Source organism: Dermacentor albipictus, chromosome 1 (genome assembly GCF_038994185.2).
Source record: "Dermacentor albipictus isolate Rhodes 1998 colony chromosome 1, USDA_Dalb.pri_finalv2, whole genome shotgun sequence".
NCBI classification, from domain to species: Eukaryota; Metazoa; Arthropoda; class Arachnida; order Ixodida; family Ixodidae; genus Dermacentor; species Dermacentor albipictus.
In genome coordinates, this window is record NC_091821.1 from 47,742,766 (window position 1) to 47,814,854 (window position 72,089).

The window sequence follows — 72,089 nt, forward strand, 5'->3', positions numbered from 1 at the left end:
GCACTCAATAGTGCTTTCGGGGCTGGCATCCACGATGCGTTATCAAACTAGTGGCCCGTGTTCATAAAAAAAGTTTTTACGCTATAGTCCTTTTCATGAGGGTAGACGTCAGCCAATCGTGGTGTCGCACGCATATTATTAGCGAAGGAAGCCGTAGACGATAGCAAAGGGCCGCCAAGAACGAAAAACTTTGTGGATTCGGCCCCTAAATTTGTGCCTACGTTGTGCCTCAGTGTGTGACCGTGGTTACAATTTCTCGAAAGAAAGTTTGCTGTCTTTACTTTCCGTTGCGCCAACATTGTCGGTGTACGTATAGATGTAGATCCTTGTGATCTACTGGCACGTATCTACTCTGGGGGGTTGGCCAAGAATTGGATAGGTTATAGGATAGGATAGGAATAAACATTATTTGTCCAATGGTTGTTGATGTTGGTGCCCGGGGCTAGGCTGCCAGGGGTCCATCACCCGAGGAAAATCTTTCGAGATCCCCGGCAACGGCCCTGGCCCGCTGGACGGATAGGTTATAGTAAAGTGTAAAATAGCTCAAAATTTTATAATAGGTAAGCTATAATCGAAAAATGGAGATTGTAGAGCCTGCATGATTTTATGAAACTGAGAAGTCTACCATGACCGTAAAGTAAAAACAATTCAAGGCACCGACATCATCATCAGCTTCACCCTTGCCGTATGTCGAAGAAAACGAAAACTTTGCGAACCGCCCACGCTGAATACCGAACTCGTGAGCCCGCAGTGCATTTGAAAGCTTCAAGTGCCAAGCGCCGCGCTAGTGCTCAGCTTCAACGAGCCGTTATTTGTTCGGGCTTTTGTGCAGCACCCAGATTCTTAGAGTTGTAGCCTCTGTTTCGGAGGTCACCGCAGAGAATTTAGCAGCGCACTAAGATGATATTGTGGGGATCGCGAATGGGAAGGTGTTCTCGAGAAGATGACTGTTTCAGCTGTTAGAACCTGCTGCTATCACAGTAAATGTACGTAACTATTCTAGCCACTGTTGAACATGTTATATCGGCCCATGCTAACCATAACATACTCAAAATTGGTGATTTTAATACGTCCGGTATTTCATGGAAAACTGGTGAAATTTCAACACATTCTTTTTACTTATCTGCCAAGTGAAACTCGATCGTTACTTGATATTATATCTTTTACATCTCTGTGTCAATTTAATAATATCAGCAACTCTTGTGCCAATGTACTAGACCTATGCCTTAGTAACGCAGAAGCTGCGAATGTGTCCGGTGGCTATTTTCCCCTTGTCAAGCAGGATAAATATCATCCCCGCTTCATATTTTCTTACAATCCGCGATACTTAGCAGCAGGAGATTAAAGGATACAGCTACACCTCGGCCTTTTAATTTCTCAAGCGGAGATTACGTGGGTCTTTACCAATATATTAATAATACGGACTGGTCCTCAGTCGTAGAACTAAGAGATGTCAATGACCAAGTCACGGCATTCACGAATGTTCTTCACGATGGAATGAAGAAGCTTACACCACTAAAAGGTGCTAAACGCCCTGAATTTCCGCACTGGTTTTCTGTTGAACTGAACGCAGCTTTAAAGCTCAAATACTATGCTCATAAGGAGACACAGCGTGCAAATCAGGAACACTGGTATATAGATTTTAAAACGTACAGGACACTCTCTAAACATCTTTACAAGCGTGATCATTCCATCTATATAGCACATGTAGAAGCTAGTACTTCTAAAAATTCAAAATCTTTCTGGAGACACGTTCGTGAACAGTCATCCAAAAACACGAAACCAGATATATTTCTACTTATTGGCGAAAACCAACCTGTCCCAGATGACGCGGGTACTTGGCGCTACACTTCGGGTCTGTGTACGGTGAAGGGTACCTTGACAGAGTTAGGTAGCTTTCCAATCACCCTTCCCTGGACTCAAGTCTATAGGTCTCAGAGGAAATTGTTTTTAAGAGCCTCAAACACTTAAAACCGTTTTTTCCGTGTGGTCCTGATGACATTCTGCCTGCTTTGATTAAGACGTGCGGGGCCTTGCTTGTTCCATTGCTTACTTGTATTTTTAATTCTGCTTTAAAGACGAACAGATTACCGTCTTTAGGTCAGGGGTAAAAACTGCTGCGTGTAAATACAGACCTATTTCTCTCCTATGCGTAGCATCTAAATTATTCGAGTCAACTCTGCACTCAATTTTTCATCCTCTATTAAATATACTATCATTCCTCAGCAGCATGGTTTCGTATTGGGACGCGCCACAACTACCAAACTCGTTAGCATGATGCGTGCTTCTCAAGCAGTGTATAAGAAAGGACAACTGGATGTCATATATTTTGACCTCAGTAAGGCGTTTGATGATGTACACCACAAAATAATCCTTCAAAAGTTGAAATAACTTGATTTGCGCCACTTTGTCAGAGCGCTGATAAGAAGCTACCTACGTGACCGGTACTGCTACGTCAGCCTAAATGGTCAGTCGTCAGAACTTTATGCGGTCACAAGTGGAGCTCCTCAAGGGTCTGTTCTGGGCCCTCTTCTTTTGTCGCTGTTTATTAACGACATTTTAGCAGTCATTCAAAACTCTTCAGTTTTGTTATAATGCTGATGACGCGAAACTTTTCAAAACGGCAAAAAATGGCAACGATTGCGCCACTCTTCAGAAGGACAAGGTCCGCTGGAAACAAGCTGGCCATAAACGCATCAAAAACGAAAATTGTGAGCTTTACGCAGAAGACTAGCAGGTCTTTATTTTCCTATAGCGTTGAAGACGTTCGCCTGCCAAGAGCTCAGGGAACAAAGGACTTTGGACTGTACTTCGATAGCGCTCTGAGTTTCCCGCCCCACGCTCAGCAGACGAGGCAGCGTGCACTTCGAACGCTCGGCCCAGTATGCCGAGTGACGAGAGACTTCATCAACTTGGGGCACTTGTAATTTTATATAAAAGCGTATGCCTTCCAGTTCTTGAGTACTTCTCCTTGGTTTGGGGCGGCACTTGTAGGTCAAATTATGGACTTCTCGAAGTATGATTGAAAAGTTCACATCTATACTTAGACATCGATTCTGTCAAAAGCCTTCGGACTCCATAGAGCTAACACAGGCTCTCACGTTACCTACCTTCACCTGTAGGTGCAACAAATCAGATGTTCTTTTTCTCCACAAATTATTACATGGAAAATCTGCTGCTCGCACTTGCTTTCTAATATGCGCTTTTACATTCCGCCGAAAGGCACAAGGAAACAGCGTGCCTTTCAGCCTCCAGAATTTTGTGACCCTCTATCTAGAGTGCCGGCGACATATAACGCAGATTCAGAGTGCCTGGGTATATTCATGCCTAATTTTAATATTTTCCTGAAAGGAGCTGCAGAGGAATTTCAATAAACTCTCATATCTGTTCTATGTTCAGTCATTCTGTAATCCTTTTCTGTCTCTCCACTTTTGCTTTATATCCTCTTTGTGTACACATTTTATGCTCTGTTAAAATCTGTATTCGCGAAATGATTAATTTTTGCTTGTTTGTGTGCGCACGTGTGTATGCGTCTACGTGTGTGTGGACCGAGTGCGCCAGCACCAAGACCCTCTAGGTTGTTCTGCGCACTTTAATAAACACCTTTGATTATTTGATTGTTTGATCGATCAATTATTATTATTATTATTATTATTATTATTATTATTATTATTATTATTATTATTATTATTATTATTATTATAGCCTTTGCTCCTACTATGGCGGAATTAGTGCGATCCTGCTTAGATCACATAGCGGTCAGAGCTCCCAACTGTTCATTTAGGGCAGGTTGGCTGACTGTGCCCGACTTTGTAGGTTGCCGTCTTGTATTGCCAGACACGGGAACGCCGTCGGTCGGAACTGCATCTGGGCAGCGCAAATGCCTTGTCCCTATAGTTAATCAATCTAAGCTTGATAATCTCATAGTTTCGTTTGACTGGGCATCCCTAACCAAAGAAGATTCGTCGGGCAAAGTGTATAGAAGCCTCTGTATGCAAATGAAAAAAAAAATGAATTATGCACTCGGCTGGTAGCTAAGCCGATAAGAAAGAGCCACTGCTGGATGAGCACGGAAATTCTTGGTGCTATTTTGTATTGAGATAGCTTGTGGAAACGCGGCAAAAGAAATCCGAGAAACCAAGCACAGCGATTATATACAAGTCGGCAAGAAATAGAGTTGTTGCTCATCTGCGTGGCTCCAAACGTCGTTCTTTTTTTTTTTCATAAATTCCAGCAATCTTCAAATAATGTAAGCAAAACGGGATCTTTGGTAAATCATCTCAGAGCGGTGAGTTCTACTAAACGGTCTGTTTTCGATTCTTTTCAACAACCTCTCGCAGCAGTGGCTGTTGCTTTCAACAGGCACTTTGTTGGAGCGTCCCAAATAGCTGTATCTCTATTCACAAGTACTCAGTCGCTAGTGCAATCATTATGTTCGTCAGATTTGCTTTCGAGAATTTGGACGTGTGATCTGGAAGGAATTCTTTTCAGTTTCCATCCTAATAAGCCACCTGCATATGAGGGAATATCATCACACATCACCCGAAGGAATCGCAATACTCTGTCAGGTATTATCCTTCATATACTGAATAGTTTGTTGGAAGATGATGAAATTTCGGAATGCCTAAAAACTACAGTTGTTTTACCACTGCACAAGCCAGGGAAGATCGAAAACTATCGGCCAGTTTCTATCTTGCCGGTTGTTGCTCAGGTCTTAGAAAAATTTCATTTCCGCACTATGTCTCCTTTTCTTAACAAATTTTCTATCCTTACTGATCGATAGTTTGCCTTTGTATCTGGGCGTGGTATTGTGGTGCTACTTGGGGAATTTGCAGATGAAGTGTTCTCGGCATTCAATCAGAATCTTTTCCCGTATGCTCTCTTCTTAGATCTAACGAAAGCGTATGATACCCTGGACCACGAAATATTGAAAAGGAAACTGTATTTTTGTGGATTTCATGGGCTCTTTTACAACATTCTAGAAAATTACACGAGCAACCGATTTCAAGTGGTCGCTACCGATAAGACCGTTTCCAGTTCTGAGAAGTTGCTGAACGCTGGTGTTCTTCAGGGGTCAACTTTATCGCCATTGTTGTTTAAGATTTTCGTTAATGGCTTTCCTTTGGGAATTTTCATATGTTCGGTGTTCGAGTATGCTGACGAGGCTGTGTTACTGACAAATATCTTTCTTACAAAATGTCCACTGAAATGTTGCAAAATGACGTGTACAACGCAATGCTTTTGTTCACTACCAATGTAATTGTTGTCAATGCCCAAACAACACAACTTGTTTGTTTTTGCTATCCTCTCAAGACTACTGTAATTAACATGCCTCTCTAGTTACAAGAGTCGAACTGTGTTTCTTGTAAATGGGCTCCTATATTATACCTGGATTGTGTGAAATATCTTGGAATATCTTTCGATAGCAACTTATGTTGGCAACATCACTTATCACTTATTTTTTTCAAAACTGAGGTCAGTCACGTGGCGGTTGCTTAATATCAAAAGTATTGCGCCCTTGCCTGTAAAAATACAATATTTTACATGCATTGGGCCAGAGTGTGTTGTGATACGGCATCAGTCTTCGACCTCTGTTCGGATCATTGGAGTTGAAGGGCAGACAGAATTATAAAAAAATATTCTTAAAAAAATGTTGCCTATAATTCGCTAATAGCAACAGCTACAAATATCTTCTGTGAACTGTGTCTACCAAATTTTCACTCATTGGCCATCGAAATAGTGGTTGAATTAGGAAGGAACAGCGCCAACTAAGACGATCACAAGAGGGGAGAACGACACAGGAAAAGCGCGAATGGCGCTTGTCCTGTGTCGTTCTCCCCTCTTGTGATCGTCTTAGTTGGCGCTGTTCCTTCCTAATTCAAATATGCACCACCTAGCCCAAATGAATGTTGTCCCGAAGCAGTGGTAGTCAAACAATACTGGAATTCCGCATTTTAACAAAAAAAAAAACATACCACCACAAGGGAGCTTCGAAAGCACGTCCGTTATGTGGTTCCTCGTTCAGCCACAAGGTATGGTGCGGCCAGACGCTGTGTGTATGTGCCGCAAACTTTTAACAAGTTACCAGATTAAATCTTTAACGCGACTTGAAAAAGCACACTGAGAGAGATAGAGATAGCAAACAGAGGAAAGGCCGGGAGGTGAGCCAAACGAGCGTCCGGTTTGTTGCCCTACACTGGCGGAAGGAAAGGGGCAACACAAAGAGGAAAGCGGGATAGAGGGAACACTGTGTGTGCACGCAGCAAAGCGCCTAGAAATCAGTCAGGTCCAAGCAAGTGCATCGCCGATACGTTAGGCTGCCTTCATTCTGCTGTCTGAAGCTAATCGTGGTGCTTCCCCATAGCTGGTGATGCACGTTTAAGTCACCAGTGAAGGGGGCTGGTGGGCGTCAGCAGTACGTTGCAGTGCGTGGCAGTATACTGTTAAGCTTCACCCCAGCCTTCTTGACTTAAGTGCGAAAAAGCACACTGAAAGATTTATTAAAGGAGCTATGGTGAATTTAGTTATGTTCCAGAACGTTTAGGCATCGTAATATTTACTTCTTCAATTTCCTTTCTTTTAGGTAGAATAACCAAATGATTTCTTATTCTTCTCTTCTATTTCGTCTTATTCGTTCTTGTTCTTTGTTCTCCATGCCTTATCAATTAATGAACTTCATTCAACATGTGTTCATATTCATAGGCATGGTGCTACGAGCCAATTGAGGTTTACAGCGGCCTGTTCGTGTTGTTTAGCATTTCGGGTTGGCAATAATAATAATAATAATAATAATAGGGAGTTTTAGAATAGGGGCCCCAATAGTTTGGGGCCCCAAAGAGCTTTGCGGGTGTTAGCGTTGGGGCACGTAGGACTGAAGAGTTTTAGAATAGGGTTTTACGTTTGCGGATACCGTCTTGCGCTGACAGCGCCACTACGGCGTCAAAGAAAAGCTATTAGAAATAATTAAATAAAGTATACCATTTTGTAATAGGAATAATAATTTTGACTTGCGTGTATTCGCGTTTAATTACAATTTAGAGGTTATTCTGTAAGCAGCAAACAATTAGTTGCGCTTAGTTTTGAGCAAACCAACTTTACTAGCCTTCACCAGCCAAGCTTAGCCGCGTTAGGCCTACGAGCCATAAAATCCACAATTGAATTCAAAATCAGCGGCGTCTAATGAGTCAATCTTCACAACACACGCTAGTTGAGAGAAAGCGATAACCGCAGTCACTTCTCCTAGCTTGCGAACTTCACGCGTTACCGCGAATCGAACCCAGTTTTGTGCTAGGTTAGAGCCGTCGCTTCGATGGGTGCCGCCATGTTTGCCGACGCAAAGTTTTTGGGGCCGCTATTTGGGCTCACGCTAAATCGGTGAAATAGCGTTCCCAACGCAAAACCCAAACGGAGTTTGCGTCTTGCGCATGCGCACTGGCTTCGACGCTATTTCTTTGGGGCCCCAAAACGTTTGGGGCCCCTATTCTAAAACTCTCTAATAATAATAATAATAATAATAATAATAATAATAATAATTAGTAGTAGTAGTAGTAGTAGTAGTAGTAGTAGTATAACCTGTACAATCTTACTGTCAACCTTTATTTTCAACCGCTTACTACTCGACTCCCACCTCCATCGCTGCTTTGCTTAGCACTTTTTTTTCTCTCTCTCTCTTTACGAAATAGGCCTTTTGTTGCGAACAGCGTGTGGCCTGCAACATCCAGCACTGGTAAATCTTCCATTTGTGTGGCCGTTACGGAGGGAACACTCGCCGCCTGTCTGTGAAGTGGCGAGCGTTCGCATAAACGCGTTCGTGCATGGAAACCTCGAGTAGGCCCACCGGGCTGAGCGCCGTTCAGGCTGGAAAGGAGGAAGCCAGAGAGAGAGAGAGAGTGAGCGAGAGGAGGGGGCTCGTACCTGCGCGGGCAAACCCCGCAGCAGGCAGCCCGCTGGTGTGGAACACGCCACGATGCAGGCATTCGGGCTTATCTCCGAGACACCTGCGGGGATATAAACGCGCTTGACGGGCCGGCGGCGCTAGCACGCGTGCGTGCTTGCCTTGCGAGCCTCTCCATGCGCCGACTTCCCGACGCGACCTTCTCCCGAGTCTGGGATCTGTTGTAAACAGATGTATGCGGTGCGGCGTACGCACTCCTTTCCTGGTGTCCCTTTTTAGCCGTTTTCTTTGTTTCATTTGGCTTCCTCCTCCTTTAGTTAATCGTTGCACCTTTTCCCTGCGCGGAATCTGAGCCTCTCCGTGACGCTTTTGCGCCTTCTCCAGAAGGCGGCAGGTGAAACAAAAGCTGCGCATCTTTTCCCTGCGACGTCTTATCTTTGTTTTTGCTACATTTCCTTCTATGAGCATTCGGTGTGTTCGCGCTCGCAGATAACGGGCTACCTCACTTCTAACCGTGCATTTTCAAAGATGGAATGCTTCCAACGAAGAGGAGGATTCAGCTGTTCGGAAACGAGAATGGGGCGGAGAAAAAGAAAACAAGAACATGCGCACCATGCCACCAAAGACTCATTGATATAACAGCGCGAGTTAAGGCTGCCCTGTTATTCCCGTGTACGGCGTACTATTAGGAACAAAACTTTACCAACCACCGCACCCCGATAGGACCGGATCCTGCGTGTATTTAGGACGGAGCTCAGAGTTTTAGATATCCAACCGTACGCTCGTGTGCACGGTAGATTGCAACGCACCGCTCAGTTTAAGGCTGATCGTCCCAAGCACGAATTTAATTGTTCTTACGGCGGCAGCTGTTGCGGGTTATTTCGTCTCCGCTGACACGTCATGTCAAAAACCTTCGGCATCATGCCGTCACGGCTACGTTAAACTAAAGCAAATGTTTTAATTGTAATAACAGGTCAAACATGCATGAACCTTAGCTCTCCTTTACCTCCATGTCTTTTTTGAGCTGTCTTTAAAACTAAAATAGTGAATCAACTAGCCCAGCAGCCTGTCTTAGTCTATTAACGTAAACGTAAAGTAGCGAACAACTGGGCACCACGTAGATTAGGAAAATCTCCTACTATGGTCGCCTTCTCCGATCCAGCTAGCGCTATCTTGTATGGTACAGAAGTATTCTCTTTAGTGGCTCAGTAAATCGCTTTGTTTTGTTTTCTTGTTTTCTTCAAGACTTTTTCGTTCATAATGTTTCGTGAGAGATAATGTGTCTTTTGGTCTTACGCAAGTACCATGGCTCTCTATCCATGAGCCAGTTTGCTGTAATAGTTTTACTTTTTTACTACTTTTTCCTTAGCGGATAGACGAAGGTATGCCGCACATCATTCTTCTCAGGGCGTAAAACTCAACAGCAATGAATAGGTGGCACCCGAGTTACAGCACTATCACCTACTCACGTTCCCTGTCTATAACAATGTATATTCGTTTCCCACTAGGGAATTACGTTACTTGAATGAAGCGAGCGGCAGGAGAAAGGCAAAGGCAGGGAGGTTAACCTCATTGAATGAATATGAGCGGGTGATGTGGGATAAGCACATCCAATGCATGGAATACTTGAGGCCCAGCAGAAAATTTCGGTTTTTAAGAGCTTGTTGGAAGACATTTCTCCCTTATATTTTTTCTCTCGGCACACTTACATCTGTCTTTCACGACTGACAATACGCTGACATTGAAGCTTCACAGAACTGTGCCTCAGCATTACGCCGTGTAAATCAGTATAGGCTGTTAAATGCGCAAAATGAAGAGCGCTCCAGTGCTGTTGTTTCCTTCAGTTTGGTTTTTACTTGTTTTATATTCTTTTTTATGGCTCAGTGGCTGTATATGGCGTACAGCTGCTAAGTGCGAGGTCGTGAGTTCAATCCCGGGTGACGGCAGTCAACCACCCTCCCTCCCTTCTTCCTCACCCCTGCGTAAATGACAACAAAATCCCCTAAGTAAAACTATTGCGTTTTGTGTTTTGAGTGCTCGTTAAACGATTCCAGGTGGTCGAAACATATCCGCAGCCCTCCACTGCTCATCCCAACAACACACCTTGCAGCTTCGGGATGTTAAGCCCTACAATTTATTTTATATAAATGTTTTTCCTCTTCTGGCAGGAATTCAAAAGCCAAATAACCTCAGCTGCACTTGTTACTGCGCTTGCCGCATGGCGCAGGACTCGTGCGGACACTTACACCTCGAGGCCGCCTTCCATTCACCGGTCACGGGATGGACAAGAAAGGTTCGTTCCCCCTTAGCCACCATGCAGAACGCTCTCATTCGCGCAGTACCCCGTGTTTAGCGTGCACACAGTAAGCGACAGCATTTGAAAGCTGGCTGAATGTTATCGACAAGAGAGCGCGAAATAGAGAACCCCGCGTGATGCATCAGGTCTAGCGTGGTGCGTGCAAACGATATGTAGCAAAAGGGCGGCTGGCCCAGCCGGCCTGGTCCCCAGTTCTCGTTTTCTTCGCTCCAGTCCGCTGCCCGAATGGGAGTGACGAAGACGGAGAGGCCGTGACTGGAGAGGGCGTTAGCGGAGGGCAGTGTTTCAGCCAGGCGGCACTCTGGAAAACGCGCTGCGCAAGCAGACGTACGGCGCGCGCGAGAGAAGAAAAAGTAGGAATTAAAAACAAACAAAAGAAAAATGTAAAAAGAGAGAAATAACAGAAGCCGCGCGAAAATAAAGGCGCAGGGCGGCACGCTTGACCCCTCCGGCAGCCGACTGGGCGCAGCGGGACAGCGGTGCGAGCCATCTACGCCGCGTCGGCGGGACAGAAGGCGGCAGAGACAACGGATGGCGGCGCGTGGCTGCCACGGGCCACGCGTACGCGGCTCCTTGTTCTTGTTTCAGCCGTGCAACAACAAGCGGTCCCGGGAACGAGCAGTCGGTTAGTGCGGCCTCCCTCTTGTGCCCTCCTTCTTTGATTGTCTCCCGCTTCTCTCTTTATTTACGCCAAGTGATTCCTTTTCTTTTTTGTTTCCTTTTTCTTTCTTTTTTCTTTTTTTCCCCCCCGGTGTTGTGTCACTCTCGCTCGGACGCAGGTGGCCGGATTGCGCAGCAGGGAGTTTTCCTTCGGCCACCTCTCTCGACGGTTTGATCTGCTGAGAGATGGCGCGCCGGATGACACTGCCAGACAGCCGCAGCTCGACAACAACCGTAGAGTGACGGCGCCACTAGGAAGGTTTCCGCCTGTTTTGCCGGGTCTTTTGTACGGCTTCCTTTTTCTGGTTAATTCCCTTTTTTTTGTTAGTTCCATTTTTTATGGGGGAGAGGCTTGTTATCGACTCACCGGGATCCCTCTAGAGCACAAAGGAATTGACGACTTCGAGGGTCAACGACACGCTCAGCGACATGAAGCGTTATCCGCACAATTACAGTGTAGGTATAACCAGGGTCCTTCAATACTTCTGGTATAACTGTGTACATTGTCTGCCCGGTGGCACGTGACAATGTGTACGTCGTCGGTTTATACGGGTACTCTTGACCTTTGGCCTTCTGGTTTCGGTGGAAATAAGGGTATTGAAAGTGAAGCGCGAAACCCTGTGTGTGCACAATGTAACCAATACGTGATTTCGAAGCAGGAATCTAAATGCAGCAATCAAGCTGCTCGCTACTGCACACGGAGAAGTGATTGGCAAAAAAATAAAATGAAAGAAGGCTCATCTAAAGTACTGTATGCGAAAGGGCACCGAAAGAAACAGACTTCTAGCATATCTTAAACACAACGGATGTTCCGTATAGTCTTGCGACACCACACACGGAAAAAGCATCGCAGGCACAAAACAACCTCCCGCCTCCCCCCCCCCCCCCGTACACACGCACACACGCACGCGCGCGCGCACGCACACACACACACACACACACAAACACACACACACACACACACACACACACACACACACACACACACACACACGCGCGCGCGCGCACGCACACACACACACACACACACACACACACACACACACACACACACACACACACACACACACACACACACACACACACACACACACACACACACACACACACACACACACACACACACACACACACACACACACACACACACACACACACACACACACACACACACACACACACACACACACACACACACACACACACACACACACACACACACACACACACACACACACACACACACACACACACACACACACACACACACACACACACACACACACACACACACACACACACACACACACACACACACACACACACACACACACACACACACACACACACACACACACACACACACACACACACACACACACACACACACACGCACGCAGGCAGGCAGGCAGGCAGGCAGGCAGGTAGGTAGGTAGGTAGGCAGGCAGGCAGGCACGCACGCACGCACGAAATACCGACTGCCGGAAGCGACCGCCGGCAATCTTACTGCTATTCGAAATCTGAAAAAAAGAAAAGAGATGCACGAGGAGGAGCCCTTTCAACCCAAAATATTCTTGTTTTATTTGATTCGCCTTTCACGCATACGGATTTTCACTGCGCCGAAGCTGCAGCTGGCCAGGAACATAAAATATACCACACCTGAGCACAATCACATATAAGTTGGGGCCGCGAGCTTCGTTTCCCACTTGCTCTAGAATTCTAAAGTACGCAACCATGACTCCTGATCTAAGATAAGATGCCTTCTGGGACTTCTGTGCTTTCCTTGATGGAGGGCAAAATTTAGAAGTCAGTGCGGAAAGCAAAAATGTGTTCACACCGGTGTACAGTTTCTTGCATGAGGTTTGGTCCAATAGAATCATCTGGTCGGGCAAGTAGCACGGCCGGCCGTGAAAGCGGCCTTCAATTCTGTCAGTCCTGCAAGTTACTTCTGCGGCTGCGGCTGCGGCAGTGGCACATTGACAACACTCTAAAAACTAAGGGAGTGCCGGGCACTCCCTTTGAGGGAGTAGCGGCTTGTCCCATATTTCACTCTCTTTTCGAGAGTAGATCGACCCTCTTTGAGAGAGAGTAGGTCAACTCCTGTTGACAGAGTTTTGTTACTCCACCGCAAGGGATTGCTAGTACTCTTCTGCAGAGTGATAATACTCTTCCCACAGGGAGTGCTAGTACTCTTCCGCAGAGTGGTAATATTCTCACCGTAGGGGTAATGGCACTCCACCAGACCGAGTACTTCTACTCCCCCAAACAGAGTGCTAGTACTCCTCCCAATAACCTCTTAGCGAAGTCCTGGCCACGCATGCAGGCAGGAAATCAGATCAAATTAGGGTCGCTGATACACCGTTCCCTATAGGCGGCTCCTCAGACTCAGTGGCCCAATTCCAAGCGACCTTCAGAATAGGCGTGAGCAATGTTATGCAGGATTTTAAAGTCATTTTTTTCTGGCTATTTGCTGCCGACCATGAGGCGTGACTGCTCGGAATCGGCCTATGCGTCCCGAACGCCACTGCGGAGAAAAAAAAAGCGAATTACCATTTAATCCGCAATTATCTTCGCACATTTCACAATCAGGAGACATATAATCTTATTAGAACACAATACTCGAGGGATTCACATAGTCATGGAAAACCACACTGCTCGATACATCACGTGGATTCGAACCCGCGTACACTCGCATCTACACAATTCAAAGCACACAACCTAACCATTACACCACAGCGCCACCACGCGCAGTCGTGTTGTTTTAGAGGTTATATATATAACAAATGTATTTGAGGAATCTGCTGCGGTGGGTGGAGTTTCTCTGCAGTGTGCTGTGCTGTTGTGTACTGAAATACGTTTGCGTTTGCATCATTTCCGTTCCTTGCTACGACTAACGAAGGAATACAACGTAGACGATGACGTGAGAACTATTCATGGCTTGTCGTCACCCCAGGAAAATAACAAATGTGCCGTTCAGCTCATGATCGAGTGCTTTTCCAGTCCATGCATTATATGTTCTCCGAAAATACGCAGATACAAAGTATCGTGCCAACCATCCACGTATGTGAATTTAAGTCGCGCGTATACTGGTGAGCATTTCTGTTTATTTTTTCCGCCAGTTTCATTTGTATGTGGTTAACTGCGACGCCAGTACCAGGCATTTCGACGTGCCTCACGCTGCCGTGTAGGCGTTCTTTTCAAGTGCATTAGTTTAGAGTTCGGTTCAGTCCGCTGTGAGCTGTTGTCCTGCATTAGCAGCGGATCGTTAGCGTTTTGAAGAGCATGCATTCCAGCATTTGGAGACTGCATATGCCGATAGCCGCGTCACATGCATTGGCACGCATGTTTAAATGACTAATGTGTCCACTTGTTACGCGTGCACTGCTAGTTCTAAAAGCTTCGAAGACCATCTACATTCATACGTGTGTTCAATATATATGCACAGGATGGACTTGTCGGCTAGTTGGTTGAGCATTTTAGAAGAAACAGCGCAACGCAAGGACGACGCAAAAACATGGACCACACCACGAAGCACTGGTGTGGTTGATGCTTTTTTTCGTCCTGGTGTTTGCGCTGTTCCTCCTTGCACGATACACGCACACCACAGGTAGGCAAAAGTTTAGGAGCATAGGGCGTTAACTTTGTTTTCCCAGTTTCCTCTCGGTGTCAATGGCACAATGCGTTGCCCGGAATTGCGCACGCTTACCCTCATATTCAAAATTCATCATCACTTGAAGCCCATGCTTGACTTGATCTAAATGACGCAAGCCGTGAACGCACCAAAAGAAAGGCAGTGAGCCTCCGGGGGCGTTCGCACCAGGCGTCGTTTATATAAAGTCAAGCATGAGCTTTGTATTAAGATGCATTTCTGAATATGGGGGTTAGTCATCTACTTCTCACAGAAAATGTCGAAGAAACGCCCACCAAAACCAGGCACATTCGTAAACTTAACTAGGCAATACGAAGCTCCATAGAAAAAGAGTGGTATTAAAAGCTTTCAGTATTTTTCTTTACTCCAATATGATGCGCTCTAGTGGCTTCCATGTATAGAGATAGTGCAGCGTTAGCTAAAAAGCATGAATTTCCAAACTCCATGCCAAAATAAGCTTGTAAAATTATTTAGGTGCTAGAATCCAGGGTTTGTAGCGATCCTTGAAAACCCTTTATTTCTAAAATGCCATTTTGAAGGCATTGAAAACCCTGGAATTTTTAGAAGTACTGGAAAGTCCTTAAATTTGTACACTTGGCTAGACTTAGCAGACATTGCCAAGCGTTTCTTTTTCCCTTCTGTGACACTCTTCGCATGTCACAGAGAATTGTCTGCGGAGGTAATAGAAGGAAAGCGACATCCTTAAAGTTGAAATTACAAAGGAGCTGCAGATACCAGTTTTAGGCACACGGAACCGGCGACAAATGTACTTGGAGGAGCAGAAGCAGGAAGCTCAACAGTTGAGGCATTCAAAGAAAAGCCGTGATGAGTAAATCGAGAGCTACAGACACAATAAAAGGAAATTACAAATGACTTGCTTATTTGGTGGTGAAAAGCTGAGGCAACAGATGACATCACATACACTGTCAAACCAGACAGTATTCAAAAACTGCAAATGTTGCAGGTCCAAGTAGTTAATTGTGCTATTGCAGAAAAACTTTAGAGCGCTTTCTTGAAATGCTTCCTTGTGTGCGTTTAGTGATTGGCGGTGAAAGGCAAATTAGCAGTCGTTCAAATGTTTGAAATCAGTGAAATGCGATTTGTTTTGTTTTCTTTTGTTTGCATTAAAGTTAACGATGTTGTTGAACAAGTTATTGCCTGTCCAAACTACAAAACAAATCGCACGAGGTCCTTGAAGTTACTGTGTCGGGGCCTCGAAAGTTCTTGAAAACCATTGCATTTTTTTCTTCAATATTACTACGAACCCAGTAGAACAACTGTCATGGAGTAAAAACCTTGGCTGAACAGGGGCTTATACGAAGAGCACAGGAAGACTAGAAATGCAGTAGTAGGCATGGAGAGCCCTGAAAAAAATGTGCCACATCTGCTCGTCTGCCTTATGTTTCTGCATTGACTGTCACATTTTTAATAGAAGTGCACTTACTGTTCTACTCCAATAAACGCAACATTACCAACTCCAGTGTGGGGCAGTCCTTCAGCCAGTGCAGAACTCTTTCTGTACATGCCTGTCAGTTCTGTCATTTTTCCAGCATTGTAGTACAAGATTTGTTAAACTGGTTTCGCAGAATATGAGCAGTATACTCTTAAATTAGCTGTTTATTTGTATACACAAGTTGAGGTCCTCAGTTTGGTTGCATGACAAATCGCTATACCTCAATAGATAAAAGAAAAAATGTTATTAGAGTTTAATAAAATCCAAACAGTAATAATCACAACAATATAATGACATACATTTTTTTTGGTACGTATACAGCCCATGTCTTGGCACTGTATAAATTCAACTATACATCGCAAGTACTGTGTCCTGACCACTATTATTCACATGTGTAAAACCATCACAGCAATTCTTCAAAAAATATCACAGTGATTAGTGAAATACATTTTGTAACTGCTTTACATGAGCATAATGTATACAAATGGTCCCTGTGTACCTACACACGACTAGTGCCACCCGAGTACTATTACTCACAGGTGTAAAACCAACAAAGCAGTTCTTTAAAAATATCACAGCGCTTAGTGACGTACATGCTGTAACTCCCTTGTATGCTTAATACAAACAAGTGAGCACACAGAAAGATAGCAGTGCGCCTACATGGAAATACCACCGCCTCAATACTAATTCAGAAGTGTACAACCAACAAAGCAGTTCTTTAAAGATTATCACAATGCTTAGTGACATACAATTTGTAACTAGCTTATATAAGATTTATACAAACATGAGAACATACCCAAAGCTATCGGTGCACCTACATGGAAGTGCGGCCATCTGAACACTATTATTTGCAAGTGTAAGCTCAACAGAACAGTTCGTTATAGTGACGCCCATTTTGTAACTGCCTTATACAAGCTTAGTGCAAGCACAAGAATGCGGAAAAAATAAATTAAAAACTTGCTCTATGAATACACAAACAGATCAACACAAATGGTAAACACCGCTTTGAAGACACGTGACCAAAGCGCAAGTGCTGTGCCGGTTGAAACTGCCATCCACAAAAGCATTGAGCAATGCTTCAACCACACGCAATAAAGTGCTGAAAGACTGCATCTGTAACGTACCTATTTCAATTCAAATTTCTTGAATATAGGGCTCTCTTGGAGATAAGGCATCTGATCCAACTGACCTGATTTTACACCTGCTAAATACATACAATGCACTCAGATATAACTGGTAATAATAATTATAAGGCATTTAAAAACTTGATAGTATGATGAAGATGCACGACTAGAAAAGTTCTGTCGCCCTCGTACTTGTTAAAAAGGTGTAAGTACGACACATGTTCTTTTTTTCCGCAATTTTTGCATTAATGGACACCCGGGAACCTCGAACCCACAAAAGAAGAAAATACTGCTGTGTTAATAGTGTTGTGAATAATTTTTTGTGAAAGCTTTTTACAGACAAGTTGCAGTCTCGTTTCTGGAGGTTGAGCTGTATCATGCAAAATAACATGGAAAGTGGTCACATGGGAGCATGACACTATGCCATAATGTTCGTTTCAGTTGACTCTCTTGCCCTACAAGTCAGTGCTCACTGTGACCAGTGATGGAACAGCAGTGTCTGTGTGATTTTCATCACACTTCTGTCCCATGCCATCTTTACCAGAGTTGGCGGCACATAGATACCCAAATTTCGATAGTGTTGCTTTCTCAGGTGGTTGTTTTTGATTTGCTCAATATCAGTTGGCACTTCAGCTGCATCAAACTTCTTTTTTACCTCTTCAACAACAACATAAACAACAATCTTATGACACCTGTGTTGTCCTTCTAGTTGCCTACAAAGACCAGTTAATCTAGCAACAACACTGACAGTCTCTACTATCTTCTAATGGGGAAGAGGTGTGTCCCACCATGTGTTCCACGTTGTTGTCGCTATGTGGGCTGGCTGGGGAGGCAACAACTGTAATATGTTTGCATATTTTAAAGTGATGCTTGTACTGTGTTATAACACCTAACTTAGTCTCGCACTTGCTGCACAAGAACACTGGCTCACAGTCATGGTGAAAAGCTTTTGTATGTTGAGCAAATGCACTACAAAAAAAGTCACAGTGATAGCACACATGTTGCTCTACCAGGCCTGGTGCGGTTCCTTCTGACACTGCTGCTGATGCTGACACACTGCTGCTTGCCTCGTACACTGTTGCAGCTGCAGTAGACATGGTCGTCTCTGTATCTATTGCTGCCGTGCCACCTGTCATGGTAACTTCAGGTGGTATCGGGCTCACTTCTGCAACAGAGATGTGGTTTGCCCCTTGAGAGCTCTCGTCATCAGGGCCAATAATTTCGTAGGCATTGTCTCCTGCATCGAAGAACCAATAAGAACAGCCTGAATTAATAAACATAGCTCTAAGAAGTACGGACATCAAAACTTAACCACAAGCTTTGCACATCAGTGACCAGGCTTAAGGAATAATACTTGCAGGAGGAGTTACACAATTGTGTGCGTACATTACAGTTAAGCCTCATTAGAAGAGATACTCAAGAGGCACGGGAAACATGTCTCTCGAAACCAAAAATTTTAAAACACTGAGGAGCCAGACTAGATCAGCTTATTATGCATCATCACTAAAGTATGTTTAGATATATCTGAAGGAATAATTGCTCAGGGTGGCTTGAAGGGCCCCTAAACCACTTGACATTTTTTGAACATTTCAAGTAAACATGCGCATCAAAATCACAATGGCGTCACAATTGACGACGCCAAACGCCACAGTGCGTAGCACTGTGGGAGCACCACAATATGACGAAAACGACCCCATGCGCCTGTCTGGACCTATCCTGCACCCCCCAGTTTGTCCTGACATCATCAGGCTGTCTCTGATGATGTCACCAGTTTCCAGTGCTGTCGATTGGTCGAACGAAAGTGTACGACTGCCGGCGAGGCCTGCAAGCAAATGCACACTCCTTCCTCGTCGCGTTGCTCGCGATGCCATTGTGGGCAGCCAATGGGGGCAAAGAACAGAAATGCCAACGGAAGGGTCTCCCTATGGGGCTCTTCAACTAGAGTCACCATACAGTTCCATTGTATTGGCAAGGTCATTAGCGCCACCCCTCGCAGGATGACGGGCCTGCGCGGCAGCAACAGAGATCGTTGGTGATGGCCTGTCCCGTAACATTTGGAGGTGTACTAGGCGAGGAAAAGACGATACTGTCCAGATGGCGTGTACCAGATGAAAGAGTAAAATGAGCGGGGACTACTTTTCGATAATCAAACACGTAGCTCCACTATTACTGCACCGTTTTGAAAAATTCTCGTGGCTACGTGTTCGTTGCCTTAACATGTACAACTGCAACACCGCAACTGAATTTCAACCTCGGTGGTTTAGGGGCCCTTTAAAGAAGACATTCACAGCTTTTTAGTGACTGTAGATTGTGTTAGCTTCCTCCCTAACTTCTGGAAGTTAAACACTTCACTTTGCAAGCCTTGTTGCTCGCAGTGCCTTTGAGGTGCTCTTAGACGCTCGTCAGCTTCAACTGTCGACACTTTCTGCCCTGCACTGTCCTCGTTGCCCTCCTTTTCTAGTTCATGCTAAAGAGACATGCACACTTGAACTGTGTGAGGATTGCGTGATCTTTACGCCCTTCGGAGCACACAAGGTGCATGAAGTGAATGTGTCTGGGTTGTGTCCCTTCGAAGTAGTGAATACTTAAAAAGTCGTTAGTAACAAAGGTGACTCTTGTGTACAGTGTTGTTAATGTGGCAAACCAACCAAACCTTTTTCAGATGTCTCTTACAACCAAGTGTATCTTGTAATGAGATTCTACTGTACTGAATATTTTTCATCTATGGATCATCTGCATGTACATATAGTCACAAAGACATGCTGTGTGGAATGGCGAATTAGGAAAAAGCTCGTACTCTTACTTTTTGTCCCTAACATAAGCAGCTGATAATATGATAAAAAGCAGGTAATGAGGCAAGCATGGAACATAATCCTTCAGCTCTAAACAGTTTTTTGGGCCCGCATCATTCCCTCATGACATAAGGAAACAACTTGATTGCAGTAATGGCTGCATGTGATCTGAGTTTATTGAAACAAACAATACGTAAGGTTGCCCTGTATGTAATTTTATCAGTGCTTTTTAGATGTCCTGCTGGCAATCCTGGCTGCACAATGTTTCTCATGCTTTTTGGCACGATTCCTTTATTTTCCACTCCACTCCTTTTTCTGGTTTTATCCCCTTTCCCTTCCCCCTTGCATAAAATAGCACACCTGAAGTATCAAACCTGTTGAATTATTGTGTGTATCATACCTGTTAACATGCGGGCTTCTCTCTGGTCTGTGTTGTATTTTTGCGCTGTACAAGTCAATTCGAAATGAAAGATAGAATATCCCTGATTTTAGTTTAATTGTATGTGTGTATATATATATATATATATATATATATATATATATATATATATATATATATATATATATATATATATATATATATATATATATATATGTCTCTCTCATGTTTTGAAATATATGTACATTCAGGAGTGCCTGCATGCTCTTCTCCCCTGCTCCAGTGACGAAAAGGAGAGCCTTTTTATGTAGCATAGTAAAACATTCACATGTTTTCGCTGTGCCCATTACATCACTTATCATATGGATCTGTCACAATACAGAGTAGCAGTGGTCTATAATACTAACTCATCCCAACAAAACTATAGATTAGCACATACCGACATGCTGTGAAACAGCTGTTGCAAAGCCGCTGGTGCTGGCAATTTCCGCAGCACTGCAGTGGTACAGCCGAGTGCCACCTGTATAGTGACAAATGCACATGCATGTTAGCAACTCACTAGTTGCTGATGGTTTCATAAGCTTTACACTACACAATAAAGTAACCTAGACAACTTTGTTGGAACAAATACACATAATTAGGACACCACTTAAAGACTAAAACGATTAATTGCCCCCAATCTCTCTCACTAAGGGATGGATGATACTACTGAAACATCGGTGGAGAGCTCAGATTAACACAGTCCATAAAGGACAAGCTTTCTTTGAGGAAAACAGTTATAACAGCGGTTAGTTTTCTTGATCATCTTATGTGCTAGCTTTGATTTAAATGTCATGCAGTACTATAAAATATGAAGTGCCGCATTTCTAGCAGCAGAAGGCGTCATCAGCCTCATGGTACAACTGATTTTTGCACTGTTTGTGTCAGTGAGCCGACACATACAAAGAAAACCGAATTCACACATACATATACAGTGCCAAGTGCACTCCTCCTTCTGAAAACGCAGCCGCCAGTTACAATGCTGCTGAAAGGAAAGGTTATATAGAGTGCGAGACTGCATGGAACTACCACTTATGACTGTAAGTGTATGATCTGCTGATTGGAGAGGTAGTCACATGCTATTTCTAGTCTCTTTTGGAAGCATTACTAAAGGATGAAATAAAATCTATTCATAAGTCATGAATTTCACGCATCCACGGTTTGGTTAAATAACTTGGGAGAAAAAGACATGTTTACCTGGAAGAGCAACCTTTTTTTCCTGCTGCAAAATTTTCCTTCGAATTAATGAAATAACTTTACAGCGTCATAATATATTGTGTTTCTCGCAACTACTTCCCAGCAGTGGCGAGTTACAGTGTTTATATCTGACTCATTGGGCGACAATACTGCCAAACACAACTGCTTCACGAACACGAGAACACGTCCCTCGCAGAGAATAGCAACCATATATGCCTCTGTGAGACATGATCGCACCTTTGTGGTCAAAATGTACATTAGAACGACACCACCATCTGATTAAAAAAAAAGCTTTAGTACAAGGCAGCAGCCAACTGCATAATGTGAAATTCCAACTGATGTCCACTTACTGATGGCCTGTGTTCGAGTCACTTCTGGCAGTTGACTGGGTGCTGAGAAATGCACGTCCTGGGTTGTCCCTACAAAACAGACAGGGTTATGTCAAATGTTGAAAATATATATACACCGGCATTTCATAAGTTGCAAAACAAATGAGTAAACTAATAAACTGTAATGTAAACAGAGTACACATAAGATAGGCTGTCAACTGGTAATGCATTACGTGAAAAACCTAATGCATAGGAAAGACTATATCTATACACACGAAGCTGACGCGCAATTTAATTCACTCTAGGTTTTTCCGTGCAGTATATTCAAATTATTATGTCTAGTGGTTAGAGCAAAATTAGTGTAAATTACGCACTAAATTATGTACCCTAGAAAACTTTTCTTCAGTATGCACCTGTATGCACTTCGAATGAGTAGCGTTGTAAAATTTACGTACATAGTATTTAACATGGTTGCTGAACACGGATTTCCTTTGCCCTGTGTCGTGTACAGTGAGCTACATATATCTGCCTCCCCCCCCCCTTTTTGTACTAGCCATACTGCGTGCCATTGCACTTATACGCACGTCAATAAACCTTACGACACAGAAATAAAAAAAAGCGCCAATCACCCATGCCTGCATGTTGTAGTGGGCCTAACCTAACCAAGCATGGGCTGTTGCTTTTTATAGTAAACACAGGCACCGTGCTCATTGCAAGTATGTATCATGTCACTAAGCAAATACGCAATTTCATTGTACCACTATTTTTTTATCACATGGATGTATCTGTTGAGAGGCAAGACAAAAAGCAGTCACTTCTCAGAACTAATCAGCTTTTTTAAAACACATTTCTAACTTTTCAATGACACTTGCTGCTATGTGTTTGTCTCCAGAGAACATACTTGATTTGACTTTCCAATCGGAGACATTACATAAGTATACCATGTTAAGATGACTGCCTGGAGCACGTGAGAATTTTCATCTTGGTGTAACATACTGTATCTTCATTTTGGTTACATTTGGTCAAATGGTACACCCAATATACCCACATACTAGTTTTCTTGTCCAAATTGCATGGCAATGTATTTTGATTTTTTGGCATTGGTTCCTCTGCACTACGCTCCACTGGCTCTTTCACATCCTCGTGTTCTTGCAGCTGCCTTCTTGAGTTATATAAAGCGGGTGCCTGAAAAATATCATATGCAAAAGTCAACACAAGGGCATGGTGCAAAACAACATCAAGACAGTAAAGGCCATGGCAATAAAAGAAAGTCTTAGCTCTTAGTCTTCTTAGTGAAATGCATGCAAAACATCCAAATGACTGCAACAGTCAACTGCTAAATTAACTTCAATTTTAGATTTACACAAAAAAGAAATAACGGACAGTTCATCCTCGTTCGGCACGAATGTTAAAATACTCCTGCTAATGAATAGAATATTGGTCATTTTCAGACATCATAGGTCTGCCATGAGCCTGGTGTATCGCAAACACCATTTGTGACACATCCTAAGCACGTGCCCAGTGTGCCCCCCGCACCATCCCTGGTTGTGCCACTGCTGAAGCCATAATTTGAGGATTATAGCTGCAAACATGATGCTCAGTAGGGATGAAAATATTGTCCTTCAGTTCAATGGATATATGGATGTTCCTATAAAAAAGGGCAACGAGGCTTGTTATGGCAAGCTTACCCACATTTCAATACTAACAAGAAAGTTCACTGCGGCCTGCATCTAAGCTTACTAAAAAGCATGAACTTATTTTCATGTATGAGGTGCACAATGGAGTTCATTTTTGACAGACCCGACTACTGCTGCAGTTTGAAATCTAGCATTTTAGATTCTTGAAGGCATGTAAAAGTTGCAGTTAAACCGCAGTTATTGGTTTATTACACCAACCTATTGTTCTGTGTACGACAGACTGGTTACACGGAATTAAAGCAACATTTTATTTTCATATTTTATTTCTCTACTAAAAATATTAAAGCGATAAACACATTTTGATCTGCCATGCAATAGCAAAATGCACACATTACGCTTGTAACCCCCAAAGGAAGGCTGATTTAGCTATTCATATGACATAACTCTGACACGCCAACTCATATTAGCAAATGCACAGGCATGTCCAAAACAATAAGCGTATGCAAAGCGCCCTCGCAATTGTAATTCCACACAGCAGCCGTTATATTCGATGCCGATGCATAACTAGCTGCTCGACAATTCACCGAGTTCGTAGACATAAGCATCCTTTCAGTTTCGCACCATGCACGAAAACCGCAACAGGAGAGAAAACCAGACCTACCTATAACCACACCATTTTAATACATGAGCAAAAACAGTTCAGTCTTAGGGATAAACACTGTGAGAGCGATTTAGTGCGCGACGGCGATGAGCGACAAAACGGGCCGTCGCTTGAACAGATGGCTTGGTTCTGGAAATCTAGCAGTCATCGCTCGTTGCCTGAAAGTGCTATGAGCGACTAGCCAATAGCACGAAGCCGGAACTAGATGTACTACATACATCGCTCAAATACTACCGATTGTAGCGCGGAACGAGCAAATGATTCAATTTTTATACGTGCAAGGATAAGAACCTACGGCAAGACCTCCGGAAATATTTTATGCTACTTTTTAAGTAAAATACATCAACGTAAATTACTAAAGCACGCGTCACGCGTGATTGCAGCCCTCATGCCGGCAACACCGGGGAGGCGTCGCTCAATATCGTCGCTCGCACGGAGTACGACTTGTAGGCGACGAGCGAACGCGACAGCCATCTCCATCGCGTCGCTTGTAGCTGCCGCGCGCAAGATCGCTTATATGGGGTTCATACTTTTTTCAGCATAAAACATGGATTCCTCATGCGTTTTCAGTAAGTTCAAGATAACGCGCCCAACTGACCTCTTGCAGCATGCAGCTGAATGCCTGCGGCAAAGTTTCTAACTAGCACTGGTGCTGCACGTAACTTCAGTGGTCGCAGTTTCCCCCTGCGCGAGACACCGTCAAGCGCGCGGTTTATTTATAAAAAAAGCATGCTGCCAGCAAAATGACGCCTTCTGTTATGTGATTCCTTAGTTCAACAGCGTTCCGTACACAGTAGACTGCTAAACTGAATAAATTCAAACAAACAAAACGCACGCTAATCACGCTCCGCATAGGCTCGGAATCACGGGCTGGTGAACGAACCATTTTAAGCGTCCTCTCGCCTGGCGTCTTATTGAACATACCATAGTTCTGGTAGCGTTTGCGATCTTTAAAACTCTTACGGACAACGGCAACGTGATAAAATCACATGCAGTTATCGCGACGACTGGCTTTTTCCATTGACATGGAGAGACACAGCGCGTATGCCTAGTCCTTTGTCAATCGCGTCGGCTAAGCGCAGCGACGACTTCCTGGCGATAGCATGACATATACGTAGAATGTGCACCTAAGTTAGAATTCACTTACCGTGGAGGATTTGCTGTTATATCCAAGGCATGACGAACGACTGTCGTGTTTTCGTAGCGACGCGAGATGGCTGACATACGATCTCCTTTGGCTGGCCTTCGCGGCGGCGGTGCAGCTCGCTGTAGGGATCACCTTTCTCCGGCGCTGTGTTGTTCCGCGATCTTGAGCGCGCGCGCGCGGTGGAGCAAATCCGAGTGAAAAAGTAGAGCGCTCGCTACGCGTTCCTTTGAACTGCGGCGGTCTGTTCTCTTAGAAGCAACTGCATGTAATAAAGCCACAATTAGGTTTCTGGCCTCCTGTAACAAAATCCCGCCGGACAGATGTCCTATTCTGCCGTCTAAGAATAGGACACACTTTTGGCACACATAACTTCTTACACACGGGAAACGAGCCTCCAACCTGTGGTAGATGCGGGGAGAGGCTGACCGTCCTCCACGTCCTACTGGAGTGTCGGGAAGCCGAATCCGAAAGAAAAAAAAAACATTTTCTCTTAGCATACGGGCACCACATCCCCCTTCATCCTGTTATGTTACTTGGCCCAGAACCACTCTTTGACATCAACACCGTCCTAGGTTTTTTGAAAGATGTTGTGTTGCATGTTATTAGCCCCACACGTTCGTAGCGCTTCCTCTCTTCAGAGGACGCCGCTGCGATAATTATTTTGAATAGCACATGCCTCTAGGCCCTTGTGGTTCAAGGGCTCTGGCGAGGCAGTAGTGCTGTAAGCAATTTAACATCTCGCATATTTTAAACAATGCATCATTCCTTTACGATGGATTTTAATGTTCATAGTATTCGTCATTAGTCATCGCCATAATTTTATAGCACGTAGATTTTACGCACTTTACAGCGACTATTTTTAGGCCGCTTTACGGCCAAGTCACATCTTCCATAATACATCGTTAACATTACCACTTGTCATGGCGCTCTTTGGCCCCACCTGGCCCTTGCGCCACAAAACACCACACAGCATCATCATCTTAGAAGCAAAACGATGTGTTCTTTGCTCAGCGTGCATGAATGATACATTGCCATGTTCGGGGCCAGCCACCTATACAGTTGAAGCAGAAGATTACGCTACGTTTTGTTCTCTATTGCCGCAAGAGTAGTTCTACTCTCTCTCTCTGAAGGGGAGAGTGAAAAGCACATTTCACTCTCTGCTTGGTGACAGAGTGAACAATGCATTTCACTCTCCTCGACATTTTGTGAGAGTAAAACGACGCTTTGAAGAGTGAACAGGCCGCTTCACTCCTGCGATACCCTTCCTAGTTTTTAGAGTGAACCTAATGTGCCACTGCCCTCAGTTTAAAGCACAAAGACAATCTATGTCCAACGCATTTAGGAAACTAGATGATAGTCTTCTTAGTGATCCCGGCCATGTCGGCAGCATTTCGATGGGGGCGAAATGCGAAAGCACGCGTGTACTTAGATTTAGGTGCACGTTAAAGGACCCCAGGTGGTCGAAATTTCCGGAGACCTCCATACGGCGTGCCTCATAATGAGAAAGTGGTTTTGGCACGTAAAACCCCATAATTTAATTTTTTCTTCTGAGTGAACAGGCAATGCTAGAACACCGTAGTTGTGAAGACGGTGGTAAACACCGCTGACACCGATCATCGGCCCAGAAGGCTTTAACCAAAGGCCCTTTTTTGCGTTCTGAGAACGTCTGGCTTGCGCGATCGCCTTTGACTCTCTACTCTGCTGCTCGTGCACGTATCTCTACCCCATCTCTCTCTCTCTCTGTCTTTCCCTTCTTTCTATTTCCATTCCCCCTTATATATATATATATATACATATATTGACTAACGGTGGTTAGCTCCGTACCACCGTCCTGCTCCTGAACGGCATCTTACTGTGCAACATATATTTAACTCCTTTCCGTTAAATTGCCAATGAAGTTTTTTCGGCAAACACTGTAGCAAATCTGATACGGCTTGTTGCAGTAAAAAGAAAAGTTAAAATCTAGTTACTGCGGAAGGTAGATTTTTTATTTAAATCGTTACTTGCTTATAGAAAAACTGTTGAAAAAAAAAAACGACACTATCATGTTTACTACACTGTAGCTTCGCAATAAGAAAAACGATGTAACAAGTATGGGAAGTATATGTAATTATGCATCTAAAGCGGACAAAATTGATGTGATTTACATCCCTCGGAAATATACACTAATTTCTGAGGTGTACTTTTGCAATATCCTTGTATGGATTGCAACGAATACACGGGAGCTGTAAATTAATATGTCTATTGTTTAACTTTAAATGATCTAATGGATTCAGTTTACGAAACTGCGACATCTGTTTTTGGTGCAGAGTTATGAATTTGTAAACTTGGCACTTCTATGTCTTCATGCACTAAATCAAAATTCTGCTCGCCACAGTACTAGAACTTAACCTTCTCTTTTTAACACAATAAATTTCATTCAAATCGGTCAAGCGATTTTGTCATCGAATTATTTCTGCATTTTACAAGTATTTGAATTGACGGCATCGAAGTTGACACCGAGCTACAGGTTTCTCTTAGCAATGGGCGTGAATCAAAGGTGTCGCCTACAAGACAAAAAGAGAAGCGGAACGCACAAAAATAGTTAAAATTTGGAACGGGTGCCGTGCGTCAGGAGCATTATTTCATAAGCGCACTTCCTTAATTTCATCTGCTGACTTTCTCTATAATTGTTGCTAAGAGTTCATATAGATTGTTTCTTCTGTGCATATAAGCCAACAAGAAAATGTCTCCCAGGCTTAGTTTCGACTTAAGAGGATGAATTATGAAGAGAAGGAGGTGATACCAACTTCACTCTGACACAACATTTCTTTATTGGTTTAACTCCTTGAATGCATTCTTATTCATTTCTGGCGGATGATTGCCTCTACATACGAACTTGCACACCACCCACAATGTGTCGGCACGTATGTAGCAGGCGCCTTCAAAGTTAGCTTCTCCACCACAAGGGCGTGTCTAAGGAGGAGACCGCCTTTTCAATTTATTTCATTTTTTAGGCGCTAGGTTTCATTTATGTATGCGTCCGGCCGCCTTGTGCCAAATTGTGGACGTTGCCAAAGGCAGTGGTAATAAGAGGTAATGAATATTCCGAGGCTTGCCCTCACTCTTTGTCGAGCAGGACTTATTTTTTTCTGTATGACGCATAAATAGCGCAGCAGAGGCGGAACGTAACATTTCCGAGTGATACTCATATAAGCATACTCGTACGCAAGCACACGAATAATCAAGTTGTAACTCCGGTAAAGAAACACACACACCCACCTGGGAAGCCACTGCGGAGGAATCAAAGTTGCATTGCCTCACGGCGCCGCGAGCCGTGAACGTGCTGCATGCTGTTGGCTCATGAGGATTCCAGTGCCCAGTAGCACGGTAGGGCTGTAAAATATAGCCTGTGCTGAAGACATGGTCATTCAATTCAAAATGGGCATCTTTAACCTGTGCGCGACATACGCGCGAAGGCTGTTGAACGTGCAAGGGGCAAACACCAGCGGCACAGAAAGAGAATCCAGCTGCTGTCAAACGTGAGGAGGATGTAGTTGAAGGCGAGTAGGCATTTGTAGAAAGTATCTGATGAGAGCGCTATGCAGTAGCGCACACGACATTATGAAGAGTTCTTGACCAGCCCACATCACAGGTCAGGTGTCGGACAAAAAAAAATATCAATTGTGCTGCGGGTGGCTAACAAAATTATAATTTAGAAAGCAATTGTAAAGTATTATCTGATTTATTTAAAATTATCTTCAACAAATCTACAACAAATTAAAATTCAAGCGAACAGCTGGATCACAGAAATTCAAGAGGCGAAACTATAGGCTATATGTGCAACAGTACTACGCGATGAACGGAAGTTGTCGTGCAGGTACACTGATCTGAGTGCTCCCAGTCCAGTCAATAGCGCATCAAGCTTTGAGTATGGCGTAGTGCAGATGGGCATCAGTGCTGAATTGCATAAGCTCGCATATTTGTGCTATGACATAATAGATATCGGAGGACGAATTGACTCCACTTGCGGCGAACGTGCTTTGTGTATGTCGGCGATATGATCGGTAGCAATGGGGGTCAGTGGTTTGTGGCTAAGCTTATCGCGGGTCTTTGAAAGTGCTGGTTGGTGCAACAAAACGTGAAAAACAACAACACCATGTGAGCCAGGGACGTGTACGCCTTTCTTGTCTGTCCACTGCTCTGTGCCCGGTTTCTTTGCTTGTCCTGTGCTTAGGTATCAGGTGACCGTGTGCCTGTGCCGAAGCTATTTATTTACAAAGCCACAGCGCGGGTCTTATCACTGAACTCTTTAATGACTTATATGCCGCTGATCGTGGTCAACATGCTGCGACGTGTTTTGACAGCTTCTTCTGTCTTCCTTTCTTTTTTGTAAGCGCGGGGAAGCATAGGGAAAAAATAGAGGGAGAAGAGAAATGTGAAAACACAGATATTCCATAAACAAAGAGTTTCAAGAACGCATATTTAATATCCTCGAAAACGTACAAATGCCTGTAGCCTTTGACGCCGCGCAACCTGGCATAGCGTAGGGTGAAATTTGTCTGCTCTAATGAGTATGGAATCATCATTTTGTTGTTTAACTATCACTGTATTCGTGTAAAAAAGTCACTATAATTGTGTTGTTCTATATGATACGTACTTGCGAACCAATGGAAGACAAAGGGAGGTTCGTGATCTCCATAAAGTACTCAGCCTGGACATCATAACAACGAAGAGGGCCACCAGATTGAAGTATCTTGAATGCGCATTAAAAAGGGCCCGCGGCAAGAGAAGACACAAGTAGGATCCACATGCACAGAATGGTCGACGTTTCTAGAAAAAGATTCGTGCAACTAGCTGCCGCTCAGGAAACAAGGCCTAGCGTACGGGGCAGTATCACGACCAGCAATTACGTCTGAAACTGGAGCCCTTCCCAAAATAATTACGAGGTGCAATACTTCCTTGTAGGTTTTCATTTCATTTTCATTTCATTTTATTACCTTAAAGACCCACGAGGGGTATTACATAAGGGGTGGGTACATATATTTTGGTGAGCGAGTGTTAACAGAACGAAACATGACTGGTAACATTATTGGCAAAGTTGGATGAGCACGTGATGGCTGCGATGTCGTTGGGTAGGTCGTTCCGGTCTGCTGCAGTACGGGAGAAAAATGATGCGGCAAAAGTGGTAGTTCGGGCACGAGGTCGGGAAACTTGAAGTGGATGACGAGTGCGATGAGATATGCGGGCTGGAGGGACGATGTAGGGTGTGCGACCTAGTGAACTATGCAAAAATTTATGAAACAAGCAAAGGCTGGCAATGCGGCGACGAAGTGATAAGGGCAATAAGTCGGATTCAGCTTTCAAAGCTGACATACTGATGTCGTAAGAATATGATGAATGGATGAATCTGGCTGCTCTGTTTTGGACTGATTCGAGTGCATTTATAAGGTAAGCTTGGTGCGGGTTCGAAATGGGTGAGGCATATTCTAATTTTGGTCGGACAAGGGATTTGTACGCTAATAATTTCACATGTTTAGGGGCTTGGCGGAGATGACGTCTTAAAAATCCAAGTGTTTTATTAGCGGATGAAATGATGTTCGTAACGTGTGTACTCCAGTACAAGTCACCACACAAGGTAATGTCTAAGTACTTGTAGGATAGAACCGGTTATACAGGGACGTTAGCTATGACGTATGGGAAATTAAGTGGGTTACGGCGACGCGTGAAGGACAAGATATTGCATTTTTGAGGGTTAAGTTCTATTAACCAATTGGCACACCATTCCTGAATGCGGTTACGGTCATCTTGAAGAGATGTTTGGTCAGAAGCGTTATTAACCTTGCGATAAATTACACAATCATCGGCGAACATGCGAATATTACTATACAGACATGCGTTGGCAAATCGTTAATATAAATTATAAACAGAAGCGGACCGAGGACAGACCCTTGCGGGACACCTGACGTTACTGGGATAGGACTGGAGTTGTGGTTGTTAACGGTAACGTAGTGTGAGCGGTTAGTCAAGAATTCTTCTATCCATTTAAAGATATTAGAGGGAAGGTTCAAATATGAAAGTTTAAGTAGTAGGCGTTTGTGACGAACCTTGTCAAACGCTTTTGCATAGTCTAGAAAAATAGCATCGGTCTGTACGTTAGAGTCAAGATTAGCCTGCAAATCATGAATAAAAATGGCCAGCTGTGTTTCGCATGAGAAGCCTTTTCGAAAACCATGTTGCGCAGAATGAAAAAAGTTGTGACAATCGAGAAAGCTCATGACATTGAAGTAGATGACGTGTTACATGAGTTTGCAGGGTACGCTGGTAAGGGAAATGGGACGGTAGTTAAGGGGTGAATTTTTTTTACCTGATTTGAAGACTGGAACGACCTTACCGCTTCTCCACTCGCGTGGTAGTTGACCTGTTAACAGTGACTGTGAAAAAAGTAAGCATAAAAATTGCGCACAAATATCCTTGTTATTCTTCAAAAACTTTGGGTTAATATTGTCGATACCGGATGAAGATGAAATTTTCATGGTTTCAATTAGGGACGAAATGCCAGATGACGTGAAGACAACTGGTGGCATAGCATAATTTATCACTGAGGGTGGTGCTGAAAATGATGGCGGTATTTCAATTTCTTTCGTAAATACGGATGAGAAGGCAGAGTTAAACATAGTAGCGCACTCAGCATCAGTGAAGACTGTGCCTGACTCATCTGTGAGGGTTATTTCTGGTGCGTGATGCGGATTGATAACTTGCCAGAACTTTCTGGGGTTACTAGTTAGTATATTCGGCAAGTCCGAGTGAAAAAAGGTATGCTTGGCATCAGAAATAGCGGCGAGATATGATCGTTCAGCTTCATGATATTTCACCCATGCGCTATGCGTCCCCTGAGACACTGCGGGAATAAAAATGTGACGAGAAGACTTGAAAAAACTCGTTAAGTTCATTATTTATGGCGTTATAATTTCCATTGTTATAAAGACGGGTGGTTTTATGGTATTTGCGGCGCCGGTTTGGCGTAAGGAGAAGGTTAGCGTGCATTACTTTGTGGTCGCTTATTTCAGGTAGGTATGTAATGGGCTGAACGCTGTCTGGGTGATTGGTTAATAAGAGATCTAAAATATTTGCACAGTTCTGTGTTACGCGGGTAGGTTCAAGTATTACCTGAGTAAGGTTGAGGTTATTGCAAAAATCTAGGAATTCCCGTGTTTCTCCATTGTTAGCTGTAGGTGCGGGCTGGGTATGCCAGTCAACATTCGGAAAATTAAAATCGCCGAAGAGGAAGATGTGTGAATTCGGATGCTTTGCGGACAGTTGACTTAGTACGTTATTAAGCTGACGGGAAAAATCCTGGCTACTATGTGGCGGCCTATAACAAACGCCTAGTAAAACTGTGTTAGGTGCTGCGTGAAAGATTAGCCACAACATTTCGAGGTCAGATGAATCTTGTATTAGGGAACATGATAAATCTTGGCTGACGGCAATGAGTACGCCCCCTCCTCATGAATCTTTACGGTCTCTCCGAGAAACTTGAAAGTTTGGTAGATCAGTCAGTATTTCGTTGTCTGTCATGTCACCGTTCAGCCAAGTCTCAGTTAGTATAAGCAGGTTGCTGCTTGATGACGAAACGAGGCTATAAATAATTTCACGCTTAGGAATAAAACTACGAATGTTAGTGTATATAACGGAGAGCGAGAGGTTAGATAAAGAAGCGTTCTTGGCGCGGTTCCCAGAGGGTTCACGACGAAGCGATTGCTAATCTGATTGTGAGGGCCGAGTTGCTATTTCCTTGACTGTTTGCGTGGTTTCGTCGAACATGTAGCGCTTGAGACCAATATGCAGTGTCTTAAAATTCAAAGCAAACTTTGTTCTCTTTTCTTTAGCGAACGCGACTAGATGCTTTCGCGCATTTCGTATTTTGAGGGAAAAGTCCTCGCCGACGCTGAAGTTAGTTTCCTTAAACTTATGACCATTCGATAATATGGTGTCTTTAATCTTAGATGAAGTAAACTTGACGATGATTGGACGAGTGTGGTTAGGTTTGTAACGCCCAAGGCGATGGGCGCGTTCAATGTTCTCAGGGTTAATTGTTATACTCAAGTTCTGACAGCAATGGTTGATGACTGTTTCCTCAGAGCCTGCAAAATTTTCGGATGGGTTAGTATCGGGAATGCCATAGAATATAAGATTATTGCAGCGCGAGCGATTTTCTGCATCCTCAATTCACGCATCTAGAATGTGTAAATGTCGAACAAACCCAACACTCTCAGATTTCATTGCTTCGAAATTGGTTTGAAGATCTGAAAAAGCTTGGAAATGGGCCTCCAGATTGGTCATTCGCTTAGTCAAGCCGGCTATCGCAACTTCAGTGGGAATTGATCTTAGTTTTGAGGTCTTGTATTTCGAAAATGAGCTTGGTTTGACCGGCGGATACATTCGTTAGTTCAGCGAGCACACGGTCGATAGTGTTAGGGCCGGGGTAAGATTCGATATCACCTGCAAAGAGCAGCAAGGCACGCAAAACATTGCCGCAATCAGCTACAAGAAAAACGCAGCACTGCGGGCTCGGCAGCTGCACTAAGAAATAGTTGCTAGTTTTTTTTGCAAACAGGGAATACTTGTTACCAACCTGCATGATGAATACAAGAGGATTAGTGACTTGTGCGGGGGCACAGCCACCGAGCCCACAGAGCGGCGAAGGTGGCTGCAGCACTTTTGTATCGTCGGGTGATGGCAGTGGTGATGCGGCTTTCCATTGGGCATCCAGGAATAGAAAACCGGGTAGTGGCGTTGTCGGACAGGGTGAGGCGTTGATGTTGGGCGGAAGCAGGAATAAGATGTCGTTATCACAGCATCTGGGTGCTCTAGTCGAGACAGTGGCGGGGGAAAGGGCGAGATGAGCAGCGAAGAGCGCGTTGGCAGCGACGGCAAACACCTGCATGATGAATACAAGAGGATTAGTGACTTGTGCGGGAGCACAGCCACCGAGCCCACAGAGCGACGAAGGTGGTTGCAGCACTTTTCTATCGGCGGGTGATGGCAGTGGTGATGCGGCTTTCCATTGGGCATCCAGGAATAGAAAACCGGGTAGTGGCGTTGTCGGACAGGGTGAGGCGTTGATGTTGGGCGGAAGCAGGAATAAGATGCCGTTATCACAGCAGCTGGGTGCTGAAGTCAAAGGTTAAAGCAGCATGCCGAGTTGGGTGCGCTCGTACAAGAAGGAAACATCGAGTTAAGAGCCACCAGATCCGAAAGACGCTCAAAAGCGGGGATATTAAGTAAAAAATTCAAGAGGGAACATTTAGATTTTTGTGCCCGGCAATGAAAAGAGACGAGAACAATGTCGGCTAAAAGGCAACCACGAATAAAGTTTGTTGTAACAGTGAGTGATGCCGGACAATGCAAAAAGAAGAAGCACGAGCAAACATGATCGCCGATGACCTAATAGCTCATAAGCGTAGAAAATCGCGCTCAAACGATATAGTAAATTGGAAAGGTCACATTCAAAATGGAGCGGCCCTGAAATTAGAAACGTCACGATACGGCTAGACGAGAAGAAAAATACATGTCGGATGCCTTCTACCGACGACGACGCCGAAATGGTCTTTAGATGTCTCGGGGTTCCATGACGTCATAGGCGACCGCTTAACGGAGTCGGAGTACTTTTAACGCCACTGGCCGAGGTCACGCGTGGGGCGGTCTGCCTCCCTGGCAGCCATCCACGCGTTTCGCGCACATGCGATGTCCCGAAGGCTGCACCGCGTCCACCAGCTGCGCGCGCGGAATCCCCTCGGCTCGTCGCCGTTGCAACCGGTGGTCGCCGCCGCATGCGAGCGGCCAAGTTGAAGTAGGAGGGCGGGGGGGGGGGGGGGGGGTAGAGGGCTGAATGAGAAAAGAGGATGTCGCGTTCTGTATTCGCGCATTATTCAAGAGTGTCCGGTCTGCGCCGCGGGTTTGTTCCGGCGTGCGAGGACGACGGCAGGACAGTGAGCGCACTAGGAAGCGAGGGGGGGGGGGGGGGGACGCTTCGGAGGGTATCACTTTAATGTATGCAATCAGCTGCGCCCGCTGTCTTTGATACACCACGCGCAGCCGGCGCGTCTTGATGCTGCCGAGGCCGGCTCTTCCTCTTTCGCTCCTTCTAAACAGCGCCTGTGTGCACACGCTCGGGAATAACGGACGCTTGCGAGCGGGCGTGTGTATACGCGGCGTGCATCGCAACTATCTATACGGTGTACACTTACGTGCGCCGCTTGATTTGGTATGCGTGCATGTGTGGGCGCGTGCCTCCGTTTTGCCGCCGCGTAATTACACTTTGGGAATGACAGCTTCCAAAAACACTTTCCGCGTTGTGAGGCGTCCACGAGAGCAATAAAGGATGAACGGGAAAGTTATACGTACGCGCTTGTTTGCATGCACCGTCTTTGAAACAAGAGCGCGAGTGGCTTTTTGCTGTCATTCACGCACGCGTCTGACAGGTGCCGAGCGCGGGCAGTTCTTGAAGGCATAAGGAAAGAGGTTCCTCGTGCTTCATATTCGACCGCTTAAAACACTTATTTCAATCGTGTTCGTTTATAGCGATGTATCTACTATGCCCCCGCGTTGATAATTTACCTGCATGCATTTCTCGCAAAGACACAAATGGATCATTCTGCTAAGGGTGCCTGTCATGCTCCTTGTCGGACAAGCTCGCCACTGAGCCATGCTTGCAACGCACGCGCAGACATAGACCACTTATTGACGCTTGCAAAAAGGCTATATAGGCTACATCATGAAGAACAGCCCTAATATCCGCATTGAACATTTACCTAATACTGTAATCCCTTCAGCTGCAACACTTACTTGGACCATGGGCTAAAGCTACCAGTGCCTCTCGTGCAACGACGGCACTTTACCCCTTCCTTAGAGACACTGGTCTCATTGGAATACTTTAGTTTGTTGAGTGCTGTGTGTTATGCATATGATGTCTACATATTACGTGCACTACCCATCGTGGGGGCCTGGTGGCTTTGGTTTTGTGCTGCTAAGCCCGAAGGCGCGGGATGAAATCTTAGCCGCGGCGGCCGCATGTCAATGGAGCCGAAATGTAAAAAAAAAAGAAGAAGAAGAAGAAGAAGAATACCGTTTACCGTACGTTGGAAGCACGTTAAAGGGACACTACAGGTTATTATTAAGTCAACATGGACTGCAACTATCATCCCAGAAACCTCGAAACGCTTGCTTCATGTGAAGAAGATACTTATTTTAAGAGAAAATCCGTTCTGAAGCCTCAGCGCACCTCTAGCGCAGTTCAAATCGCCCGCCCTCCGATCGAGGAGTGGTGACGTAATCATCTCATAGTGACGTTGCGCCGTCAGTGAGTAAAAGGGCGCCCGCAGACGGCGCTTTTCTGCGCAAAACACTAACGCGCGGCCAAAAACAGAGCCAGGACAGAGCCGACAGCAGCGCGAAAGCGGAACTATGGTGGCTAGCGGAAGGGAAAGCGCGCGACGATGAGCTGGTTCTTTATTTTATGACGCCAACTTTGACGCTCGTTGCAATGGAGGACCCTGACAACGACACATTGGCTCGCAATGCTGGGCTCGACTTCAGCGATTTAAGCACTGATGAACGTGACCTGCTACTGAGGGCTCGCGCTGCCGGCGTCGTTGTGTACTACTACGACGGCAACTGTATGTCATGGCTGTACAAATTCGTACATTTGTAGCTTTTCCTTCGTGAAAACCAAATGTCGCACTCACCGCCCCGTCTTCGACCTGCAGTTGTTCTTGCCCTTCGGAATGCAGGCAAGACCGACGGAACAGCGCTACGGGAAAGCATTGCTTTGGAAGGCACTCCACACGACTTCAGTAAGTCGGCGTTGAACTCGTAATCCTCTAGACGAAAGCGCAGCGAGCACACTGTGCGATTTTTCGGCTCTTTGCCAACGCGCTGTGGCAGAGGTACGGCACTTAACCACTTTGAACGGAAAGGTTCACTCGTTGGCACACAGTGAGAAGTAACGTTGGATTCGCCGCTGCAACTGCCCTTGGCCACGTTCCGCGGACCGTTCGCGCATCCCACGACATCACATGGACAATGCAAATGCAAGTTTCGTGAGCCAGCAGAACCAGCGCACCACGACGCGATAACGAAACAACTGAAACTCCAAAGCGCGCGCGGCGCAGAGTCGAGCGACAACGAAACCTTTCGACCACCCATACTACTAAAAGGAAACGTCAAAATGTTATTTTTTTCTTAGAATCGAATAAAAGTAAACAAGTAGCATTTTCTTCCGTCTTATAACCTAATGAAATGATCTTTTTAATACGAGTAGTTGAGTACTAGTGAAATAAATTATGATGAGGAGTGCCTTCGTCATCGGCCTATACTACCGGAATGTCGCTGGGGGGGGGGGGGGGGGGGGTCTCAAATCGTGTCATGCATTTACCTCAATTTCTCGCTTACTAAAGCTCTGTTCGCGATTGTATTGACGCCTTAGGCGTTCTAGAGCATTGTGTTATCACTCTAACTTGACTTCATAGTAACCCCCTTTAGTGTCCCTTTAAAGAACCCCAGGTGTTCAAAATTAATCCGGACTTCCCCCCTACGGCGTGCCTAAGAATCATGTCGTGGGGCCCTATAACCTAAAACTATTCCAAAATCTTTTTATTCGAATCTCTTAACGGCAAATTTGCGTAACCGCCGACGCAAGCATCGGGCGGGTGACCGCAGGGTTGTATGAACAGACCAATCAGACGCTCTCCTCGTTCTTAGGTCACTTCTGTTTGCTTTGAAAACGAATAACATTGCCTACGCTGAGCGGCTTGTCTTATCTAATTGACTGACAAGAGGCGAGGAGCACGCTCAAGTGGAGAGGGATTTGAAGGGGCAGAGCCACTGCACTGAAAATCGATAACCGGATGAAGAGGGTGGTGCCGGCATCTGCAATTGGTCCGCTTTCCCTTATTTAACTCGCGGTGGCTGGTCGAAAATTGCTGCGGCAGGGAACGGAAGGTTAAGAATGACGCTAAAATGAATCCTCAGCAAAGAAGAGTTGGCAGAACGACGTCGTAAACATGCTGAAAGTGCTCAAAAACGTTACACGGCCACGCAAAAAGCTTTATTATACGCAAATAAACCCATGGTAGCTTTCTGGTAGGTGCGAGTAACCAGTGCCTGAGCGATCGGCGGCAGTCATCTTTTATTCCTTTCGGAACGGGGCCGCCTGTGGCTATTCAGAAGAAAACTCAGTTTTGTTTGGCATATTAATGCATCTTTAACGCGTTCACGTCACATTAACGCGGTGAGTTCTTGTGGTTTTGTGAAGTCGCGTGACCGGCAGGTGAAGTGGGTGCAGCCCGAAAGCCTTTGACCAATAGCCAAGGGCTAATGGCGAAAAGGCGTCGAATCAGAAATAACTATTTTGCTTTCGCTCGGTCAAATTATGCATAATAAATCTGCACACGTCATATCAGATGGGGAGCTATCGCGGTTTTCGTGACGTCCCGTGACAGCCAGACGAAGTGGGGGTGGTCCAAAAAGTTTCTAACCAATCGCGTAGGGCTAATTGCAGAATTGGAATAGAAAAGTTTGGGATAGTTTTACGTTATAGCGCTCGTGATTTTGGCACGTAAATTGCCAGAATTTTTTTTTTTATGTGCACATCATTTCATTTTTTAGCCCTATAGTACCATGCATGTTAGGCATGCCGCTAGGCAAACCTCAGCAAGACGTGATGAAGAACATCTACTTACCCTCCCTGCTTTCTGTGGGAGCTCTTGTGGTATCGCAGAGCAATAAATAAACAAGAAGGAAAGAAGGAAGGTACATAGGCAACGCCACATCGTTGAATATTGAGCAACGGTTACTGAAGCCTTGATACTGATGGACCAAACGACCACCAGTGCGTTGGTCATCGTGCTTTTCCACACAACCAGCCTTCCTGGCGCTCTCTGCACGCGTCTGTCAGGACGACGCAAAAGATGAAAAATAAGTAAGAAGTACTCACAGCCTGAACAGGTAGCCACAAAAAATAAGGAACAGCTAGGTATTGGAAATGTGTGAGATCAACGTCCTTACGATTGAGATGCCGAAAGCTCTGCGTATTGGGAGACATGATACAGCGGAAGTCGTGATCTCTTTTTTATTATTACTTTTTTTCACCAACGAAGATTCAGAACATTTGTTTCGGACTGCAAGTAACACGAAACTACTGCTACGATTCCGCAAATTATTCATCTTTTTTATAAGGTCTGACTGCAACAAATGAGTAAAGAACATTTCATATGCATTGAAAGGGGGAACATCTGACAGTAAAGTTTATTTTTGCTTCATTCAATCGTTCTTGGAGGGGCGGGATCGCAAGTAACTCCAAAATGAGAAAACACACTAAAAGAAGGCAACGAAATGAAAGAGGCATCAAGAGGAGGCGGCCTTTCTTTTTCGCAATCTCTGACCCGTGAATCGGCAGTTCATTAAAGGCCGGGAACTTCCCTTTGCCGAACTACCTTTCATTACACATCTTTTTCTTTTTTTCTCTCTTCTTCCTTTAGAATAATGTGCCGTTCGTTTCGCGTTTCTTGATGTTTAGCGTCGAGTGTGTATTTGCAGCGTACGAGTAAAAGGAGAATACAAGGTGCGTTTCAGAAGAGACACAGCGCAAGAACGATACCTGAAAGAAGAACGTTCCTGCGCATAAAGGCTCTCATGATCCTAATTGATGCCCTGGGAGCGCGGAGAATATCCGAGCGAAAGAAAATAGTTTCGCGAGCGCCTGCGTGGAGCAGCAGTGCAGTTCTCTTTGTGCATGAGGCCGCCTACGCCAGCGTTCTCAGAAGGGCACAGAGCGCAACGCGCCGAGCTAAATCGCGTCTTTGATATGTGTTGCCGAGCAGGATAAGACTTGCCGTCTCTCTGGCTTTTTTTGTTCTTTGTTTTTTTTGCCGTTGAGTCAGGCGAATACGACAGAGAAAGAGAGATATATATTGAGAAGGAAAGGCAGGAGGGATTAACTATACGGTCGCTCCCGGTTGGCTACCCCACACGTGGAGAAAGGGGAAGAAAAAATAAGAAGGAAAAAGGGGAGACGGTGTGAGCCCACTGCGCAATTTGCTCTAAACGTTTGAAGCATATTTCCCAGCTACACCCAGCTATGCAATGTGCATTCGAGGGTTATATACCGGCAAATTTATTTTCGCTACGAAGAAAAGTTATATTCAGTCACCTGGCATCTAGGCTGGGCTAGATTCTAGGCTGAAATATTGCAACAATTCATTTGCAACTCCATTCAGTTTCTCGCTTTGTCAATGCCGAACAGGGCTGCCTTGTCTACACTATCGAAAAAGTCGCACGGTCCAGAGCGGTTGATGAGAAGAGCGAAATATAGAGGAAAGAAAGCCATCATCGTGCTTAAAAAATGGGACAATATTTTTTAAAGCTATCGGTATTAAAATTGAAGCACTTGGAATTTTGCTCACGAGAAGCTAATGTTGCTGTACCGGTCGCGAGCGCCGCATTTCGATGGCAATGGGGTGCAAAAAAAATTCTGAGGTCTTTGAAGAGCCCCAGGTGACCGAAGTTAAGTGCACCGTGATCCAGGTATATATACATCTTCGGCATGTTACACTGTCGGTTGTTATTGTTAAGCGACCACTTGCAAGTGCTAGCATGAGAGCTGATACAGACATAACACATGTGCTTATCATTTCGTAACCTGGTGCTTCAAATTAAATGATGGGGTTTGCTGTGGCAAAGCAACAAACGGGCTACGGGAGATGCCGATATCGGGGCCTCCTGATTAATTCTGATCATCGCGGTTTATGGACGGGCACCTGACGAGATTTCTTGCAGCACTCCGTCATCGACACGCGTCCGCGGTGGTCGGGAATCTAACCCATGACTTCGTGATCAGCGTCAGGGCACCGTTGCTACGGCGCCACCCCTGCCGGTGCCTGCTACATCTAGGGGGGCGCACGCATACATGTATATAGTATAGATAACTGCAAATAAGGGCAGATACAGATAAATACAGATAAACATGCAGTGCAATTATCCTTTTCCTTCAAATTAGGTTCTCACAGCTCCTTATACTATAATACAAAAGTACTCAAACTATAATAAATTGGAAAAAACAATAAAAAAATAATGAAATGAAACCATTTCGGTCGTTTTATGTGATAGTGTGTGCCTAAAATATTTGTTATGGGAAGATGCTTCGTATGAAGTTAGCGTTCTGTTGCAAAATGAACTTGATGAACTCAATCGGCTGCACGCAAGTTTTCTGTCCTATTCATCGTGCCACCTGCTTACCGTCTCACGCGAGGCAACTCCAGTTGGACACCCTCCGCTCGTTCCATCCCTTTGCCCAGCAACGGGCGCCCAGCGTTCGCCTGAGCGCAAGTCAAGCCGTATTTTCGGTTCTGCGAGCACGTGTGCACACTGGCGAACTCGCACGAGTGGGCACGACTCGCAGCTAGTCGAACGCTGAGGCACTACCAACAACAGCGCGCGTAGGGGGCTGAGGTATCGATGGCGCCACTGTGCTCGAGTGCCGATGCGAAGCGTGCCCCGGCGCTTCTGTAAAAGCTTTCCACTTGAGGGCAGCCGGCGAGTGGCTGCTTTCCGCGCGCGCTCGGGCCTGATCTTGGCGTGCGAGATCGCTGGCTGCACATATCGGAGACACCGCGCAGGTATTCGCTCCACTAGTAATGGTTCCACAAGAGCTGCGCGCCGCATTTTATACCGCTTTCTTTCTCAGTCACAAATCCCAGCGCCTTCTGGGTGGCAGAGTGTGGAGGTCCCGTATCGTGCGTTGCCAGCGTGTTTGTGTGTCTGCGCTTTAGGGTGTGGGCCTGCACGTGCTCGTTTGCGTGTGCGTGCGTGCGTGCGTGCGTATCACCACCCGATATCACCACCCGAAGTGCCCCCCTCAACGGGTGGCACTTCCAACTGATTTATTTTAGGAATGAACCCAAGAGTAAATATACACATGATCTCATGCGCAGAAGGTGTCATCCACACCTGACAAGACAACCAGTATTCAAAGAATCTAGTCTCAGAGTTATACAGCTGTATTGATATCACTTATACACGCGCGCTTCAACTAGCTTTCTTTATATAATACGCTTCCATTATTAAACGTGGCATATGGCTCTTGCTCCTACCGAGAATCTTTATATCACGAAACCGCGATTCACACTTGCGCTCCTTCCAGTCTGCAAAAAGGTGCACGAGTTCATTTTTCGTTAAGCTTAGATCATGTTCTCTCGTTCTGTCATTCAGGCAGCGACCAGTTAAAATTAAATTCTGAGGTTTTACGTGCCGAAACCACGATATGATTATGAGGCTCGCCGTAGTGCGGGACTCCGGATCAATTTTGGCCATCGGGCATCCAATCGATGTTCCCCGGGCGTTCTTGCATTTCTCCCGTGCGGCCGGCGCGGTCGGGATCCGAACTCGCGCCCTTGGGCCTAGCAGTGCAACACCAAAGACACTACGCCTCCACGGCAGGTAGGCAGCGACCAGTCTGCCCCACGTAGAACTTGCCGGGCGTCAGGGAGATCTCATACTAAACTCCCCTATCACATTTCGCATATGTTGTGGCGTGTTTTTTCCCGCAGCGTTGCCAACTTGTTCCATCATTGGAGGTACTATGACAAAGATGAGTCAGTTAAACAGGGGTTGAGAAAGCGAATTGTACGCCGCACCTGCCTGCAACGTTCTTGAAGTTGAGGGATCACACTGTGAATACATGGAACCACTGCAGGTCTTACTGTCCTTGTCATCGTGCTCCCTCCTGATGCTCTCCTCGTGCCTTTCACCATCTGCGCGAGGGTCTCCACCACTACATAGGAAGCATGTCATTCCAAGTGTCCGGACTTGCAGTGGTTTCTTAAGAAAGCGAGTAGAAACTTTTAAAACACAACTTTAATGTGCGGAGTCCGTGCTTAAAACTGTGCACAACGCCCGCAACACTGATTACTGGACGCGATGGCAATGTCATTATATTAAAAGTGGGAAACTGGAAACGCATAGAGTTTCCGGCGGAATGGTTGCTTTGTGTTCAACGCTGAAATTATAACCGTTATAGCTGTACTCAGCACGTAATTCGTTGCATAAGTTAGTTTTTTTTACGCCCAAGCGTACAAGTGTGTGAAATCGGTGAGATTATGTGCGTCACTGCGAGGGAAGCAAGCGCCGGAGGAGGAAGGCGCCTGGAGGTGGAGAATAGAATTGAGCAGCGGGGGAAGTACGGGGAGGGCGCTGAGGATGGATGGACGGATGTTATGAGTGTCCCCTTTGGAACGGGGTGGTGGGTTGCGCCACCAAGTTCGCGCTATTGTACTGCCTAATGTCCTACCTAAGTTAAACAATAAAAAAGAAAAAAAAACAATATGAACTCCCACAACCACATTTTGTGATCCGCTATTGCGAACTGTGCTTTTATACGTCTCCGTTTTTTGTCGTTTCCCTACTTTTATTCCACCAATCCTCCAATCGCCTCTTACTAAGCCCTATTGCGGACATGTTCGCATCATTGGTACGCGTATAACTGGTCTTTTCTCTAACAAACATATCATATCAGATGCGCAATTCGGCTTTCGAAAGGGAAGGTCGACAGAAACAGCCCGACTAACTATGAAAGAAATTAGAGTTTCCAACATAGGTAACAGACTTTACACGTTAGGCCTGTTTATTGACTTTTCCAAGGCATTCGATTCTCTCAGTCATGAGATTCTTGCGGACAAGTTGTTCTCATGTGGAATTCGTGGGAAACTTTTGGATTTGTTGAAATCGTACTTAAAAAACCGCCAGCAGAACGTGTGCTTGCAGAGTTTCCAATCGCTTTTTCTTCCTATTTCAAGAGGTGTGCCAGAAGGGAGCATTCTGGGTCCCCTCTTGTTCAATGTGTACATCGATGACGTCGTAAATATTGAAAAATCTGCAAAATTTGTCTTATATGCCGATGGCAGTAGTATACTATCTTCTGGGCCAAACATAAATGATCTAGTACTTCAATGTATTAACACACTTTCAAAGCTATCCACGTGGTCAAGCCTTAACGAAATAAAGATTAATCCTCTAGAAACTAAAATTATTATATTTTGTGCAAGGTGTAAAGTAGTTGCACGGTTAAGCCCTATTGTATATGAAGGTCTGAACATCGCTGTAGTAAACGAACACAAGGTACTCGGCGTTACGTTTTCTGCTCACCTTAGTTGGAACTTGCATGTGGAAGAGCTATGTAGGAAACTGTCATCAACTACTGGAGCATTATCACGATGTCAACGCTTACTCCCTTCGAAAGTAAAAATTCAAGTGTATTACGCACTATTCGCATCCTACATTAACTACTGTAGTCTAGTCTGGGCTACCACAACTGAACAGAGCTTAAATAGAATATTGCTTTTGCAAAAAAAAAAAAGATTCTTCGCCATGTTGCAAACATTTCCTACTTGGCTTCAACTGAAACGGTGTTTCAGGAATACGGTATCATACGGGTACATCACTTATACAAATTTCTTATGTTGCGATCCTTCTTCTTTTCCAACACTTAAAAAGAATTCCTTGTAACTATATCAAACCTAACACCTAATTACCCTGATAGGCGTACGCGACATACCTTAACATGGTCTGTTCCTCGTTACCGGACAACCTACAAGTCACAGGCACTCCACTTCAATTTACCATCCATTCTAAATGAATTTTATGAACTAACTACTACTAGACAACGGCAGCTATGTCAGTTCTTCACATCAATGTTGTAAATAGCTGTCAAATAGTTATCTTTGGAATGGCGTGCATGTGTCTTGTTTGCGTGACTTTTGCCTATCCTGTACTTATTGCATTCTGTTTTGGTCTTGTCATTGCTGCGCGATGTCTGTTATGAGCGCTACTTTCACTCTTTATTGTTTGTGAAACCTGTTAAATAAATAAAATATTATTTTTATTTACTTTATTCTATTTTTTGCTGTCGAAAGTCTTGATACGATGTTTATGCTGTATTAAATGTTTGATGCGAATCCTACTGTAACTCTGTAGGTTAACTTCAAGTGATACTTACGTAAACTTTGTTACAGTATTGCACACATGTTAAAATTATGATACGATATGCATATATGTGCTGTGAACGTCGTATGATGCCGATGTAAGGGTCTTCAGGGACTCATTCAAGCTTCCTAGAGCAGCTTTTAGCCCTGAAGACATCCATAATTTTCTGGTGAAATAAACTTTGATTGATTGATTGATTGATTGATTGATTGATTGATTGATTGATTGATTGATGTTTACTCTTCCACTGCTCTCGCTGAACCCAAGGGCTTCAAGGAGGCCAATGGTGCCTAAATCGACCGCTGCGCGGATGTCTTCACATTCTAATGAAACGTGATCCATCGTTTCCCTAGCTTTACCGCAGCAAGCACATGCTTCTTCTTGCTTCTTATATCTCGCTTTATAGGTGCGTGTTCTAAGGCATCCCGATCTCCCTTCGAAAAGTAATGAGCTTCCCTTTGATTTATCATAAATTGTTTCTTTCCTGATTTCGTTTTTTCCTCTTAAGTAGTTACTCATGGCAGGTTTCTTTTCCATTGCCGCCACCCATGAGAATATTTCGGCCTCTCTTATTTTCGGCTTGACGTTCTTTGTTGCTGTGTTGCGTGCCTTACAGGCCGCATACTTGCTGGTAAGCTTCCTAGTTCTTTTCCTCCACTGTGAATCAATGTTGTTCCTGTACAGATACCTCAACACTCTCCCAGTCCATTTGCTTTCTTTCATATTCCTCAGTCGTTCTTCGTAATCAATTTTACTGTGAGCTTCCCTCACTTCAAAGCTAGTCCAGCCCATATCACCCTGCACAGCTTCATTTGCGGTCTTCCCATGAGCGCCCAATGCGAGGCGTCCCACTGACCTTTATGGTTACCATCGAGTCCTCATTGTACCTCTGATTTCAAGCAAACAACCGCATTTCCAAAATTAAGTCCTGAAACCGTTACACCTTTCCACGTACCCCGTGTAAGTAACGTAAGGAACGCCACCTAGAGGAAAGTCTAGGTGGCGTTGAGCGAAGCGGGGAAGCAGAAAGGCGGCGAAGCGTCGCGGAGGAGGAGGGCAGGTGGAGTTGCGGTGGGTTGATCTCCTCTGGAAGTTGCTGCAGGTTCTGTGTGCGCTATGGACGTACCGGTTTCGTCTTGTGATCTAGAGGCCGAGCGCTGAGGGAGAAGAACGGAGCAGCGACACAAACGGGTCGTGGCCGAGCAGGAGTCGACCGACCCCGAAGTCGTCGCCAAGCGCCGGGCACGAGCTGGACAAGTCCGGCAAAAGGCGCGGGCTTGGCCTGCCCAGGATGCGCCAGGAGAAGAAGAAGGAGAAGAAGGAGTAAATAAATAGTATTAATAGTACACTACCAAATCACTTGAAATCATAAAAGTCTGGGCATTTCCTTACAGTAACTTACCATCTTTCCTAAGGACACCTTAAGCTTTTTTTAAAAAATCGTGAAATGCACATAAAACATACAAATAAAACATATGCCTCGAAGAAACCTCCGCAGTTACACACAACCAAAGCATTTGTAAATCCTTCTACGCGCAATGCAAAAAAAAAAATAGAAATCGAATAGCACCCATACGTAACCCGTGTTCACGAAGTCAAATGTCACTGTAACTTTTTTCTTAGTCATCTATAATCGGATGTGTTTCCTACAGGCGCAGTCTGTGTCATCCTGTTGGCGCTGCTGCCGAAATAAAATTCTTTTACGTGATGGTGTACAGCAGGCACATATCAGGCACGGTCTAGTCGGCCTTCCGTTCGTCTGCACAAAGGCAGTGTCACTTTTCAAAACGTGTTAACTAGAAGTAAATAAGGAGATTACCCTATGACGCAAGGAAAACTAAGCAAAAGCGCATAAAATGCCACTTTAAGCAATTCCTCCCTCCCCCCCCTTTCTCATCAAGGTATCTAAGCACAATAATTAAATCAAATTATGGGGTTTTACGTGCCAAAACCACTTTATGATTATGAGGCACGTCGTAGTGGGGGGCTCCGGAAATTTCGACTACCTGGGGTTCTTTAATGTGCACCTATATCTAAGTACACGTGTGTTTTCGCATTTCGCCCCCATTGAAATGCGGCCGCCGTGACCGGGATTCGATCCCGCGACCTTCTGCTCAAGAGCCCAACACCATAGCCACTGAGGAACCACGGTGGGTCGCAAAATAATTCTACATGCGTGGGTTTTAAGTCGCGTGATGGTACACAGTTTGTTTTATACTGTTTCACAACCAAGCGAGGTTTCCGGTGATGTGACACTCAATCTTCTCATACACACACCAATCCAAAGACATGTTCTGAGTGGTAAACAGTCCCTCTAAGTCTTAGGAATATCTCTTGGTGGAGTGCCCTAGGAGCACTTCGTGGCGTCGCGAGAAAACGTGCCAGGGGCGAGCATTCGATTTAAGGAAGGATGGAAGGTGACCGCAATACGTCATTTGTTACGTGTAGGTGGCAGGCGCAGGGCATCAGAGGGTGTCTCTCTCGCGCTGTTACCGCCATAAGCACACTTCTGAGCCGAAATGGCGTCTTATGCTGATGGTCAATTCCAGCGTTGCGGTACCCGAACCACGTGTTATTGTTACGTAAAATGACACGAGATGTGACTATTTACAATATATTTACACCGAGGTACACAGCAGCAGCCAAGATGGTGAACAGCTTGCGCACCAGACAGACCCGTCTTCTTCGTCATCTCCTTCAGGCAGAATGTCTCTCTCGGAATGAGCTGGCTTCGTAACATTATTTTGATAGGTCGGCGGACTCACACATGTGATGACTCAGACCGACCTGTATGAGCCAACCTCAACGATGCCAAGTGAGTCCTAGGGTGTCTGAGTCTGTGTGAGTCAAGGTAAATCCAAGTGAACCCGAGTTAGACTATGAGTTAGTCAAGCTGAGTCCGAGTAGGTGAGTCTGAGACTGAGTATACAGATGTAAGTCCAAGTAGCTGTGTGTCTGAGCTCGAATGAATGGAGATGAGCTGGAGGGGGCGTGAGTCTGAGTTGGATTTTATATAAGTGCATCATAAATACACGTGATTTCCTGTGCTTTTGAGTCCGCGAATATACATGCAAGGATCAGCTTGAATAAATCTAATTTTCTGTCCGTAAGCGGCATCCGTTGGAACCAGTGAGCTTGAGGGAAGACAAGCAAGAAATGGACCAGTGTCCAATCGATCAAATTATACGGATTCAGGGTGCTACAAATAAAACACATTAAACATTTCGAACACCTGCAATTATTTTCATGAAGTTCATGCAAATCGTTACTTTAACAGGTCATGTAACTTCACTTACGTAGTCACGGTGTGTTAAATGAATTCACCTCCGCAGTCAAATTCTATCACCGGTTCGCTGAGGGGAGGAGAGAATGCCCTGGCAGACAATTAAATCAATTTTTATCGCAGCCTTCGTTATACACTAGAGAACGTAAGCGAAATCGTAATGAGCACGTATACACTCGCATTGTGGACGAGACGACACCATTGGATTCGAGAAAATTTACAAAGCGCCACCTAATATGTGTCATCATCGTACTTGTACGTAAAATGTGCAGGCAGTAGCTGAGTTGAGTGGTTGTAGGCTACTGATGGGATTAGCCTTGCAGTTGCTGCCGGCAATTGCTCCTCTGTAGCGACACTTAAAATACATAAATCATATAAATCAGACACAGACCTCACAACTACACATAGTCACTCCTAAGGTCACCATGTGGAGCCCAAATCCGTGTCCTGCAGGTAATTTAAAAGAAGGCGAGAAACCTCCTTCCTACACAACTGGTTCCCGCACGAGAAAACATTGACTTTACGAGAACTGTGAGGAATTCCTGTCTACTTGAGGACTCCGAATAACACACTTATTTCCGCGTTATACAGAGTACAGCACATAAGGTAATGTTCTATGTCACGGCACACACCACACTTTGAACACAGTGGAGACAACGCCAGGCCAGTCTTATACATCCACGCAGGGGTACGAGCAGTGCCCGTGCGAATGCGGAGCAGTAAAGTGACTTGGTTTTTTTTTTTAGACCCTTGGTCACACGTGGCTTGTGAGGTGAGCTCCACAAAGAACTGAAGTGGCACAACACCGCTTCTCTGAAGTGTCTCTTGCCCTCTTGAGGCACTTTTCTCAATGGATTCCCGGACAGCGCTCTATAGGCGAGGCTGTCCTCCATCTCGTTGCCTGTGATACCTATGTGCGACGGCACCCATCGGGAACGTATGGAGAAGCCTTTGATAGGGAGATTGTGCACCGAGCGTAGGGAGCTAAGACATAAGGTATCAGTAGGGAACCCATGCTCTAACATTTGAAGGGCGGATTTTGAATCTGTACGAATGACAACAGGTTGAGGCGTACGAAACCGTAGCTTCTTTAGAGCTGCCTCAATGGCCACGCTTACGGCCGTTGGGGAGGACACGACTGCAATGAAGCGAACCGACCAATCATACTTCAAAGAGGGAATGTGAAAAGCAGCTACACTAGATTCTCTGACCTTGCCCACTGAGCCACCAGTAAAAATTTGAAGATGACTTGCATATTCAGTCCCAAGATGTTCCAGTACGAGCGAACACGTTGCCGCCAAAGGAGAACTCCGCTTAGCGCGAACGTGAGGAATTGTCAACGAACAATCGAGGCTCGCGAAAAACCAAGGTGTTTTCAACCTCTTAGTTCGACCTCTAGCGTCAAGACCCAGGTAACCAAGAGTATTAAGGGTCAACTATGATCGGGACTCAGATCTCTTTCGACGGCTCTGTAGAAAGGTTCGCTCGGCTATCGCCTGTTTGAGGCGGCCAATTTGCATCAATAACCTTTGTGAAACGACTAGGCTAAGAGGTCTCGATAGAGACTCATAAAGTACTGTATTGTTAGGAGCAGTCTGCGGAACGCCAAGAGCCCTCCTTAGGCCCTTTCTGTGCAAAACCTCAAGTCGTTCCAGATGTGATAGCGAGGGGGAAATTAAAGAAAGCTTGTACATTATTCGACTCGTCACTAGTGCATCGTGCAGCCTGATCATTGAAGAAGGGCGATTTACCCATTGCTCACTTGCAACTGTACGGATCACATTGAGACACGGAGATAGTGATGTCACAATAGAGCACAGCTCGTCTCCACTGTAGACGGAAGTCAATAATGACGCCAAAAAAGCGCTTGTGCTTCAATTGATGAAGACAAGATTGATCAAGGTCTATCTTAAGCCGCGCATACCGGCTTCCTCTACCTGGAAACATGATGAAGCCAGATTTTTCCACCGAGAGAGTCAACCCAACACCTTGAAGGTAATTTCGAACTGAAACTAATGCCTGTCGAGCTATCAGAGCTAAACGCTTGTGTTGATATCCGCTTAACCAAATACAAATGTCGTCCGCATATATCGAGATATGGATATGCCTGCAATGTTTTGCACTTTAGCGGGAAGACCAGCCATTACAACATTAAACGGCATTGGAGAAAGAACACTTCCCTGTGTTACACCTCGCAATACCGCCCTTTCGGTGCTTATGGTACTTCCTAACCGCACTTGAATTTTACGATCACTGATAAATGAGTGAATGAATCGCAGAAGGTAGCCGTGTACGCCTATGGCCTGCAATCTATTTAGTATTGAGCTCTGAAGGGCGCTATCATAAGCCTTTGATACGTCTAGGAAAATAGCTAGTGTTAAGAGGCCGAAAGCTCTTTGATGTTCAATGTGACTTATCAAGTCCAAGACGCTATCTTGCGCGCTTAAACCTGTGCGGAATCCATTCATGCATGTTGGCAGAGCCCTTCTATCTTCGAGCCACGAAGATAAACGCTTACTTGCCAGCTTCTCCATGAGCTCAGCCACACACGACGTCAGTGATACAGGACGATACGACGCCAACTCTGTCATTTCTTTGCCGGGCTTCAGCACTGGGACAACACAAGCCACCTTCCATGAAGGAGGAACGTCGCCAGTCTCCCATACTCGATTGAGATAGCTTAGGAGCATCTTCCGGTGTTCCAGAGGTTGGTTCTGCCCCATCTGGTTGGTAATGCCGTCAGGACCTGGTGCACATCGACGCCGCAGGCTGCTGAGTGCTGTCTGTAGCTCTCGAAGTGTGAAAGGGGCGTCCATAACAAACGTAGATGTTGCAGGCAGAGCACATGGATGAATTCCTGAACTTGCACGTACAAATGCATCTGCAAATTCCTCTGCCAAGCACGCAAGAGGTTTCTGCTTGCGCAGTGCAAGCGCTTCGAAAGGCTTACTAGGACGAGAATCACCAGCAAGGCTACCAATGGCTCGCCAAATTCTCGTCATCGGTGAGAAAACAGTCAAGCTAGCGCAGAAGGACGCCCCCTGCGACCTACAGAGCTTGTTCGTATGGCGTCGAATGGCAGACTTAAGCCTGTTGAAGGTCGTCTTCAAGGATCTGTCGTCCTTCTTCCGCATCAGTTGTCGCTCCGCCCTTCTGCGCGCTGCGCAAACGTTCCTGAGTTTTAAATCCGGAGTCGGAAAATGATTAGCCAACATGACCGCCGTGGTAGCAGCCATCTTACTATAAATCATTTTGTCTATCACATCACCAGAAACACTTGCAAGTTGCTGCCTGTATTTGTCCCAATTAACAACATGGCTCATTTTAGCGCCGTGCATATGGAAGTCGGCTGTAAACACTGAAATTGGATAGGGATCACTTCCCATGTGGTCAGGTGCAGTTGACCACTTCACACGGACGTCAGGTGAATGCAAGGTTAGGTCTGTAGATGCGGCTGAGGCTGGAGGCCGGAAGGAAGTGGGACTTCCGTCATTGGCCACGCACAGGTCCAAACTGCCGATAACTTCTACAAGTTTGCATCCGCGGGAATCTGTGTTCATGTCACGCCAGACAGAGTGGTGGGTGTTGAAGTCACCGCAGATAATTCGGGGCGCTGGTCAACGGTCACAAAGCTGCTGGAGAAACAAATCCATTGCTACCTTCCTCCGCGGAGACACGTATACGGATGCAACAAAAAGAGTTTGGAAGCCGAGCCATATCCTCACAGCCGCTATTTCAATACTATCGGTGCAAAGATCGGTGACGTCCAAAGCCACATGAGGAATCTTTCTTCGTATGTAAAGGGCGGCACTTCCTGCGGGAAATTACTTGCTGCAATTCGTGTGGGCGACATATCTAGTCAAAGATCTCTCCCTTGGTAGGCCAGCCTCCGAGAGGGCCAATACTCGAACACAAGTTTCTTTCAAGAATAATTTCAGTTCTGCTAATCGACTCACAATCCCGGCGCTGTTCTATTGCATAATAAACGGCACTTTTCGGAGATTTTTAGTTGCACGAGGTTCAAGAAAACTAGCCATATTATAAGGTAAAGTTCGCTGCGAAGGCGGCAATCATGGACTCAAAGGAAAGAACGAGCTGTAGAAAGTTCTTCAAGGTGCCAGTCTGCATCGTTTGAACATATGAACGGAGGACTTCAAACAAAACTTGCAGAAGCTCGGACAGATCCCGATTTTTGAGCTCCTTATTTTGCTGAACGCACTGCCTCACAACTTCAACAAAAGATGCGGAGTGGGACCCACTCTTGGCCACTGCAGCTGGTTTCTTCATCTCTTTTGAGGCAAGGAAATGTCCTCCTTGTCTTAGAGTCTGGCTTTGATCTGGTCGCTGAGGAAGTTGGACACTTTTGGCTGCAGTGATCGAACAACCGACTCACCCACAGAGGACATTGCCGTCTTGCTAGGGTCAGGTCGCTCACTGACATTGCCTGTTACCACGCCACGAACTTCCGACTCTAACGCAGGGAACTTGTCACTTCCAGGTATTGGCTTCTCAGTATGTTGTGGTTTGGAACCACCAATGAATGACACTCGACGGTGTAAGGCGCTTACACGGAAGGGGCAGCCACCGAAACTCGCTGGATGGTCACCCCCACAATTAGCATAAGCAAAATCTGCCTTGCATGCTTTGTAATTGTGGGCGCCACCACATCGTTTGCAACGTTGATCTTTGATGCAAACTTTGGCTACATGCCCAAAGAGTTGGTACTTAAAGTGTCGGGGAGGAGTTTCAACGAATTCTTTGACTGCATGCTTGGTAAAACCAAGGTCAACTTTTTCTGGGCGCTCGGTGTTGGGAACAAACGTTAGCACAACAGAGTTCGTAGGTTTCGCTGCCCATTCTTTTTCTTGAGTCTCCACCAGGCGCATCAAACGTTTCACGTGCAGAACACCTTTTGGTTTCAAGTAGTCAAGAAGGTCGCTTTCCGAATACCACACTGGTACTCCCCTAGTAACGCATGGGTTAGTCATGTAGGAGTGGGGCAACCTGGCTTTAACTCTTATATCACCAATCTGAGAGCACCGGAGAAGAATGTCAACTTGCTCTTCCGTTGCGATATCTAGATGAAGAGCACCTTGCCTTGTGAAGCGACTGCGAATCGGAGCAGATCCCAGCAGTACTTTAATGGCTTCGAAGAGCCTAATAGGGTTCCGCTCTCTCAAATTAGCACTTTTCTCTGTTGGCAAAACTACCACTGGGATTCCGACCGTTCTTTGCTTCCGATGACTCACCACCTTGAAGCCGAAGCGCCATCCGAAGGAAGCCAGCGTGGCGGAGGTGGCCATGGCCTCGCAAGGCGTGGAGCTGCCAGTCATCAGGGATGATCAGCAGTCCAGTGCGTCATCATCGTTCAGTGCGGACGACTCAACTTTCGTCGACCCTGAAGAGGAAGTGGCTGATATGGCGGAAGTGGACGGCAGGAGTTCTTTGACTACCCCGCACGTTCTACAGTTCACCACATAATCCTCCCGGCTTTCGAATAAATAAGCTTACATCGTTGCTTGTTTCGAAACATTTCGTACTGTGTCATTCATTCCGAGCATCACCAGCACCAACAAGCTCGGTTATTCCAAATCATTCGCGCCAGGCAGCGTGAAGAGTTGCTAATATTTAAAAACTCATGAGTCAACACGCTATTGCAAGTGATCATGTCCTTGATATAGGATAATTTTGTGATTATAGCGTGACTTTATTGATTACTTCCTGCTAAATTAGCATGGCAGACAAGAAGGAAAGGCTTCTCAAGCCGTCAACGCTAGCGATGGCCAGTTCCCAATCAAGAATGATCGTTTTAAACTCTGCGGAGGAAACTTATCGGAGGAGAGGCCCTGTTATTAACCTGCCTGACGCTTAGTCACTAGGTGATATAGTGAGCGATGAAGTTCTTGAAGTTGAGGGAACCATGGTTTTTGAGGGAACCATGAATTATGTACGTCAGTTTGCCCAGGTACGTAAAAGCGAATTTTTGAACCAGGTGGGGCTTTGCTTGACCTATACCTTATTCGTGCAGGTGTGTGCCGCTTTTCTTCATCCAAGGCGTTGCTGCACCAAGTCCACGTGTAGCCATGATGTTTCTGCGCGCGCGCACACGCACACATACGGACACACGCGCGCGCACACACACGCACGCACACGCAAAATAGAAATAGTAAAACTCTACTCTAGATTTTCAGCGCACCAGGAAAAGTCGTGCTTGTGAACAGAGTCGGCACACCTAACTATAGCTATGGGGGGTGGGGGTGTATTCAGGTATATACGCAAAGAGCAAACGGCTGCGTCGCTTCGTTGGGCGCTTCCCCTGAAAGTTCGCTTATGTCGCGCAAAAAGCTGTTACGGCGTGTCACATACGTTACGCTCCCTTCATTTCGCAATCCATTTTCCCCGCTGTCACTGATATCGCCGAATCGTAGGTAGTAAAGGTTATGCGGTTTGTACAATTCGTACCAAAGCAGCTTGTCGGAATTGCGTTAGTTACACTCTGCTGCCTGTGCGCGCAAATGAAGCGATGCGGGTGGCAACCTTTTATGGCGGCGTCACAAAGCTAATTGCTGCATGGCAGAGCGCGCATTGAACGGTAGCAGGAGAAAAAGGGAAAAGCTTCGTTAAGCCTTCGACCAGCATAGGAAAGTACCACCAGTCGTGGCTGTCGGCGAGGTAAGTGTCGACGCGACCAAGCAAGTGCGAACGCGCAATTCGTGACGAGGTATTAATAAAACAAGCGTCATTTTTTGTAGACTTCGCTATGTTGCACCCCAGCGAGGCCTTTTCTGTGGGGTCTTCGAGTGCGTGGAGGACTTGACTTTGGCTCTTGTTTCCTCGTCGTATTCGATGACTGATTCTTTCTTTCGTTCTTTCGTTTCTTTTCTGTTTCTTTTCTTTGCGACATCCTGCTATGAGAATGAAAGTTGTAGCCGCCAGCAACGTGTAGCGGCAAAGGCTTTTTTGTTTATTCCTTTACTTATTTGCTGATAAAAAAAACAGGAACTGGTGCAGTAAGAAATAGAGAAACTAGGAAACAAAGAGAAGGGATGAACACGAGAACGACGGGAAGCGGCACGAAAGAAGCGAGCGGGAGAGGTGTCACCGGAACTTCCGCAGTCGAACTCGTCTCGGTTGACTTTCTACCGCTTCGGGGGACAGCGCGCGGTTGCCGTAACTCGAGACGCAATTAAACAACCTACCTCGCCACCCCGCCCCTGCTGTCTCCTACTGCCCCGCGAACTTGCTCAAAAACCGCAAGCCAGCGCGAGCGGCGGGCGCACCTATCGGATTTCGTCGTGCACCCACGTCGCCAGGGTTCCTGCGAACGGTCTCGCTCCTCTTCGCGGTACACGCGTGTAGCTCAACAGCGCGGCGGGGATTCCGTTTCTCGTTACCGCGCGGCCACGAACACAGTCATAATTTCTGGTTAATTGTGCCGCTTTTGCTCCGCAGCCGAGCGCTCTCTCCTTCTCCTGTGCGCTCGCTTTGTGTCCTGGCTTGTTCGCGTCCAACCATCGCGGGGATCGCGGGGACGGCGTGCTCTCGCGACGTGTGTTGTGCGGGCGGAAATGTACACCGACCGCGTCGATTGCGCGTTGCACCGTACATGCGCACGTATGCGCGCACCACTGTGCGGCTGGTATATATATATATATATATATATATATATATATATATATATATATATATATATATATATATATATATATATATATATATATATATATATATATATATATATATAGCGACGCAGCGCTGGTTTATGAGCTCGCATCGTGCACTCAAGCGAAGGGTGAAACATATGCCCGCCTGGGGTATAGCCTCCTCACATCAACGTCAGGGAGGGCCCGGAGGAACTTTCTTTTCTTTCTTATTATTATTTCATCTTGCAGCGTAGAGAACCCTCGTTCCCGTGCCGCCTACATTTACCCGGCGTTTCGATGTGCCACGATTTGTGAAGCGCCACTGTATCAAGAAGACGCACTACTGTGAAGTCAGCCTCACTGTTCACAATGGCGACCTCGTTATGTTAGGCCGCGGGCGAGAAAGAAATATGCAGATGTGCAGAAAAACGACGTCAGAAGTCCACGCGCCTGCCGAAAAAGAGTGGCTAGTCTATAAGAGCTGGAAGCAAATTGAAGATAAAATAAAAAAAAGAGGAAGAAACAGAAAGAGAAATAAAGAACACCTAATGTACTGAGTAATATGATCGAATGTTCATTTCGAAGGCTGTACTTGACCGAATATGTGCACAAAAGAAGGTGCATATGTTAACTTAGAGTCTGTTGTACTAAAGAAAAAAAAAATACCGGAAAGTGCAAAACAGTCTTTAACTGCACAGCCAAACCTATATGCGTTTCATAAACTAAGATTCAAAACGTCATTTCGAACATCTTCGGCCTGCGGTTGTTTTTGTACTAACTGTAATTGCTCTTTAAACAATTTTTACAGCGTAGAGAAGTTATGAGTTCGGAATGGGGCTGTTTATTTTTCGTTCGTTCATTCGACACGCTTTCGTGACCAGCAAGTGTCCACCTTCATCACTACAAACTAAAACATGAATGTCGACCAAGCTTTGGAAAAATACAGAAGGCTATGTTCATGATACCCAGGTGAATTATAAAGAGATACACTGATTAATTCTGGAAGTCACAAGAAATTATGAATGTCAACTAACGTTCACATTAACATTTTTCATTACTGAAGCGGAATAATTCTATACTGACCTGTATAATACCCAGAGCAGTCAGGATACCTCCACTAGAAACAATAATGAATAGGATATAGAAACTCCTCCTATTACTAGCGATGAGGTCAGTAGGGCCTTGCAAGACATGCAACGATGAAGAGCGGGAGGAGAAGGTGGAATAACAGTCGATTTAATCAAAGATGGAGGAGACATAATGCTTGGAAAACTTGCGGCTCTTTATACGAAGTGTCTATCGACTGCAAGGGTCCAAGAAAACAGGAAGAATGCAAACGTTATACTAATCCACAAAAAGGGAGACGTTAAAGAATTGAAGAATTATACTCCCATTAGCTTACTCCGATTATTATATAAAATATTTACCAAAATAATCTCCAATAGAATAAGGGCAACACTGGACTTTAGTCAACTAAGGGAACAGGCTGGCTTCAGGAAGGGATACTCTACAATGTATCACATCCATGTCATTAATCAGGTTATCGAGAAATCCGCAGAGTACAATAAGTATCTCTGTATGGCTTTCATTGATTACGAAAAGGCATTTGATTCAGTAGAGATACCAGCAGTCATAGAGGCCAGTGGCGTAGCCAGAAATTTCGTTCAGGGTGGGGGGGGCTCACGTTGCAGCTTGGCCTTCTCCTTATAGAATTCGTCGATGGAGCAAATTCATGAATCATAACTGCATTGCCATTGCCAAAGATGCTGCAAACGAATTCTTGAATGCTACGCACTGTCAAGACAAGCAAAATATGTATTCTTTTAATAAAAGAATATACTCGTGTGCCCGAAATAACTGATAGTAATGTTTCCATCTTTTTTGTATGTTTAATAAGTAAAGCAAATATCTCACGAACATTAGAAATATATCAGTTCGAAACCAGCGAAGCAGTGCGTGCTGCTGATATGAAAAATGTAAAGGCCATGATGAACAAGTTGAGCACAAATATCTTAAATGACACTTTCTCATTCAAGAATCTTGTTTACATTTTTGTACATATGCAACGACCAGGGAAAAATCTCAATGACACTGTCTTTTGTTTCAATGTATTGCGCAGGAACTGTCAGCGGTCGTGTGTTGTGAGTAATTGCACCGAAATTATAGTCTCAACAGAGAGAATATATAAAAAGCAGCAGTTGTGCAAGATATACGAGGGCGAGGCAAATGAAAGTGAGCCGATGCGAATATATGACAAACGAGGTATTTTATTTAAAAGTAGCCTCATTGATTATTTAGACATTTGTCCCACTGACTAACGAGACACGTAATTGCCATCTCATAAAACTCCTCGGGTTGCTGCTTCAAAAAGTCTGTAACTGACTCTTTCATGTCATCGTCCGACACAAATCAGGTTCCCTTGAGCTGTTTTTTCAATTGCCCCAAAATGTGGAAGTCCCAAGGCGACAGGATTGTGCTGTATGGCAGATTTTGCAGCGTTTCCAAGTTGAACTTTGCCAGTTTTGTTTTAACCACATCAACGACGCGGGGACGGGCATTGTCGTGGAGCAAGATGACTCCATTCGTCAATCTTCCACGTCCTTTGTTCTTGATTGCGACACGAAGCCGATCCGGCATTTCACAATAACGCAAACGATTGATAGACTCTCCAGGTTTAGCGAATTCGATCAGTAATGGCCCCTGATGATCGAAAAAGAAGAGGTCATCACCTTTCCGGCGGAAATGACGGCCTTCGCTTCCTTTGGGGGTGGTGAATTTGAATGTTTCCACTGTAAGCTTTGTCATCGTGTTTAAGGCTCGTAGTAGTGGCACCATGATTCGTCCTGGGTCACAATTACAGAAAAGAAGTCGTCACCCTCATTCTGATACCAGATCAGATGAGTCAAGGCAGCGCCGAACCTCTCCGTCTTGTGGCAGCGGTTCGAAATCTTGGGGACCCATTACGCACACAAGAGCCGATAACCGAGATGTTCATGAATTATGGTGTGAACCGAACCATGACTAATGTTCACACGCTCTATCAGTTCATCGATGTTTATCCTCCATTCTTGTCTAATCAGCTCATTAACCTTTGCAATTGTGTTGGGGGTGATTGCACAGTGGCTTTGGCCCAGTCTTGGATCGTCGTTGCAACTTTCACGTCCTTTTTTGAACCGTTTGCTTCAACACTCGCACCCTTTAAGGCATTCAGTTATTGACCGATTTGCACACTTAAGGTCTCTTAAAGACTCCTAAGGGTGTAAAAAGGCTTACAGTCTTGCATTTCCGCTGAGCGACTGGGCAGTGAACTTGTTAGTCACATCGTCCCATGTTTGTCGGAGCGAACTGTGAACGCTGTGCCAAGGCTGCCTCTAATGGCTGCCTACAAATTTCTGTGCGCCAGCGTTACGTCTGAGAGCCACGGTGTGAAGGAGGCCGCGGGTGCCAGTGTGGGCAATCGCAGTATATATGTACGGAAAGCTGTTAACTTGAACAGCAATGGGTTTGACGGCACAAACTGATCCTAGGCGCAAAGTTTCCAACTAAAAGATATCCTTTTAGTGCTGGCGGACTTCAATTCTACAATTACAGCATGGCTCCTAAAATCAATAACTAAAAATGTAATTATCAAAATTCTGCTTATTATTATCACGCTGACGACTATAGCCGGAACTTTTAATGTCCGCATGTGCTACGAAATTCACTCATTCATTAAACTTTATTTGCAAAAAAAAAAAACGTCGGAGTCGCCGTGGTCGGGGCCCTAAGGTTGGGCTCCACTGGCCTTTGCTGCCTGCCCGCCCCATTGCATGTGCTAGGGCTGGTAGCTCTCCTGGACCCCAGTTGACAAGTGGCATTTCCCACTGCTTCTTATTAAGGGTGTATATGTGGAGGTGTTTCCCTACCTCGACGGGTTTGTTGGGACATTCTCATCAGATATGAAACAGAGTTGGTTTTCCACCACACCAAGCACACTCGGCCTATAGTATGTTTCGAGGGAAATTTTGTTGAGTAAGTCAAGATAGGGGAATACGTTGGTTTGTATTTTGCAGAGGTCGCTTAGCTTCCATACCGTTAATTCATTTGTGAATTTGAATTGCTCGCCAAAACTTGTCGTTTCAACGCCGCTCCGCTGATTTTCATACTATCGATAGTATAGTCACAAAAACACGTGGTATAGTGATATAGCAGCACGTTTCTATACCGAAATAATTTCGCTATATAGAGATCTCTCCCCAGAGTTCCTTTATATCCCTATTCCGTACCATTAGACGATACTGATTTAATTTCGCGCACTTAGAGCCCGCAAAAGGGAGGAATACATTTTAAGGAGAGAAAGCCGAAAGCGCGGCATAAATCTAAAGTGCCGCAACCTCATACATAGAATTTAAGGAGTTAGAGAGGAGTAAGTCATTTTCAAAACCACTTGGTGCACACTGTGCTTCAGTCTATGAAAAATCCCGCTGTGACACAAACAGTGACGGGCAGCACGTCCAACTAATCTTTGAACTGAGCAGAGTTACGACGAAAACACAAAGTACAGGGAACGAATGACCTATGTTCAACTACACCACAGTGTTTAATAGACCACGAACCGAATGGGAGCATCGGCATGCTATTCAGGGTTATATTAAGGAACGATGCGAAAAAATTAACATTTGAACCACTTTGATCGCTTCGAGACATCTGTAAAAAAAATTCCCTGAAATATTGGCCATACCCATAAAGCTGTATATCCACCGCGGTTGATACATGGAGCTATGCATTCAGCTTAATGTTTCTGGTCCTGGCGGCTCTTTGCGGGCGAAATGCAAGAAATCCCAGTGACCCCGCAACCCGTAGTTAAAGACTCCGATAAGCAGCTATATAGCCACGAACCCTTTCGAATGACCTACCACCTCAATCGTACGACCGCACAATGTTTACAGAAGTATGTAGTGCTCAAAATTGGCCTTCGCTTGAACGCAACTGTGCACTGCTCAGTATAACTATTGTCAGTTTGTTCGTTGAAAGCGCGCTAATTCATGAACAAAGGGCCAGTGCTCGTTCTGGAATGTTTTAGTGCTGCATAATCCCACTCAAAGTGACATACGCTCTCGATGCTTTCTCAATTGCGTACGCACACTACACAAATAACATATAATAAAATATTCGTATAGCTCGTCCATTTCAGCGCGCATTCGTGTGACTTGTACATGCCGCGAGGCCTCAATAGACAAGACTAAACATGCCTACACCCCATTAGACTCAACGCGGCCTACACGAACTAAGTCTTTGAAGGCGGCACTACACCTGCAACGACACTTCAGCTTGGAACTCCGGCCCATTCGCGGCCCATGGCAAAGCATCACCTGCGCGTTCCGTGCAACGAAAGCGCTGCTGATATTCTTGTGGGCCGCGAGCCTTAATGGAACGTTGCACGTAACGCGCATGTGATACAGAGAGAGAGAGAACAGATGATAAATGGAAGGTAGGGAGGTTAACCAGGACTGGACCCGGTTAGCTACCCTACACTAAGGAAAGGGAAAGGGTGACGGAAAGATTAAAAGAAGAAGAGAAAGTCCACTGGGGATATCATTCGGTCACTCAGTCCGGATCACAGACGCTGACTCAATCCGGTAGCTTTAAAATATCACAGCAATTCTTTTGTGGCCTTTTGTAGCTGCGATATACGTGGTCATGGTCCCAAGATCTTGTTCAAGGTGAACGGCTTTCTATCTAGCTGATTGAGAGCTGTGCAGAGGTCATGTCTTTTATTTTCAAAGGATGAGCAGTAGCACAGTAGATGTTCTATAGTTTCCTCGACACCACAGGCATTGCACTCGACGCTATCAGCCATGCCAATCAAAAAGTTATGTCCATTGGTGAATGCGACGCCCAAGCCTAAGCGGCACAGCATTATTTCATCATTACACGGAAGTCCTGGTAACAGCCGCAGTTGCATGGATGGATCGAGGGAATGCAATCGATGTTGAGTGAAATCAGGTGTGTGCCACTTCTCCAATGTTATACGGTACGCTAGCTTGTTTAAGTGTTGGGCTGCCTCAGTCCGCGATAAAAGTACAGAAACAAGGGTTGCTCCTTCGTGTGCTTTCCTAGCAGCTTCGTCGGCGAGGTCATTGCCGGAGATACCACAATGGCCAGGCAGCCACTGAAACACGATGTCGTGTCCTTTTGCGATCATATGATGGTGCATTTCTCGTATCTCCGACACTATTTGTTCACAGCACCCGCGACGAAGAGATGACAGAAGACATTGTAAGGCCGCCTTTGAATCGCAGAATATCGCCCACCGATTAGCCGGTTGGTTGTTAATATAATCATCGGCACCTCGGAGGGCAACAAGCTCCGAACCCATGGATGTTGCCAAGTGAGAAATCTTCTATCGAATGCTATTGATCGTGATGGTATAACCACTGCGCCAGTGGAGCTGGTCTGAGTGGAAGCGCCATCCGTATATATGTGGACTCGGTCGAACTAGAAAGTGTGCAAACAATCCAGAGCTGCTTGCTTCAAGGCCAAGGTGGCAGGTCGGTCTTCTTTCTTATCCCTGTAACCGTAAGACGCACTTGAGGTTGTTTTAAACACCACAAAGCTGAGGTTGAATGTGTTGAGGGTGTGAAGCCCGATGGTAAGGATGCACGATTAATGCTGACCTCGTTGGAGAAGGACGCCTGTGGTCGTCGTTCTGGCAGGCAGGCAAGAGAGCTTGACTGCATCCGCGAAACATGACGCACATTGGCCCTGAGCGTGTCGGTGCTAATGTAAGTCGTGATCAGATGGTCTTGAACCATTATAATGGTTCCTGCTGTTGAGGTGCTCCGCGGAAGGCCTAGGCAAACACGTCGCGCATGTGCTTGCACGCTCTGAAGTTCTCGAAGATTTGACTTGCATGTTTTAGCAAGCACGGGAGAGCTATAGCGTAGGAATCCGATGAAAAGTGCTCGATATAACTGTAGCATGGAGCCCACTGACGATCCCCATGTTTTGCTGGCGATGAAGTTGAAGACGTAAACAATAGATGTGAGCTTCTTCTTCAAGTGGCCAACCTGAGGGCTCCAAGAGAGGTCCCGGTCAACAATGACACCCAAAAACCAATGATTCCTCTTGTAGGATATTGGCTTGCCATTGATGCATACTGGATAACGAAACATGACTTTTCTCGTAAAAGCGACTAACGCACATTTTTCTGTTTAGACGGTATAGCCTTGTGTATGAAGATAGTAAGATGCATGTGTTCCTGCTTTCTGTAGCCTTGCGCGAACCTGCAGGCGAGTGACCGCTGATGTCCAGATGCAGATGTCGGCGTAGATTGAGACACTCACTGTTTCCGGTAGGGATTCGGCCAGCCCAAGAAGCGCGAGGTTGAAAAGAATAGGGCTTAAAACACCGCCTTGGGAAACGCCTCGGCATGTGTAGTGGTCGGTAGTCGGTCCGGTCCATCTTCCGTACGTACGAACAAGGACCTTTGTGTCAAGTAGTTTCTTATCCATCGATATACTCGCCCTCCTAGCTGAATTGTCGAAAGTGCGTCTAGAATGGTTTGATGGGAAATGTTGTCGTAAGCGCCTTTCACGTCAAGAAAGAGTGCTACTGATAATCGCTTCCGAGATTTTCGCTGTTCTACAGATGATACTAGATCGATGACACTGTCAATCGATGAACAACCTCGTCTAAATCCCGCCATAGAGTCAGGGTAAACTTTGTGCTGTTCAAGGTACCATTCGAGATGCAAGAGGATCATACGTTCCATGAGATTCCCGACGCAGCTGGCAAGAGCTATAGGCCGATACGATGCCAGCTCGAGCGGTGACTTTGCTGCTTTGAGAAGCGGTACCAGCCGGCTGCGTTTCCATTCCTGTGGGACGACACCATATTGCCATGAACTATTAAAAAGGCTGGGGACTTCTCTTCGTGCTTCTCTATCTAGGTGGCGCAAAGCAGTATATGTGATGCCATCGGGCCCTGGTGAAGAGAGAGAAGTGGTTCTTGAGGGGAAGGAGAAAAGGCTAGCGCTATTTTCTGCAACCCAAGCGGGAGCACGGCTCAGCGCCAGCAGGGTGGAGGGGATGGGGTTAAAAGAGAGAGAGGGTAGGAGGGATAAAGGTAGAGGGTCGTAGCGATGGAAGCGAAGTAGTGGCCTATCAGGAAACCCTGGTGAAGACGAACACCTACAGAGCGCCATAACAGCTTCTAACTCTTCCATAGAGAATGGAGCGTCCATACTTGTATCTCGTGGACCGTGGATGTTGCCTAAAGCCACGACAGGGACTAAAACTGTGCCGCCGGTGACTTTCGCACAAAAGTCCTCTGCAACGTCTATCTCACGGCGTTTTTGATAGAGAGCAAAAGCATTAAATGGGCGTCATTGCTGGGGACTTGAGCAAAGACTCCATATAGGGCACGCCACACACGGGACAATGGCTTGCGGGGGTCTAGTGTGTAGCAAAAACATTTCCATCTTTGATCCGCTAGCTTATCCATACGGCGTTTGATCTTCTTTTGCATGCGCCGAGCTTCTCTGAGGTCAAGAATTGACTTCGTGCGCCTGTACCTCCTTTCAGCTCGGCGACGTGGTGCACGAAGCCTTTCCAATTCAATGTCATTCTCTGTACGCTTTGATGAATGTGTGAAGTAGCGTGTACAATCATGCAACGCGTCTGCAATTATGTATTCTAACCTGCGTGCGATACGTTTCTTGCATGTGCCTTCTACACGATCTTGAAAGGCCGACCAGTCGATTTGGTGAGATACAACCGGTAATGCGGCGTCTAGTCAATTGATTCTCACGTAGGTCGGAGTATGATCACTTCCATGGGTTTCAATATCACTTAACTACTGTATGCTCAAAGTCAGGCAACGTGACACCAAAGTCAAGTCAAGCCATCTGCTATACGTTGTTCCTCGCAGAAATGTCAGGCTTCCGTCATTTAGAAGACATAGGTAGTGGCCTGATGCCAACTATATTAGTGATCGACCACTCGAATTTATCCTTGAGCTTCCCCGTATATTGTGGTAGGCGTTGAAGTCCCCTGTTGTTATCCAAGAGCCGGGAGTAGCAGCCATAATATCTTCAAGTCTTTTGCTATCAAACTGACTTGTTGGGCGAAGGTGGACTCCAATAAGAATAAAAGACAGCCACTTCTTTTTCACAGTAACACATACGTATTGGTTACCGTCGTGTGGCGCTACGTGTTGGAAAAAATACGTAAGGTCCTTGCGAATGTAAACCAGAACCTTACTAGTACGGACACACGCGTTTGAAACAAAAGGTTCACATCCTGATAGTCTTATGGAGGCTGATAAGTTCGGTACACAGATGACCACTATAGGAAAGTGGTTTTCAAACACGAACTGTCCAAAATCCGAAATACGTAGCCTCAGGCCTCTCGCATTCCATTGGAATATGGAGACACTTCTGACGTCATCCTGGAACGAACGATCGCTGTTGTCGATGAGCCATGATTCTTCTGTGGAAGTTCCACAAACACTGGACTTCGGAAGGCTCGCTAGAACCGAGTTGATGGCATCCAGCACTTGCAACGCACTTCGAGCTGTTGGTGTCTGTAACTTGACCAGAAGAACACGAATAGCACTCACCAAAGAGCTGATCATGACAACAATTTGTTGACCTTGGTCCATCATTTGATTAGGAAAGACGAAGTGTCCCTTGCTGTAGAAGTCTGATTTCGCTCAGTAGGGACATGTAGCCTCGGGAGTGCAGGCCAAGCGTCAGCAGCCGTGCTGTTCAATGCACCTTTGTCCATTGAGCTGACTGCGTTTGGCCTTGGCGGAATAGTGGGTGGTAATGTACGTGGGTGGCGTTCTGTAGAGGCTGTGGAGGCTCTTGATCGACGTCGGCGACGTGATCGTTGTCGCTTGATAGATGTTGCTGCTTCTCGGTGAGACGAGTGGTCTCTAATAATCTTCTTCAATATTGCCACTTCTTTTCGAATCAAAGGGCATTCTTTCGAGGATGCATCGTGAGGGCCACTTCAGTTTGTGCACTTCAGCACACTGGCCTCGCACGTTTTAGTGGTGTGGGGCCCAGTGCAGCGAGAACATACGGTAGTGTTAGTGCACACACTACTCACATGGCCAAGCTTCATGCACTTCCAGCACTGCAGCGGTTTTGGCATAAAGGGGCGAACTTCGTGTAGGAAGTGGCCCACTTTTACATGCAATGGGAGGGATTCGCCCTTAAATATGATTTTAACACACCGCGACGTGCCGAGATGAAACGCGTTTGTAATGATGGTGTTTTCTGTAGCTGGGGCTTGATTAAGATCGACAGATCGGAGTCGACAATTGTCTCGTCAACATGGTAAATTACGACAGTACGGACTTGTTTGCCCAGCGGAATATGAGGGCGGAGTTTCATCCCGTCAAGTTCCCTGACTTTGCGCAAAGAATCCAACGCAGCCGCGTGTTCTACGTCAATCACTAGACATTCTTACGGGTGTTCACTCCGATGTCTTTGATTTCATTCAGAACCAGCGCCTCTAGATATGAAGACACGGCTTGCCTGTTGAGACATCTCAGGTTGTCAGTGGCGAGAACTGGTACGAACAGAATGGTGAGCACCTCGGTATTGCTCGAAGATCTCACAGCGGACTCACTAGAATTCGATGATGCGCTGAGAAACCTTCGCTTTGCTTTACGACGCCCCAGCAGCTCGAAGGTGTCGTCACAAAAATCTTTAATGCTGACATAGTACTGCATGGTGTCGCCTCTGTCAGTGTCGCTCTCGGCGCCGCTGCACTTTCTGGAGGCAGCCGCTGCGGGCACTGCCGAGTACGGTGGACGCGCGTGAGACTCCATCTCCATCGCAGTTAAGGAGGAAACAGCAGTTTACTGAAAAAGTCTAAGAAATTCACAATATGAGTAGAGCTGAAAGAGTCGGCGTTCTGCCTGAAGGCACTTCACAGAACTATATATATATATATATATATATATATATATATATATATATATATATATATATATATATATATATATATATATATATATATATATATATATATATATATATATATATATATATTGTCGCGAAAGGAGTATAGCGCGGGCCACTTTGCTTTCTTTCCGGGAATTTTGTGGGCTCCTCGACGCGAGGGAAGCCTTTGTACCGGCAGCCGCCGCACCTGAGATGTCACTGCGCGCACATGACGCGTCCTCTTCCCACGCTCGGCTGTCAAAAGCTGATTAGCTATGGTCAAAGTGCTTTTGTATACGGAGTGTTGACGCGACCATTTTTCGGCCCCTTAAAATCTGACGCTTATGGGATGATGTCGGCCTGCCTGATTGGTTGGAGTAACGAAATAACCCATTGGTGGAGCAGCCTGTCCCTTGGATGCTGCGGAAACTTATCTAAGGAATAGTTTGGGTAGTTTTGAGGAGAGAGCAAGTAGACAGCAGCCGACGGCGCAACTTCACCAGGGGAGACCAGGCCAGTAAGGCAGGCCGTCGACGACGGGTATGACATCGTTTTTTTTGTAGATATTTTGTACAGTTTAAACTTAAGGCAAATGCCTGGTGAATAAACCTAGTTGTCGAAATGCTACCTCTCGTCGTCGTACCTGCGGATTTGGACTTGCCCCTGCCAGAGCTCATCCCCTTCACCTTCCGGCTTCCTGGTGCGCTGATGCGTCTGATATCTAACGGCTGCGTTACTTCGCTACAATATATATATATATATATATATATATATATATATATATATATATATATATATATATATATATATATATATATATATATATATATATATGCATGTATGTATGTATGTATGTATGTATGTATGTATGTATGTATGTATGTATGTATGTATGTATGTATGTATGTATGTATGTATGTATGTGACCGTGTGGGCTGTTAAGTGTTGTTTATCACTGTATATATCATAATCATCATCTAGCACCTGGAGTAGCATATCAGGCGTACAGCCTGGTAAACATTTCCACCATATCATTGAAGCCTGTATCTCTCGCCCCCTCTCTCTTTCATATGAAGATTGCCTAGCGTTCTTTTTTACATGCACGAAGCTTTTTGCTTTACCCCACATGAGCGAAAACCTAAAGAGAATTGACGCTCTCAGATATGACACCGAAAATTTCTACTGCCTACAGCAGAAGTTTTCGGTTGTATTAACTGCAGCGATTTTTTTTCCTTATAGCGCCTCGTGTGCATCGCAAGTGCCGCTCACAAAGGATTCTGGGAGACGGAGGATGCACGCGCCTGTTTTCAGTAGACCTGTCTCAAGTGCAAAGGGAAATGTCCATTTTGCGAAAAAAAGGAAGGAGTCCCCCGCACGCAACTTCAGACGAGCGCCTCTCCAGCATTCCCGACGAGTGATTTCCGCTCTCGCTTTCCCTTTCGGATCAGTTCGTCGCTTAATGGTGCTGATCGTGAGCGAACAAAAGAAGAGAGAAAAGTAGAAAAAAAGATAAATGCTGAGAGATAAAATACATCTACTTGCATTTTCTATTCTGTAAGGTATCTGCCCTTGCGTATTCTGCGTTCGCACGCAGTCTTCCTTTTATTTTCGAGGCTCAGGAGTTCCACTTGCTGCGGAATACTTTTGCCCGTGCTTGTACTAACAAAAAGCAAAAGCGACTGGTGGGATAAAAGGCAAAACAGCAGGAACGATGTGAACAAAAAAAGATGGTGGAGGGAGGAGGGAACGCCAATTGCAGTAAGCAGCAGGCGAGGGTCGGTCCCATCGTGAGCTCCCAGCCTCACAAGAGAAACGCACCGCCGTCGTAGCAGTGACATATTTATAGATAGTAGCGCCTAAGCTTTGTGCTTTTCTATTGCTTGCTTTGCTGCTCCCTAGGGTCACCGATTATATTTTTCTTCATTTTTGTTTTCCCTTCTTTCCAGCTTGTTTTCTTTGCAAGTCCTCAGGCTGTTGGGCGCGCCCGGTTCTCTCGCGCATAGGTATAAGGACATCCCTGGCTGCTTCCTTTCTCTTCCCTCGGACCCTCCCGCGCGGTCTTCGCATTCCACGTTGAAGCAAGTACGACACAGGGGAAAATCCGGGGAAGAAGATGCGAAAGGAGTGCAACGCAGCACGACTTCGAGGGAAGCCGGCGCGCGGGAACACGTCGCGTACACTGACAGGAGGGCGAAGAGTGAGAAGCGGGAGTTAGGGATACGAGAGAGCGGGAGACAAACGATGGCTCGAGCCCGGGATTGGCGCTCGCCGAGCCCCGGGGGGAAGGCTCGGGGCGGAACGCGCCCCGGCGACTTTCCCCCCGCGGATCCTCGAGAGTCCCTAATGACAGCACGCGCCACCTTTCCTCTCCCCCCACGTGCCTCCCTTCTTTCCGTTTCTCTCCCCACAGAGCGGAAAGTAGGGAGGGGATGGAGCACGCTGGTGGAGGCACTGTGCCCCACCTCAGCCGCGCTACTTATCGATCCACTTTTAACAAGCACCCAGAATGCCTCGCTGCTCGGGAAGCGGCGACGGTGGCCGCGGCGGTCCGCGGCGGCGGCGGCGGTCCGCTCTCCAAGCGCAGTTCGCCTCCTCAGCCCGCATGCAGCAGCTCCTACGCTGCAGCTTGCCGAGCAGAGCCCCGTTATTTTCGCTCGGCCGCCGCTACGCTCCTGTAGCTTTGGCGCTGCTCAGCTTCCCCAGGAGGAGAAAGATTTGCCCAAGCGGCCACCGCGGCACGTACGGCGCGACTTTGCCTCTCTTTTATTGATCCCCGCGTTCGCTTCGCGGCCTTTTCTTATTTTTTCTCCCCTTGTTCTTAGCCTAGCGCATTAGGGTTCCATCCTCGTTTTTCTGCGTCTCGATTTATTTTTTGCTGTTTTTACATAACCTTGCAGTGCGTTGGAAGCGTGCCGTGTGCCCGGGAAAGACGAACGGAGAAGCACTCTCCCCTTTTCCTCCCGCATCATCGCCGCAGCGCCATTCGTTCGAGCATTGCTCGTTTGTTTCTGCCCATTCCGTGTTCTTTCCGGTCCTTTTGTTCCTCGTCATCTTGTCCTTCCCCTTTGGGCATCCCCTACCGGCGCACTCCTCTTCCCTTGACATTGCTGGCTCGGATTAGTTGTTTCTTTTCTCCTCCTTCGGCGGCGGCCTTCCCCTGTCTGGAACTATACACCAACAGCGGCCTCGTGCCTGCACACGAGCTGACTTTGCTACTTCTGCAAGCACGCACGTAGTGAGTCGGTGGGTGTGGGCACGCGTGCCTGAGCTCTCCCCGTCTTTGCGATTTGCCAGGAGCTTCTTAGGCGCAAAACGTGCCGCCGCGCTCCTCTTTGATTCTCCGGGATCGAGCGCTCGGGCGTCTGGACGAGGTTTATAAGAAGCGAGATTCCCTTTGAGCCGTACTCTTAGTTTTTTGCTGGAAGGTTGGAAAATGAAGCCGAGCTGAAGGCGAAGCCAGGCGGCAACAGGGATTCCTTGGCTTGCATATGCTAAACAACCAGACAACTCCTGGAGACATCGACAGGAAACGGAAAGTGCGCGTGATAGCTGCATCAAACAGACACACAAGCAAGAAAAGGGATGGGCTATAGCTTAAGGAATCGTTATTTAGGCACGTCTCGAGGGGCTCTGCCATTCGACCACGAAAAAAGGCTCACTGTAAAGATGGGGCCTGTGCAATAAGTACTAAGCTGCATGAACACATTAAACTGAAAATACGTGTGTTTAAACCTGTCAGCGCAAGTGTTCGCATGTAGTAAAGGCGCTTTCACCTCTCATAAAATCGATGGCTTTGATTTCTAATTACGGAATGCTGTTATACCTGATTGTTGCCCATCGTTATCGATGTTGTGGCGCCGAAAGGTGCTTTAACATATACGTCGACGTCAAGCGACAAAAGACATTATGTGCGGCTCATACTGTAAATCCAGTTAATGTTAATAAACACCTATCTCAACGATCTCAACACCCTTCGGTTTGCAGATGATATTATCCCGTTCAGCAACACCGGGGATGAATTGAAACAAATCATTGAACACCTTCACCGAGAAAGTGAGAGAGTAGGGTGGAAGATTATTATGCAGAAGACAAAGATAATGTTCAGTAGCCTGGTAGGGATACAAAAATTGATGTTCACCAGTCAGCCCCTGGATTCTGTGTAGGAGTAGAGAGAGAGAGAGAAAGAAAATTCTTAATCAAAGGCACAGAGGCACGGAGGCAGGCACGTACCCAGGATTTCTTTAGGGGGGGGGGGCAGCGCAAAAGACAAATGTAAACCCGCAAAAGTGAAATGAAATAAGGTGTATCTCCCAAGTATGCCTGTGAGATACACCTCTGCTTTTCTTGACAAACTAGGAACCACATCAAATCGACTCGTGCAGGAAAGATTCGCAGGAAGAACACTGCCAAGAACAAGTAAACAAGCGAAAGTGTAAAATAAGGATTTCTAGTAGGGTTTTTTGAGTTAGATGTGGACGAATTAGAGAGAAATATATATTTGTGGAACAATCACAGTTCTTTTGGATCCCTCGTTTACTTCGCTACCATAGTGCCGAAACCGACTCGTATTGTTATTTTTGGGAAGTTGCGTAACGATGCGTCGCCGCCAGTCCCGAACAACCACGTAGAGCACAGCTTCCTGCGGCTCTGGAAGTACTGCGCCCACCGCGGAAGGTTAGAGAAACACCCACATAGCGCAGCAGAGAAGTGGCTACGTCTTGCGGCTTGACTGATAACTGTACAAGTGCCATTCAATACACACGGAATCATTCTCCACTTCCGGCGGCGTTTTCTGTACTTCGTTTTTAAATAAAAAGATGTTGATCCACAAATATTTTAGCAAACAACGGTAAAATTTGTAAACTTTCGCTTTTCCTTCGCGTTTGGTGGTTCTCTCGGAGACAGAGAGAGAAACAACTTTATTGAAGTGGTT

The 72,089-nt window shown here is 45.8% G+C and overlaps 1 long non-coding RNA gene across 1 annotated transcript; it reads right to left on the reverse strand.

Annotated features, from left to right (window-relative positions):
* Positions 1-18,030: 18,030 nt before the first annotated feature.
* Positions 18,031-25,703, reverse strand: LOC139054903 (uncharacterized). The gene is made up of 5 exons (XR_011511609.1): positions 25,279-25,703; positions 22,886-23,018; positions 21,855-21,923; positions 20,708-20,788; positions 18,031-18,334 (listed from the first exon to the last, which is right to left on the reverse strand). It is a non-coding gene; the product is annotated as an uncharacterized lncRNA (long non-coding RNA).
* Between the last annotated feature and the right edge of the window lie 46,386 nt (positions 25,704-72,089).